This window comes from Agelaius tricolor, unplaced genomic scaffold, assembly GCF_023055355.1.
Source record: "Agelaius tricolor isolate 1412-34295 unplaced genomic scaffold, bAgeTri1.0.p SCAF_7, whole genome shotgun sequence".
In the NCBI taxonomy this organism is placed as follows: domain Eukaryota; kingdom Metazoa; phylum Chordata; class Aves; order Passeriformes; family Icteridae; genus Agelaius; species Agelaius tricolor.
This window is the reverse complement of record NW_027269267.1, coordinates 18,830,863-18,902,951: the sequence shown is the minus strand read 5'-3', so window position 1 is coordinate 18,902,951 and position 72,089 is coordinate 18,830,863. Positions and strand designations below refer to the sequence as shown.

The 72,089-nt window shown below is 39.2% G+C and overlaps 2 protein-coding genes across 9 annotated transcripts; both read left to right on the top strand.

The window, feature by feature from the left end:
* The first annotated feature begins 19,893 nt into the window (after window positions 1-19,893).
* Window positions 19,894-51,347, top strand: EGFL6 (EGF like domain multiple 6). Its single transcript, XM_071431151.1, has 11 exons — window positions 19,894-20,025; window positions 23,946-24,055; window positions 26,239-26,331; window positions 29,113-29,232; window positions 30,072-30,191; window positions 30,872-31,006; window positions 32,738-32,860; window positions 39,486-39,812; window positions 47,210-47,296; window positions 48,679-48,944; window positions 50,110-51,347. Exons 1-11 carry the CDS (start codon window positions 19,958-19,960, stop codon window positions 50,203-50,205), a joined length of 1,545 nt encoding a protein of 514 aa, XP_071287252.1. The 5' UTR covers window positions 19,894-19,957; the 3' UTR covers window positions 50,206-51,347.
* Window positions 51,348-60,074: 8,727 nt separating this feature from the next.
* Window positions 60,075-71,349, top strand: TCEANC (transcription elongation factor A N-terminal and central domain containing). Of its 8 annotated transcripts, none has more exons than XM_071430506.1 (3): window positions 60,077-60,462; window positions 62,666-62,767; window positions 70,022-71,349. In XM_071430506.1, exons 2-3 carry the CDS (start codon window positions 62,755-62,757, stop codon window positions 71,107-71,109), a joined length of 1,101 nt encoding a protein of 366 aa, XP_071286607.1. In that variant the 5' UTR covers window positions 60,077-60,462; window positions 62,666-62,754; the 3' UTR covers window positions 71,110-71,349. The 8 variants fall into 8 exon arrangements, with proteins under 8 accessions (XP_071286606.1, XP_071286607.1, XP_071286608.1 ...); XM_071430507.1 differs by lacking the exon at window positions 60,077-60,462 and adding an exon at window positions 60,469-60,747; XM_071430510.1 differs by lacking the exon at window positions 60,077-60,462 and adding an exon at window positions 68,684-68,764 and having other exon boundaries at window positions 62,664-62,767.
* The last annotated feature ends 740 nt before the right edge of the window (window positions 71,350-72,089 follow it).

Sequence of the window (72,089 nt, the reverse complement as noted above, 5' to 3'; positions counted from 1 at the left end):
TTCAACTGACAATTTCCCACTGCCCAAGCTGTTTTCAGGCAAGGACAACTAGCCAAAAAAAAGTATTCAGTGTCAGGTAGATAGAATATACAAGTACAGATGTTGCTGCCATGCAACTGTGTAAAAGTATTTTCAAATAATTTCAAAAGTTTTGGTTTCCCAAGCTCAGGAAAACTCAAGGTTTGTTGACTGTTTCAAGCACCATTTCCTGGACAGTACTCAGTTCAAATGTCCTTTCTTTTCTTTTTCCTGCTCCTAGAAAAAATGCTTTTTGCACAGTCTTTTGGACTTTTTGTGCTCCTTCTTTAATTTTTTTTTTTATTTTCCTGCTCCCCTTTCACAAGCTTTTACTTGCAAGCTAACCTGGACTCACTCACTGTCCATTCATGTGTTATATACTCGTGTGTGTTTGCTCTTGAGAATCATTTTTTTTCAGATATTTTATAAATTTTCCTGCATTTACAATAAGAGATGGGATATGTTCACATCCAATCTTTAACAAAATATTACTGCTGAAATAATGAGCTGAAGGCATACAGTTGCAGGTCATCTTGAGGTTCTGGGTTCTTCTCAGTTTTTAAAAAGTCTATTTGTTCTTAAATTTCATGATACTCCGCCTGTCGAACAGCCAGCAGTAAAGAATAATTGGCTCTGTACAGACAGGAGGGCTTCTTATCTGGAAAACACCTCACAAATATCCTCAGATATTATGTTGCATGATCATGTATTCTTGCTCATAAAGTTACAGTGTCAAAGTACTTTTCAGCAGCATATAAATTACATGTGAAAGCTTTGGTAGAAATATTAACATTCCTTAGCTAATCAGTGGGAAGTGAGGAAGTGTTAAAACCAAGACTTGTTCTTACAGCCACCAAAGAGCATTGCACTGACAAGACAATAATTTCTCTAGTTATGTTACCACATAACACTACAGTTCAAATAACTGGGTTTACACTTCCACAGCCCAGCTCAGATCCAGAAGTTCCCTCTGAGTTTTCCATCACCATCTCCTTTCACTGCAAAGGCTGCTGCACCTATTTGGTGCTTCCCTCAATGTTCAAGAAGATTTATCTCAGGTATGTCCCCCTATCCTAAGGTATCTCCTTTAGGTCCCCAACAGAGTAAAAAAATGGCCTCGACAGAAGTTCATATGGGTGACATGAAAACGAAGTTAAATAGCAGGTACATGAAAAATATAGAATTTTTGCATATTTTACTATAATCAAATCAAAACACACTGACACTTTACATATGACCAAAAATAGAGACACTAGTATAAAGACATTTCTTTCAGCAAAATAAGAAAATACCACTTCTGACATTGTCACTAAGGACTATTTTGAGCATAGTCACTTCATTTGCCACTTGTTTTAAGTTTACATAAGTTAAAAGCAGTATTTTGAGCTACTGAAAATCCTAAATCCTAAATAACTCTATCACAAATTCGGTGAAAGTGTCTGGTGCCTGGAAAACTGCTGTTCTTTGGGAAGACAGTAGTTCTTCATCAGTACAAGTTTGTTGTATTTTACCAGTTAAGGTATATTTGGAAACGTGCTAGAAGCCTGCTTTCTTCTGTGGATTTTGGACAGACATTGCCCAAAGGGCTAGATGAGACTACTTCATTTACTAGTGATCTGGTTTGTGATGATTTAATTCTACCAGAAAGTCAGAGGTAACTGGTATGTGTAAGGAGGTGTTTTGAACATTTTCTGTAGAACAGTGAAGGAAAGTGGCAGCTGAGAGTTATCTGCCCAAGCTGGGGTGCCTGAAAGCCTGTGCACCAGGAAGTCATCCTTCCTTCACTTTCCAGCAAAGACCTAGTCATCTTCAGAGAACCACATGTCCCAGCCTGAGACTGGTCAGATAGAGCTGGATAAGGTGAATCTCCCTTTTCCCAGCATTTATATGTTTCCATATAACTTCATAACAACCAAACCACCACCCATCATGCAGAAGTAGGGGCTTATTTAACAGAACATGTGTGGGAGTTCAATAACTAATGCCAGATGATTATCTGAGTGATTATCTGTTCATTCAGCTCTTACCTCAGTCAGCAACTTCCAAATACTTGGAAAATAGATCCTCAGGAGGCCCCTTTCAGAAGGCTCCTTCTTGCTGCAGTACAAGCAAATTCAAAGTTCTTCAGACTGTGCATCTCTACTTTCAGCCTTTATTGTACAGTGGACTTATGAAGTGATTTCCATCAGCTGTGCCATTGCTGACTGCATAATCTTGTCTTTAAGTGCATTACTTAAGTGCTTGACTCTGCATAACTAATTTGCTTGATTTAACCTCAAAGCCAAAATTATGTGACTGGAAATCTCAATGTGTTTTCTTAATTTGCATTTCAATAGAAGAAAGTAATTCCTATCCTGCTCCAGGGTTTTACATAAATGGAACTTTTCAACGACCGAATTTCAACAGGGTTTTATCACCAAAACCAAGGGTAGGACCTATATTGCCCATGGTGACTAACAAGCTTCAGCTCTCTTTCCTTGGCAGTAGATTTTTTTATAATACCTCACAGGCTTATTACACTTACACCAATTACCTTTTCTCTTTACACACAGCACTAAAGTTCAAGACACATTCTGACAAAGTATTGCAGGATTTGAGATCTAGAAAGTACTTCAGTGCTGCAAATAGTCACGTCTACTTGTTGTCCAGAAAAGGCTTGATGAATTTAGAGCCATGATTTTAGCAGAGGCCACCCTGCAGCAATCATCTTGACAGTGATTCACTTACTCCAGCTTCTTTTTTAGCCACAGCTAAATGTTGTTAGTCAACACAAATCTAACAGAGTCAAACCCACAACCCAAAGCATGTGGAGCCATCACCAGATAAAACCAAGTATCAGGTAGCAACTTTCACTCACCTCTTCTCAGAAAAACTTCTACATATTAAAGAAAGGTCTCCTCATACAATGGCTTTGCAATGGTCATGAGCTCCCTGCCTACAAGTTCTTTCAATTAGGGTAACTGGTGTGCATGGTATATCTAAACCCAATATTTTTAAGGAAGAAAGAATGGTCTGTTAGGCTCCTTTTAACAGCCTTTAGAGTATGCAAGTCCCACTAACATTTCTGGAATACCAAAACAAGGCCTGGCAACATGTAGAAGACAAATATTCAGGAACATATTCAGGAACCTGCAAGAGCTAAAAGAAATACAGTTTTATGTTTCAGAATAATACAGCAGAATCTAACCACTGTGGAGAGGAAAAAGCAATAGAAACAGAAAAGACAAAGAAGTGTCTCAAACCCCTTTTTACTAAGTTGGAGAACAGATGACTTCACAATGAGAAAAAGAGTGAGAAGCATTTTTTGGTTTGTTTTTTTCCAAGAAGTGTAGTCTCACAGCAGACACAGTATAGTTTATGTTTTTGTCTCCAGAGGTTGGCCATACAGCCAGGTCTGAAAAACCATGCAGTAAGGCCAAGTTTCTCCCTGAGATATACATACTTTATTCCCATTGAGAAGACAAGCCATAATACATCCCAGAGTAGAATCTGATCCTTTTCTGTTCTCTAGTTTCCTGATTGCTATTAATGGGTGGACTACAACCAGAACACCATTTACTACTTGTCAAAGTTCCCTACTTACATGCCAAACTTATGTGGAATTAATACATTTCAATGATAATATTTCATTTCTCTTTAAAAGTTTAATTTAACAATTAAACTACAAATTAACTCCTAATTTGGTGAAGTGCACAAAAGATACAAATACACAGGCATCCTTAACGAACATCATATCATAACACAGTATCTCAAGAAATGAGCATTGCACAAAAGCTTTAATGTATTTGAACTGGTTTCCATTAATTTTTATATCCCCAGCTCAGTAATGCTATGAACACACTCCTTCCTGTTCTGGTGCCTGAGAGAGGGTAAATGCTACCTTGAGACCTGTATTTTACTGCAGAGGCACAGAAACAGAGACATTTGTGATATGAAACATGTGCTCAAGTGCTCAGAATTACCATGGAATATGGTTATCCATGGCTGAGGGGAGCAGCATCCCCCTCTGCTGCACTCACAAAGCCCACTCAGAGCTCTGACTGTGACAGGCTGAGTGTGGCCCAACAGAGCAGGGAGAAGCCAGGATTAACACAGCCATATATCCAGTTTTATGTATTTCACTGCACACAGTTTCACATCTGATGTTGGCTCCTCCTCAGCAAGCTCAGTGTGTGCAAAGCAATTCTGTCTACAACTAATGGGATTTGGGTCAGGTGCAGCCTGACTGTGTCACTGAGCTGATAACACACAGGCACTGTGGCCAAATATCCATCCAGCCTAGCAGAGCACAGGACACTGGGTCCTGGTTTAGTTCATCACCTGCAGGGCATTCCCCTGTGCTCTGGACACACTTGTCCCCATGTATCCTGGAGGAAAGGTAGGGTATGTGTTTGCTTTTACTGGGAAACAAGGAGACTGACAGCCTTGTAGGCTTTAGAACAACCATACTCAAACACAGCATTTTATTGGCACATCTTTAAAAGCAAAATAGATCTACTCTGCTGTCATTGTTCAGAAAGGAAAATTAATCTAAAGCTCTGTTACAACCTCAGTTTTTGACACTTTTGGCATGATTCACCATTTGCTAGCTATAGTATTTTCTTACTATAAAAATAATTTAGATGCTAAGAATTGTAATCTAAAAAATACAAGTTGATTTCAATTTTAAAAAAAGCAGAGATAACATTTTTATAGCACCATAAGAGGAATAAAATCATGTAAATATCAGTGTGTAGAGAATTTAGACATAATGGAACAGCATTTTAGCAACCACACCATTATCTTCTCTTAGACCAAAGTATGGACTTTTGTTACCACATAACACGGGTAATTTTCTCATGTAGTGTATCTGCCACCATATAAGAAACAAATGCTACAACCAAGTTCTAAACCCACAAAATTTCAAAGTTTCAGTCCAAGAGCTTGAGAAAATGGTGTACCTCCTTTTAGTAGACTAGATATGGATCTGAACATCTCTTTGCTCTGAATTCAGACCAGATTCAATGTCCATTTTCATAAGCTGCCTGGTCATAATTTCAAATTTTGATTTCTGTTTATAATATGATAGCATAGACTCAGTTCTGCTGTGAGAGGCAATTCCAATATAAAGAAAAAGTTATTTTTAAGATCTGTCTACAAATCTGGAAGTGAGCCTGTTGAGCTGTAAAATCTTTTTCCACCCTTTGTTTCCTTTTTCCAGCCCTTGAGATCTTTCAAGAAATAAGCCACTCAAAGATAAGCAATAATGTAGGAGCACATTTACAAACACACTTTCAAAATATGTAGCATATATTCAACATACGTAATCCAAATTTAGTAGAAAGATTATCTCAATTTGAGAATTGTAATGTTATCACTTTGATGCTATAAAAAGCCTCCAAGTTTACAATGGCAACATTTACTATACAAACTCATTTTGCAAGGAATAGCTTTGTAGTTGTAATAATCCTCTTGACAGATTTAATGGTAATTTTCAAAGCTGAAGAAACAACACTCTTTATTCTTTTTACTGTTAATTTGAACAAAAGATTTTTAAAAGGAAAAAAAGTATTTAGATTAGCATCTCTCAATTTCAAGAGTATTTTATTACAGCTGGCACCTTTAGGAAAACCCTAAATATGCATTTTTGAGAGTGATGTAGAAGAAATCTTATAATAATAATAATTCCCCCTTTAGCAATAAAGGAAAAATGGTTTTCCACCTTTTCTCAGTCTCTGTTACATCTAAGCTACCCCCTAGTGCCTCTCCAAAATGAAATTAGTAACAAAGTTATATCAATTTAAATCTGTAAACCCACAAAATGAAGCTAGTGTATTGACAAAAATACATGCACATCCACCTTTTTGCTCACTAAGGGAGCCACAGGAAAAAAAACCCAGATAAATAAATAAATACATTTAAAACTGTAGTTGTGGTTAATTAGGACTTTCTATTTTTCTACACCATGAGATTTTTTTGTCCAATTTTGGTACTATGGAAGCCAAGAAAGTGTAAAAGTACACAGTTTTCCTTATGCTTCTGGAAGTCTTCTTTGCATCATTTACTAATGGAGCAGAGGGAGTCCCAATTCAAAATAAACAAAACAAAACTTTGCAAACAAAACTTTCCCTCTCAGACCTGGCTCTCTGTATCAATGCTTCACAGGAAAAAAGCATTCAAGATTCCTGTAAAACAACAGCACAATAGAGCGGTTCTGAGGTGAAAAATGAGCAGATGGAGATGGAAAGTGCTCAATCCAAAGCTGCAAACAGAAAAATGCACATCAAATTACAGTCCAAAAGTTCTTCAAAAGTTAGAAACCTCCTATAACCCTGAAGGGGTTCTGGTCAGGATTTGGGGCATTCTTAAGTCCTACAACATGAATGCAAGCAGGGTGAAAAGAGAATATTTCACCCTGAAAGAGAAGATACCTGCCTCCAGTGTTTGCATCATTTAGTGAACTAAAGCCCAATTCCAAAATCCTACCAACTTTTGGATTTCCGTATCCTTTAAGAAGAGCATTTGACTGAAAAGATTTGGACAGAAAAAATTTTTGCAAGGTTTGAACACCTTGGATTTCTTGTGGTCTAGAATGAACCATGCCATGACATGGCATATCAAATGCAAACTCATTTGTGTTTATGTGCATTGAGTTATCTCTTTACATCCATAGGTATATCTAAATATATGTAAAGGAGTGGCTGGAGTGCATGGAGGCTTGTCTTGGAACAGGTGACAGAACAGCAGAGAGCTGAAGCAAGCTGATTGTCCCCTGTGACAAGGCAAGTGACCTTGGTGGCTGGTGAAAGCCCAGCCTTTGCCACAACCCCTGATCAACAAACCAGTGGCCAGCAAGGCAGGTAGGAGGTTGGACAGAGAGGTGTCTCAAGGAGTTGTGATGAGTAGTGCACAGTCCCACTGGCAGGCAATAACCAGTGGCATCCCTCCCATCCATCCATCCATCCATCCATCCATCCATCCATCCATCCATCCATCCATCCATTTATCTCTCTCTCTCTCTCTCTCTCTCTCTCTCTATCTATCTATCTACAGAAACACACACCTTATATCCAAGGTCTGAGAAAGGATGGCATGAGAAGAAGTAGGTTTCTTCCAGAATAAAATTTGGGGATTATTCTTAGTACTAGTAATAAATATTTTCTCTGAAGATATGCAAAAGCGATATTCAGTTGTTCCCTAGGTTCCCATTTTAATTTTTCCTTCTTTCTCTGAAATAAATCTACTGTAATTGAAAGGAATCATTTATGATTTACACATCTTATCAGCAGGGTGTTGTGGGAGGACAGATTAGTGAGTTTTATTGCTGTGTTTCTTATGAAAGAATGAGACAAGAGAAATAATAACCCAGAGCTTTCACAGCAATGGAGAAGAAGATAATCTTCAGGGTGACCTATCTGGGGATTCTGAAACTGTAGTAGAGGACAGTGCCCTCCTGAGCTGTGGAGTGCCAGACACAATGCAATTTCTTTATTAAAGTTATTTACATGCACTGAGATTTATGCCAGTTTTATTTAAGGCATTTAGTCCTCACTGTTCTATGTGCTGTGCCATCTTTTGAGAGAAATAAATTCAAAAATATAAACAAATGTTTTATTTTTCAGAGGAGAATTTTTCCAAGTAACCAAAACTTATTTCCACTTTTTCTCAAGTCACTACTAACAAAGCCACTGTCCCAGCAGGAAAAGAATTCAAGTTTTTCAGAATTATACCAAAAAATCACCAAGTTATGTTAAATCAGAGAAGGTAGAGAAAAAAAAGTAACATTAAGACATACAATGCAAGGCAATTTCTTCATCTTTCAGCAAGGAATGTCATTTAACAGTGTGATGCAGAGAGACTGTTTGTTGCCATCATGACTGTAAATGCTGGGTTAAGTGGCCTACTGAAGGCAATGGATCACTTCTTGTTTATTTTTGATATATCTGTGACCACAACCTGTAAGTCAAAATCAATATCTTTTCCAGAAACAAATTAGAAGGTAGTACAGCCTGCATCTGCTGGTTTGTGCTGCCATCCCAACCCTGAGTATCTAAACACCATGATCAGGCAGTAGCAACCCAAGAGGGGAATCCAGCCTCTGCACAAACTGTGTATCATCATTCCCAGCTTGTGGATGTGTTTGTCATCAATTACTTCATCTTGGCACTATGGTGCTGCCACCTTTTCACATGTCAAATTCCAGACTAGCACAAACAGCTAACTTGAGGATTGGTCATGGTGAGATTTCTGCTGCTGGCCTGTCTGAAAAAACCTTCAGGTGCTACAGTAATTGCTACAGTAAATGCTAACTTCAGGGTGTCTTCATAGCTCTAACAACTTGTTCCCATCCTGGTTGCCCACACCATGTTTACACTCAGAACAGCTGATGACTGCTGACAGTTGATGGCACACTCCCTAAATATCAAACTTCCAAACTGAGCATGTACTGCAGGTCATCAGTGATTTAATTTTGTGTTTTGTTGAACATGAGGCTTATTAGAAGAGACAAGGAGAATTTCATATTCTCAGTCCCTGCAGAAATCCTTCTCAGCCAGAAGCACAGGTCAATTTAATCCTCAAAGGGAAAGTAACAAAAATAAAAATAAGTGAGAAAAGATGAAAAATTATTTCTTCTGATGAGACACTTCTTCAGTAAACTAGTTGTTCAAGAAATCCATCATAACATTCCTGTATGGACCTGAGTCATGACATGCATGCTCAGCCACTTGGTTCCTGTCACAGACTAGGGCTTAAAGGCTGAAGTTTCTGAGAAATGCCCCAACACACAGGAACTGACCTACTCACTTCTAAATCAAGAGCTCCATTCTACGCAAATAAAACACATGGAGTTATGAAAGAGAAAAAAGAATGCATTGTGTGCACGACAAAAGAGCACAGATTTTGCTGAAAGATGTCTGTGATTTCTCTACTTTGTATTTCCTGCCATTTTTCTTCACATGGGGCTGTTTTATCAATTAGCAGCACATGTGTGAAATAAAGGTTCAATTAAATGGAGAGAACCAGCACAATTATGCTCATTAAAACACAGAAAGATACTGGCATTTATTCAGTATTATAATCTGCCTCCAGAAAGCAATGAACACTCTGTGACACAAAGCCATGCAATTGTTTCTAAAGAAGAGATTTTCTCCAGAGACCACTATTGTTCAAGGCAGGAGATGTAACTTTGCTCTCTTTAACAGATTGCTGTGGAGAGACAGAGCACTGCCCATTGGTTTCCACTTCCAAGAGATGCAAACAAAAGTTGCCTCTCTGTACATTATTAACTTCTCAGACTTATACCATAAACAGCATTAATTTCAAGAACAGGAAAGTACATATCCTACATAAAGGTGAATGAGAAAGACAGCCCTCTTTAAACACTGAAACAAAATGTTTTTAACATTCTAAAGCTCTTGTTCCTTCCTTTTTCTCAGCAAGATGCACTGGGCACTCAGAATTTTCTGGGTCACAACTCATCTTTTTACTTTTAATCCTCCTTTTCACAGCATTCTGCAGCTTGCATAGCCCACAGTGTCCACACAGCTTCCACTGTCCCCAGGGCTCAGCATTACCCCACTGATGCACTGGATGCCTCCCACAGGCCACTCTCCTTTTTAACAAACTGCACATTATGTGATTTATGTCTATTAAGCTTAATAAACATGTCTAATTTACTGTAATGGTATTGGAAAGGGAAGACAGCTTTCTGACAGACTCAGAATCATAAAGAAGGATTCATTAGCTACAAGTGCAATTTCAAACCATGGCATATCAATTTCTGCTATTTCTAGTGAGAGGACACAATTTTTTTCATTGTGCTGATTGAAATTAATGATAAAGATATTCAAATCCAAATTATTGAGCAAGGTAGATGGTTGATTCAGCTTTCTGGAAAGGAGCAGTTCACCTGTTTCATCTCGTATCAGAACACTTCTGTCAAGATATGATTAACAGACAAAGAACTCCTACTTTTGGGGTTTTTTTCCTGGAAAATGGTGATTATTTAACTCAGGTAGTAGTTAAGGTGCAGAAATGTTGGGAACCACAGTCATAAAGGACAGAATTACTTGGAAATGTATAAATATACTTCAGATTTGCTCTTCACATACTCACAGAACCCTAGTGTGAAAGCAGAATTGATACTGTAAGAAGTACAGTGGAAGCTGAAGACTAAATAAACTTTTCCAGTCCTCAGTTTCATCTTGAAAGCTTCTGGAATCCATGCACTGCTTTTGCAACAACTTCTCACCATCTGCCTGCAGGAGGTGGCATTTAGAAAACACTTGTTACAATGAGACTGACCCTACACTACACATTCCCACGTGGACCTAAAATGTTTGTAGGCATCTGTTTGCTAAGGAATATCCCAGTGTCCAGTCTCTCATGGTGGTCATTTACACTGCACAAACACAACTACAGAGCAGTGACAAAGAGTCTGCAATTCCACCCAGTCCAAACTGGACTTTTGTTTAGGAAGGCAGGATTACCCATCACTCATTCTTATAAAACATCTGAAGTTACTAGACATGGTCAGAATGATGATACACAAAACACATGGTGCCCAGTAAAAGCACCCCAAGACAATGGTTGCAACTGCTGGTATGGGTCTGGTTTTGTTACCAGCATTGTGGAACTCTGCAGATTACATCATGCAGATGGTTTCTACCCCTGGCACCCATTCAACCTGCACTTGTACTTATCCACCTCCACCTGTCTGCTTAGCCAAACCAGTAATGGGGAAAAAAAAAAAAAACCAAAAAAAGCACCAGGCAGCACATAAATCCATCTGCACTGAATACAGGAAGTTAATATGAAATGCTGTGCCATGGAGAAGTACTTTAGATTTCAAAATGGAAACACTCCCATCTAGAGAAGCAGGGAATTCAGTCCACAGTTGAAAAAGGAAAACTGAACACTCTTACATGTTCAAGCACAGCAGATACCAGCAGGATACAACATTTCTAAACAAAACCAGCAGGTATACAGTTGTCTACTCAATCCTACCATCAATCATGTTGTCTTGCACTGTTATCCTACAATATCTATTTTCTTTAAATCTATGTTATGTGGTCCTTGCTTCCTCAAACACAATGGCATCAAGATCCCAGAGTTTATTGACAGGTCATATAAATGAAGATACACAGGAAACATCTACTCAGTTAAAAAAATAATTTTTGTTTTCCAGAATAAGAATTCTGACATGGGCCAGTGATAAATATGTAAAAAAATCAATATACTCTAGGGATAATTATTTCCTTTTTTTTCTCTTCAAAAGAAAGATAATCCTCAAGCTGAAGATTAAAAGCTTTCTCAGTCTTGGCATTATGACACATAGCCTGGCAGTATTTGAACGGGACAGAGACATGGCCTCTCCTTAATGAATTTTATGCAACTATGCATAGGAGAAGGTGTGTGGGTTTTGTTACATTCTGCTTTCCTATAAGCTTTAGAGTTATTCATCTTCCAGAGTTGTGTGGTTTGCCCAATTATGTTCTTATAATGAACCACACACAACTCTTGTCTTTTCCTGGGGAAAGCACCAGTTATTCCCACTGCCTAAGTCCTGCACAGCTGTCATTCCAGGGTTTTCCTAGAACTGTAACCAGGATGGAAAGACTTGTAACCAAGATTTTGAGTTGCTAATAATTAATTATGAATGGAAATATGTGTGAGAAAAAGAGACAGCACTAAAAGAAAGCAGCAGAACAAGGGTTAAAAAAATCATGTAATGAACAAGGCAGTTCCCAGTCAATCACACCGAGGAATGTGTCACTCCAGACAACACACACTGTGATAAGAACTCAACAACACTGTGATAAGAACTCAGCAGAAATTACTCATTAATGTAGGACATTTTGAGAACACAGGAATGGATGGCAACAAGGCTGCAGAACATCATACACACCATTCTCTCCTCTTATCACAACAGGACAATAAACACTATTCCTAAATGGACATGAAATATTTCTTTAAAAAGTAATTCCTCACCGCCAGCCCCAGTGAAGGACCCCAGAGCTGTGACAAAGGCTCAGTATTTTCTCTGGTCCTTTGCATCCCACATGGTGTCAGACCACTCAGGCACACTTAGTGCTCATGGTAAGTGGAAGTAAGAATGAGTGTCAGTAAAATCAACTTACTCAGAGCTTTTGCAAGTGACTTTCACCTTTCTTTTCCTTTTAGACCTGATCTGTTTTGCTATATCACTTACCAACAAATTTAGCTGTATAACAGATATTCTAACACCATACAGCCACATCCATAAGGGTGACCTGTCTTATGAGGTCTCAAAAGACTTTTAACCTGTCTTATGAGGTCTCAAAAGACTTTTAAGATAATAAAATAATCTAAAAATTAATATATATCAATATAACATTATTAACTTCCTTTCCCATTCAGGATTTTTTTCTTATAATACATATTCCACATTTCTTGGGTAACAGGAAAAAACAGAGCTTTTCCATCCTCCTGAACTCAGCCCACAGGCAACTGCAGATGAAATGAATGAACACCAAGCAGGCTGAAACACTGATTGCTTTTGAGCTTACATTATCTGTCTGGACTAGTTGAGAGCCATGCTGTGCATTCATGGGAACAAACTGTTTGTTAGGGGTGTCAGCAAGGAGGTTCTGAAATATTTTATATGTTTTGAAACAACAGCTATTATTTTAAGAGCAGTCATTTTCCAGTTACTGTGGTAAGCACACCACCCCATGTGATGGAAGACTGAAGAGAGTAAGAATGGGATATTTCAGGAGGTCAGGCTTCCAGGCAAGAAACTGAGCATCATGTCAGACCTGCCAAAAGCCTTCTGGAGAGTTTATGGCGAGAAAATAACAAAGCTCTTCAAGAAAAAAAATGGGAGGTCTTCTTTCTCTGAATGTTGCCATGCAAAAGTTAAACATGGAAACTTCCTAATGAGCACTGTTATTGTTTTCTGCTGGACACAGAGGATAACAGAAAGCAGATGTTTCTGAAGGAAAGAGAAGGAAGGGAAGGGAAAGGAAAGGAAAGGAAAGGAAAGGAAAGGAAAGGAAAGGAAAGGAAAGGAAAGGAAAGGAAAGGAAAGGAAAGGAAAGGAAAGGAAAGGAAAGGAAAGGAAAGGAAAGGAAAGGAAAGGAAAGGAAAGGAAAGGAAAGGAAAGGAAAGGAAAGGAAAGGAAAGGAAAGGAAAGGAAAGGAAAGGAAAGGAAAGGGCATTTGGAAATAAACACTATGGCTTCAGAGTACTAATTTATTTACAATATGTACAGTACACAGCTGCTAAGGGGGAAGAAAAGCAGCCAATTTATTTTCCAGGAGGGACTTAAGGCATACACTTAACTTTACACTGTGTATTAGCAGCAGATAGATGTTAAACAGATGTTTATTTTTAAAAATATCTGTAATAATACCTCTCCATACAATATCTGTAATAATACATCTCCACATATAAGCTTAGAAAATAAATGGTCATGTGCAAAATTTAAAGGAGAGGAATGCATGTTGAAGGAAAAGGTTCCAAGACAGAGTGGTAAAAACCAAAAAGACAGATGTCTAATCAGAAAGGCAGATCACCAAATCACAGAATGGTTTGGGTTGGAAAGGACGTTAAAGATCCTCTAGTTCAAACCCCTCTGCCCCAGGCAGGAACACTTCCCACTAGATCAGGTTGCTCAGAGCTCCATCCAACCTGGCCTTGAACAGTTCCAGGAATGGGGCATCCATAACCTCTCTGGGAAATCTTTTCAGTGCCTCACCACTCTCACAGCAAAGGGTGCTGTGCTCCTAATATCCAAGTTAAATCCCACCTCTCCTAGTTTTCAACTGTTCCCCCTTTTCCTTTCACTATCTGTCCATGCAGAGCATCACTCTCCCTCTTTTTTTAGGATCCCCCTTTGAGTATTGGAAAACCCCAATGAGCTTCATTGGGAGCCTCCCCTCAAACACAGAAATGAGATTTAAGTGCCACCTGGAAAAGAGAGGGACATGAAACAAAAGTGCTGGGTGGTGAAAGACACCTGCATCACCCAAGGAAAGTAACAGTGCTCAACTCCAAAAGCCTGCAAAGATTTCTAGCCCTTGAAACAAAACAGCAGATCAGTTTCAAGAGGACAGTTCTGATTATGCAAAAAACACAGCTCAAAAATCTACCTGGATCTCAGACTGGGACCAAAACCAATGTTAACAGTTTTAAAAGCACCAACACAAAAAAAATGAAATGTGTGCACTTGTAAATATGAAACTGTGTCCACCAAATGTTTATGTGAACAGTCAATACTGAAAAACAAGCTAAGTTTTATAAAATATTGCATATTTTGTAATTTTTTCATTTGACTTAATTCTTCATTACTTCTATTTTTTGGTCAAAACTTCTCTGGATTCTCTTAAGATTTGTATGAGGGCAAGAGTATTCATAACTTTTATGAGATAAAAAAGTAAAGGACACTGACCAAATGAATTCAGGGAAGTTGAAATTCAGACAGTTCAGCTGAAGAGTTAGAACATGTCCTCCAAAACTTTCATTTGGCATTTCAGTATCGTATTTGACTGAACTCCATACTCCAGATGATTCCTGTATGGCTGCTAGGTAGTGGAAAGAGCAGATGATCACTACAATAAAAGCCATATCTAGATTACTTTGGCCAAGAAGAGAAGCAACCAGAGAACAAAATAATTTCTCATATGGTAAAAGGCACTTTTTTTGACAAAAATGAAAATAGACTAAAATGTTCATCTAGAGGATATCGAGGTGTGAAAAATACTTTTGACACATGTATGAGGCAAGGTGGTTCTTTTAGGAGCAGAGATAGGTGGGGAGTATTTTCAGAAAAATTATACAGCCACATTTTTAAGCACTGAAGATTAAGGTCTAGGGAAAAGAGCTTATGAAAAATAAAAATAAGTGCAGACAGTCAGATAAAAACCTTGAGTCTCTTTGGAAAGATTTTTCTCCAAAAAGCCAATATTTATTTGTTATAATACTGGTACTGTCCATAATGCAGACACAGGTGGTGTTTCCACATCCACCTTCTAGTTCAAATCAGAATTGCACTTTGGAAGTAAATCTTGTGACTGACTGTTCAACATTCTTAGGTTCATGGACCATGTGAAATGGACTTGTGGATTTTAGCTGAAACCTTAAGATGTCCTTCAAAAGCAGACCTGACACAACTGAACCAGTGATGAATATCCATGCCAGAGAACCAAATGACAGCAAAGAAAACCTTGAGCAGACATTTCCATGCATATATTCATCTATGATGCCCTCAGATTTTTCATTAGTTCCATGTTGTCTTCCTTTCATTTAATGACTTTTGTCTTAGCAACCAAAATAAACTTCATCAGCTTTTGCTGAGTTCTTCATATTCTCCTGAACCAGTCATCAAACAGGCACAAATATCCTTCAGTTCAGTTGCTCCTGCCAAATAAATTTATAACCTTGCTTGGAACTCCAGGCTGTGGAGTATAAAACCAACATGTGAAACCTCTTACTTATATGTTTAGAAAAGTGATCTCCAGCCCAATTGTATAATTTTTACAGGCTCTTGTTCATGCTGTGTTAGGCCACCCACCATCCTGAGTGTGTGATTTTTAATTATTTAAACATAATACAATACAAAGCATTTTCGAAACACTGGGCTTTTATGCTTGCAGTTACTTTTGAGCAAAATAAGGATTCCCTCACAGAAACCATAATTTGGTTAGATATATACTGAGCCCTTATTAGGGATATCTGGGACCCAGGCTGACCCTGTCAATGGATTCCTACTCTCTGCTACACAAAGGACAGCAAGCTTTGCCCCAGGAACAACCAGGCTGGGTTTAACCATGGTAGAAATCTGAAAAATGTTATCAAATATCAAAGGAATGTAAACACACCACTTCTGAGAGTATTTTATAGTGTCAGCTAAAAAGTAGGTTGAGGTTACAGCTAAATTTTCCTAGTAGCAAAGGTCTGTTAATCCTGGTGCTCTGCCTTTAACAATCTAGTCTGCCAACTTTTCCTCACATGCATAATCTCAGTGAAGCAATATTACTAGGTCTCATAAATCTCTGGATATTTGATAGTTTTCTTAAACCCTCAAACTGTAGTTTAATAATTGCAAGAATTTCAACTTTGAACATGATTTTTTGTCTCAAGATATCCTGAAGCAATACTCAGCAAACCAAAACAAAAAATAAGCTCAATTGATTTCATAATCATGATTCTATTCAGGAATTACAATTCAGAAACCCCATTCATGACTTCTTAATGTTTCAAAATAGTCTGTTAAAGCTTATAAAATTATTAATGAGAAAAAAAATGAATGGTTTGCTTTTATTTCTCTATTTATTCTACTCCATGAAAAACTTATAAAATAACTGGATCTGAAACTACTTAGCAGTATAAATGGAACTTCACTTAAAAAAAAGGATATAGCTATGATTGCTATCATAGCAAAATTGCAGTCCTTAATGCTCTGAGTTATTTTTTACTCTATGCTTAATATAAATGTTTTAGCTGAAGTATTTCTATTTCAACTTCATCAGTCCTTTGTGATTCCTAAATAGAGATTGAATAATTAATATTTACAGCATAAGAAAATTTAGAGTCTTACACCAACACCTACTCCAAATATCAAGACACAGAGAGAACCTGAACTCATGATAGCAGAAGTGTAATCTGAGAATTCAGGACCAAATACCTTTGTGATGTGAAACCACAAAGATCCTCCTATTGATCCCATAAAGTCACACCATGTGTGTGCCTCCCCACTGGGCTAAGGTTTCTGCTTTGTTCCTGAGCATGCCAGCACTCAGCTGCTCAAGGGGAACAAATGAGGATAGAACCTGGGATCCAAGTAAAACAGAAATCTGTTGCCATTTTCCATACAGGAATCTTTAAAGGCAGCAGCAAATAAAGCTGAAAATTAGCAACTATGGACCCATAATAAGTGCATGATAGGTCCCCTGGTTTAATCCCTAATTTTTTTGATTCTTTTGCCACCTGCCAACTGTTACATTTTGATAATTCAAATAAAAAGGACAAACCATCAAAGTCAAAACTCTAACATGCTGAATTACAGGACAGTCAATTAAAATTTAATATTTATTACTATGACAAAATAAAGGTATGGATTACACGAGCTTCAAATTTTTTAAACATAGTATAGCTGAACAAACTATAAAATCACTGTGGTTTTTTTCTGTGAGAAACAAACCCAAAAGCTACTAAGAGGCACCATATTATTTGGCTACCATATGGAAAGTATTATATATAAAGAGGATCACCAGTGACTGAATTATTTTGGTTATAGGCTAATGCAGTCAAGCAATGAAAGATTTGTGTGTTAGTATGTAGAGAAATTATATGAGGGGGAAAAAAATATCTAAATCTTTTTGGCAGGAGACCTGAAACTAAAGAAAATCACATCAAAAGCCAGGAAGCTATACCTATAAAATTCATCCCTGAAAACCACACAGTGGTCTCCTATTACATTCATTCATAAAGCTGCTGGAAATGGCAATCCTTGATGCACACGTGGATTGTGTAGGTATCAATTAAGATAGCCCAGGTGGGGAAAAGGGCCCATATTTGGGGCATTATGTATTAGATACTTGGTGTTGGGCTCTTCACAGGGGACTTGCAGAACTTTTCAGAGTTCAAGGCTTTAATTTGAAAATGTAACCCCTTCCTTTCCATGGGAAGGGACAGTCAAAGCATGGAAAAGAAGGGCAAATCCAGTTCTCTTCCATAGCCTTGTAGACCATCTTCCATTCCACCCTTTCATCCCTTTGAGTATTAGAGCTACTGCCTCAGAGGAAAAAAGCATATTAAATCATGGTACAGCCAGAGTTGTGTCAGGGGCTGTCCTTCATGTACTTTCAGCAAGCTCTGGAGACTGAATCTCCTCCCCTGCATGGATGCTCCAGGGTCCACAACTCTAAGAAGCTGTTCCACAGTAACTTTCAGAAAGTACCAAGTGAGACAAGTAGGAAAAACCTAAGCAGAGTATTCCAGGTATGCCCAGACAAGAGATAAATAGAGAGGGCCAATTAATTCTTCATCTTTGCTTGCTGGTGATGCTCTTGTTGGTACAACCCAGCTTGTCAGGCAAAGGAGGAAATGAGGGGGGATGAGCAGGACTCTCACACACACACAAATCCAGAGCTTTTCTGTGCATTCACCCCAAATGGGAAATGGCATCTTCAGTGGGCAAAACAGTCTTATCATGGGGCTCACTTTGGTGCAGAGATGAAAAACTGGAGTACAACACATAGCTAAGACCCAAAAACTAGGGATGGCATTTCATGAAACAATAACAAGAACTGTGTTCAGTCTAGAAATAGGATTTATAATTGTCATCCCTCTAATTTCCCATTTTGCATTCTAGATATCAAGAAAATATATGAACAACAGCAGCCATGAGGTGTGCTTTGGGATCAGGAATGTACGAAGTACAAAAAGGTTTTCCTAAAAGCTGAGGGACATTCCTGTAAGACAGGTTATATATGACCCTAGAAGCCACAGGCCCCTCCTGTATCACCTTGGCATGAAAGGGCTCCTGTGAGAGCTCAGAGCAAGGTTGGGAGGATAGTCCAGAAACTGCCCATCAGCTTTCACTTGAGAGACAGCCATGACTACAGCCTCAATAAACATTTCCCTAATAAATCACAGGGAATGGGGGAGACCCAGGGCCAGTCCCATTCCAGCAGGCAATGTGAAATACTACTTAGGGACCACCAGGGCAGACAGACCTATCCACAAGTCACTCTGTAAAAAAAAAAAAAAAAAAAATTATATATATATATATTTGAGGAAATAATTATAGCTCATAACAGACTACCTGCATCACAGTTCAGAAATTATTTTTCTTCTGACCAAAAAAATTCATCTTGAACACCAATCAACATTTTAGTGGCAAGATCAGACTCAACTAATACACTCATATCTATTTGTGGGAATAAATGTGCATAATAAAAACCATGAGTCTTTGAATTGAGTTTCAAGTAATTAGTACATTTTCTACATGGTGCTGATTTAACTAAAATCAAAAGACTACTCCTCCCATACAGGAAGACAAGTCTAATGAATGGAGCTGGGGAGTCTCAAGGTACTGCTGCATTTCAAAACTACAGCAGCACAGCTGCAAACCAACAATGGCTTTTGTGTCCAGCATCCAGGACAAAAAAAGTCTTTACCATCCTGTGCAACACATAAACAGTACTGCACAAGTTTGTTTCTTTTAAATAGATTGAATTTTAATCACGTCATTTGAATCCTGGGGCTAAATTTGCCATTTTTTGGTACCTCTTACTTCACACTGCTCCTCTCTACAAGGTGACTTAAATGTACTTTGGAGGAACATTTGTACTTTCAGAAGTCTGAAGAAATCAGCAGTAGATGTCAACAACTCGGCAGAAGTTTTTTTCTAAAGAAATTTTTTCCTAATATTCAAGTACTTAGCAGATTTGACAAAGTTTGTTCAGGGATGGTCCTGCAAGGCAAAGCCTGGAAAGCTTTCGGTGCGAATGCATTTTCCGGGGATGGAAACCCATCTCAGCGCTGGCCCGGCGGGTGCGTGCGGAGGCGGAGACCGCGGACAGGCCGGCTGTGGCACTGCTAAATGGTGATTTACCGATTTACCCATTTGCCAGCGGCCGGTCCCAGGCCGGGCCGGGGCTCGTAGCAGGGCTCGTAGCGCCCGCCGGAGCGGCACGGCTTTCCCCGGAGCGGCTTTCCCCGGGGCGGCTTTCCCCGGGGCGGCATCACGGCGGCTCCGTGGCCGGCTCCGGGGCAGCCTGCGCTGCTCCGGCCGGGACCACCCGCCCCTCTCGGGCTCTGCCCGCCCCGGCTGCAGGCGGGCCCGCCCCGCCCCGCCCGGTTATACGGCCCCGGCCCGCGCCCGCCCGCGCTCCGGCGCTGCCGCCGAGGGACGGCCCGAGGGACAGACAGACAGACAGACAGACAGCGCCGGGGTGCCGCCCGTGCCCGGGCGATGGTGGCGGCGCCCGGGAGCGCCCTGCTGGCCGCGCTGCTCGCCGCCGGGCTGGCCGCCGCGGGCAGGTGAGGGGGACGCGGGCGGGAGGGGCCCGGGCACGGCAGCCCCGCTGCCGGTGGGTCCGGGGCTGCTCCGCTGCTGCTCCGCTGCTCCCCGGCGGCCCCGCGGGGGTCGGGGGCTCCCTCCGGGCGCGGGGTGTCCGCGGGGCTCGCCCCGGCTGCGGCCGGTCCCGGGCCGTGGTGCTGAACGGCGCCCGCCCGGTTGGTGCGCTCCAGCGGGCGTGAGAGCCGCTCCACCGAGGTGCTCACAGCGGAGCTGGGGACGCGTGCTCTGGGAAAAGCGGCAGCTTAAATTGCGGTCCCGATGGGGCAATAGCTGCACCATCTGTGGGAAGGTGAGAGCACCCCCAGTTCTTGGTCTGCCAGGGTCTGTCCCTTCACCAGCAGCCTGTCATCACAGGTGTTGGGTTCTATGGAGGCAGGTATTTAACGAGATTTTGAGAGAGGATCAATAAAATCACTTACTGCAGACCAAGCCATTCCAGTGTTCCCTCTCCCAGTTCTCCAGAAGCAGAAGTGCTGCAGCAAGGGAATGGCTCGTAAAGGGAGAATTTGCAGCAACTGCATGTGAAGCCTCAAGATGTTTTTTGGTTTATTTCTTTAATATTAGATTTGTGAATGGAAACATTTGTTATCAACAAGTGGCAGTATGCTGTTCCAGCACGTGTGAGGCTGTTGAGTGGCCAGGTCCTTGGGAACTGGAAGTTCATGAGCTCCAGACCTGCTCTTATGTCTTAGAGAAAGAACATTTGTTATTCTGTGCCACCTAACACCATTGTCGAGGGTGAGGGAAAAGAACTGACCTCCAGGAAGAAGGGGCTCCTTCCAGTCAACAAAACGTGGTGGAGGGAGCCTGTCTGGTCTATTATTGACGTATTTTCGTGTGAAATGTTTCTTTTCTTCTACCTTCTGTCATTAGTATTGTTGCTGTTACTTTTCATTTCCTTATCTCACTGTTGTTTCCAGTGAATTGTTCTTACCTCAGCCTGCAATCTTTGCCTATTGTGCCTCCAACTCTCATCTCCATCCTGCTGCAAGGGGAAGGGTGAAGGGAAATTGGGGGAGCAAGACATGGTGCCGTGTGGCTGTGGAGAGAGTTGATGGGGGGACTGATTTGGGGAATACCATTCCTAAACCATAACAGCAACACAGGTTACAGCAGCAGTGCAACTTAGTCCCACTTAGTTGGAAATGGTGCTATGGATCGCAGAAATCCTGTGACAGCCAATGCAGCCAGCTCTTTATTTCAGTCTCCTCAACTCAGGTGGTCCTGGGTTGTTGTGGTTACTATTTATCCTCACTGTTCTTTGCTAAATGTCTCATAGCGCTGTCAGCAGTGCCACAGCCACACAAAATCAATTACTTCTCTCCTCCCTGGGCACCCTGGACTGCTGAGTAGCCACTTGTTACCTTTAGCACCAGTGCTGCCTCTCAGAGGACGGAGTTCTTCAGACAGCACTCTTCCACTGACCTGTGCTGTGATCTGACCTGCACAGCGTGCCTTCTCTTGCCTTTCTTTTTCATTCACTTTTTTTTTTTTGGCTGTAGATTCTTCAAGGCCAGGAATTTTTTGCACACTGAGCAGACTGTGATAAGTCCAGCCATCTCACTCAGATACTTTAGGTAGTTCCTCTGAAATCTGACAGGAATATCCAACAAGGAGGGATCAGAAGTGCCCTGTGCCTCCAGTCTACATTACTTCTTCCCCAATATCCAGGAAGGTTCATGTGACATTCTCCCAGAAAGGGTCTGCCTACCTGAAAGAATCTCCTCTTTCTAATTTTATTAAAGTGCTGAACTCCTGATAGAAATAGCTAAGCTGATGGGTGTTGATTCTTCATGGGTGAGAGGGACTAACCTGGCAAAACTGGTTTTCCTCCCAGATTTTGGGATCTAGTTGATCTTTCCCTCTGCCAAAGGTAAGTTTTATCTTGATGCTTGTTGTGGAAGTCAGAACAAGTCTTTAGACCTTCTCCAGGGCAATATCTATAGAGTTCAGCTATATTAATTTAATTTGCAGCTTTATGGAACACTTCCCAGTTTTAAGGAAAGTTTTTTCTGAAATCTTGAGAGATATTGTACACTTTATAATGACATTATTTTTTAAAATTTTGAAATAAATTATTAAATAAAACACTGCTGAATCAATTTTTCCTGTGAAAATGAGCACCTTTTGGAAAGGAATGAGATCCTTCTTCCTTCAGACTTTAGGCATTTTAACCTTTCAGGGGAGTCATAGCACTATCCAGATGCATTCAGAGGGATTTTCTGTGATGCAAGCAGAATGTACATTTACTATCCAGGTGAATTCTAGGCCACTTTCCAGTCTGCAGGCAGAACATATATTCTTTAACTTGTATACTTGCAAGTGATGTAAGCATGTGGATAACAAAATGGAAAAAGGTTATTTTATTGTCTATAGGATGCAGAGGCAGGGTACTGATTTGTCACAGACACAGAGGAGTTAGAGCTGTTCAACACACCTTTTCACCTGTCTGAAGATGTTCATGCACAAGAACATGTACTCCTGTAAACTGCATCACTGTTGATGGCAAAGGTTGGGTGGCTTCAGAACAATTTATTCCAGCACTGAAGCTTTTTTACTTGTTAGGTGACATGAAGACCATCTCTTTATTTAGAGTATCTCAGATGCATGAGCTTATGCATTTCCTCTGAACTCCCTTCTAGTTCCAATGGTTCAGCTAGTAAAAAAAAACTCTGGAGTTACACCTTGTGTCTTTGAAGTGTATGCATATATTTGTTCTACTAGTTTGCCTCAGTGATGTTTGCAGGAATTGTTTTGATGGGAGTGCAACCATTACAGATAAGTGCAGGAGGATACATGCAAAGTACTCCTGTAATGTGATAAAATATTACCTTTTTTGTGCCTCAGACTAAAAAATGCAAAAGTTCATGTCTGATGGCTTTTCTCCATCATTTTTTTTCCATCATGAGATTTCTGTTGCAGTGTATTGTCCCCCCTCAGGACCCCAAATCACTTACTACAAAGCTCTCACCAAACAGGAATTTTCTGGGTCAAAACCAACACTTTGGACTCTCTGAAGAAAATGCATTTTAAATTATGACTTGGATAAAGCAATGAGGACAGAGGATTTTGGATAAAGGAAAGAATTTCATAAAGGGGACAGGCATGTGGTGGACAACTTAAGTAACAGCAAGCAGAGGGAGAAGAGAACTAAAGCCACAGCACTCAAAAAAGCACAGAGGAGATCTAGAAGACTTACACAGTTGTGAATTTCCATCAGATTTATAATTTTGGCAATTAATATGGCAGGTTTTCCAACTCTTGCAGCTGTTGATCTCCTCAATGGCTTTGAACCCCCTGGGCTCATTGGCAGGTGAAATTAACACTAATTTGTATGGTCAGTGAGTCTCATTCAACCAGAGTGCCTGGAACTGTCAGGACTTATGCAATCACTTTGCATGTATGCCTTGGGTATGAGCCTGTAATTCACTAGCTTTTATGGGGCTGACTGATGTTCTCAACATGCTTTTCTGTAGAATCAGTCTTTCATCATCCGAGGCAATAGTGCTGTCAGTTATGGCATCATGTATTTGATCCAGTTGTTCATGTGACACAAACTGAGGCAGCCCTATTAACTTCACTGACATTAAGATGACTCATTCTAGCAAGGAGCTGGCTGTGTTTTTTTGCCTTTCAGTGTTTCTCATTAGAAAGGGTTTACCTTGCCCAGTTAATTTATTGCAGGTGAAACATTCCCATCATCCCAGTTTCTCTGATCAAATGGAAGCTTGCATTCCTGTCTAGGAATACTGCTCTAGGTTTGGTGAAATGAAAATGCCTGACAGTGGCTAAAACATAAGACAATTGTACAAAGGGGTATGCAGAGAAATGAACTAGAGCATTTTCCTGCTGGAGCTAGTGTTTGTCCTTCCTCACACAGCTCGAGAGCTCGTGGGCAGCTGGGGGCTGTGAGCCAGCCTGGCGTGTGTCGCTATGGCTCCAGGTGGGATTGCTGTCCTGGCTGGAGAAAGAACAAGGGCCACTGTGAAGGTAACATTAGCTTTCTGCTTGTTTCTTCTCTGCTGCTGCCTACTTGGTACTAATAAGGAGGTTTCTTACATGTCTGGCAGAAATTACAGAAGGAAAACTCCTGAGGAGTGAAATCTCCAAATCTGTGAGAGAGCAAATAAAACATGCTTGAGAGACCATGTCCTCAAAAAAAGCAGAGCTTTGGGTAAATGACACCAAACCATAACTTGCACATTCAAAAATTCTTATATCCAGAAGGCACCATCTGTTCTAAACCTCCTGCCCAGCCCTGGTCAGTGGCTACACTGTTACAGCTGTGGAGTACGTGCCATAAATGCAGTGTTTTCTAATGCTATATTAAGGACCCCTAAAATGATTTCATATTAGTTGGTATCCTTTATCTTCAGATTACACAGCCTCTGAGAAGCAGAGGGGTTTAACTTTCTAAAAATATAAATAAAACTCAAGCAATAAGTGGCCCTGACTTGAGCTTGGGTAGCCAGCCAGTGTTCTGGTCTGTGTGGTTCGTTTGCTTAATGACGAGACAATGACTCTTAGGACACTTCTAATTTGTGAAAGGTCTACATATCCCAAGGAAAATGCAGTATGGAATCTCTCTCTCCAATTGTACTTGGGCAAAACACAATAAAATATTGTTTTCTAAATATGTTTTAGATCTTTTTCAGATGTTGCACTTGTTGTCCCAGAGAGTTTGGCCTTTTACATCGAGTGAATTTGTATAGAGGCTTAAGATTATTCATTGCTGAAAATCCATATACTAAAAGGGAAAAATGCTAAAATGTCTCTGCTCTGTATATATGATATGCCATTTTAACAAAGGAAAAAGGGATCGTTGTAGTATTTCTTGCATTGCTTAATTGCACTTTCATTTTGATGCAAATTAATACCAGGAGAGATAACTGGAAAATATAATTTTTGATCAGCCAGTGAAGTAGGTTGTCTTGTTTTAAAGCAATAGGTTTTCATAAAATTTGAAGACTGTTCTTTGGCAAATCTCTTTAAGCCACCTATAATGTAATTCTGCATTGTAAATCCCAAAATGGTGTTTTTCTCTGCTTCGGTGCTAACACTGCAAGCTGGTCTTTTGCAGTCTTGCACCCCCTCAGTTACAGAAGAGAAATGTGTCCATCCCATGGGAGAACATCCCAAGCAGGGATGCTTTGGATCCCAGGGGAACGAGCTGGTCTTGCAGTGCATCACATTGCATTCAGGGCTGGAAGAATTGTTGAAAATGCCTCAGTCTGCAGAGTTAGTACCTTCAGTACATCTGAATGTATCTGTTAATGGAGAGAAGATACTTGAATTCAGAAAAATTAATTTTAATTATAATTTTACTATATAGTAACTAAACTTTCCTATAGTTTGCAGATCATCTTAACTACATAAGGAATCGAGATTCACACCCTGGTGCACACTCTTTCACTGTTTCCTCAGAGGCAGTCCTGACATAAATGCATGTTTGGTTTGCTCTTCCTGAATAACCTCCATGCTGACAATTAAAGTGATTTCAGGAGACTTAAGGCTTATAAAAGTCATCATTTAATTTCTGATTGATGATCCAGAGGACTTTTTAATGCATCCAGGTTAAATGTAGCCCTCTCAAATTATTGTAAACATGATGCCAATATACTCCCTGGGATGTATGCTAAGGACAGTTGCCTGATGACAGGTGTGCTCTGGATGTTCACCACGGGATAGACACGTTCCTCAGCTGTAACTGAGGAGATCCAAGACTGTAAACTGCTATAGGATTATGTGTGTCCTTTGGCTCTAGGAGAATGCTGTTGCCTCTTTCCTGCTCCAGATGCCAAGCATGGCAATTCAAGCTGCTGGCCAGCTGCTTCTCACATAGGCTTCCTAAAGAAAGGAAAAAGGCAAAAGTACAAAACTAAATGTGGCTTGTAACCACTGCAGAAAAAAAAAAAAAAAAAGAAAAAAAGAGAGACCTTTTGTCTTTACAAACCCGGAAAAAACCAAATTCTTGTAATTAATGTTAATTCCACTATTCTGAGGCCCAAATAAAGTGTTAATGAGTAGTTACTGTGCTCACACTGGAGGGAGACGTGTGGAAGATGCTGAACTTGTGCAAAACCTTTTAGGCAACTAAGCAGGGTGAAAGTTCTCAAATAGAATATTCCTAACTTTTTATTTTTCTCTCTCCTTTCTCTGCCTGACTCCACCAGCTACCTGTGGACATGGTTGCAAGTATGGCGAGTGCATGGGACCAAACAAATGCAAATGTTTCCCTGGATTTACAGGGAAAACCTGTAATCAAGGTTTGTTCATATGCACCAGAAAGGAGACTGTTTGTTTTGTTTCCTTATCTTGTACTATGGTTTTTGTAATCTTCCAAAGCAGTAAACCAGGATGTTTTCTTGCTTATGTAGAAGAACTTAAGAATTTAAGGCTTTTGCATCTGCAGCATACCAGGCAAGCTCTAAGCCTTCTTCAGCAGACAAAAGTTTGAACCTATATTGTATATGTTCTATGGGCTGATGACAAGAGCAAACTCATGTTTATAGTCAGAGGATTACGGCATGGAGAGATTATATAGGAAGATATCAGAAGAGATGGAAGCCAATTCCAGGACCCATGTTATTTTCTTAACTAGCAGCCCATGTTTCTTTTTAAGTTAATCTTCTACTCAGAAAGACTTGCAATTACATGGTAGACATGTAATTTATCAATCTGACTGGGCTGTTTGTATATGCTGATGGCATTTCTGAGAACCATCATTGGGAGTCCTTAAAATTGCATTTTCAGAAACTTTAAAAGCACCATTTTTCCCCCCATAAATTTGGAATTTGACATAGAAATATTTCAGCTAACACATTGGTAAGAACTCAGCTTTTTTTTTTTTTTTTCTGTTCCAAAATATGAGAGCCCTGTCTTGGATCAGATGAAAGGAGCAGGACACTGTGCAAAGAGAGGCAGATGAGTGAACTGTAGGTGCTATGATGGAAACATGACATAAAGGCCACACAAATGACTAGGTCTGTCCTTGCTACCTTCCTGAGCTCCTGCAGACTTTGCTTGAAAATATTGCATTGACATGCTAAACACACATTTTTTATAGTCAAACCAGCCCATTTATTACACAGTGTCTTTCAAGCAATATGCCCTAAAGATGTGCTATTAAGTATTTTAGAAAAATCCATCTTTTGCTGTTTCTCACAGGGAAAGAAGTTAACTCCTCAGTACCACTAGAGAGGAAAGGGAAACATCACCTGTGGTTAAATGTAACAGATAAATAAGTACCACTTACAACTTCACCCTCTAAACACAGAAGTTTAACCTCAAAAATTATTTGGCAGCTGAAATGTTGCTAAAAGGCAACAGAGAAGCCCTAAGCTTTTGGGTGCTTTCTGTGCAGTAATTCCATGTGCATTTGACATGGTCTCCACAGACAACCTGATCAGTTCTGTGCACTTCAGCAGGTTCCCAGACTGAGGCCTGGAGGAAGCACTGCACAGACTCCCTGTTAGCTCCTGGGCTTTTCTACCTCCTGAAGCAGGAGCAGGATTTTTTCAGTGGGGTGGTGGCTGGTACAGGCCAGAAGTGTCCAAGAGCTGTTTGTTTCAACAGTATTGCTGTATAGGTGGTCATGTTCCATCAGCCAGGCGTGTCCATACCCACTTCTAATTCACTGGCAGATGTAGCCTTGGTCTGTCCTTACAGCAGAATGTCCTGCTGAGCAAGCTCAACATGAGCTAACTAAAATAACAGAGATAAGGGGACTGTATTAGTCTGCCACCAAGTCTGAGCTAAATTAGCCTTATCTCCATAGGTTCTTTTTTAGAGCTGTGTATGCTATCTGTGCATTGTGAGAGATAGGTACAGATAAGCACTTTTGAAAATGTATGGTCTAAGTAGAATAACTTTTGTTCTCTAGTGTGCTCTGTAGTTTCTTTGTTAAGAGAGTCTTAGTTATTTAGTGGAGTCACAGTAGCACAAAAATCCAGTGTGATTTGCAAGCAGACAGGTTGTCATTTTTCAACACTGTGGGAATAATAGAATGCAACCCTCTCTCTTTCCTGGATTGAGCTGTAACAAGCACTTGTGCACCTCCACAAAGTTTATGCTTTGAATGGCCTTGAGGTTTTGTTTCAGTGGTTTGCAGGGTGTGACACAAGAACAGATGCTTCTCCCATTGGAAGTGGAGTTGCACAAGCTCGGTGCTTGACTGGAGAGCTGCAACTTTGCTGACATTGTTATCAGTCATATGTGCTGTTAAACACATATTGATGGGCTGCATATGCTGGTGCATTCTGTAAATGAGTTCCATCTATTTACTAATCACTGAAAGAGGTAGAGGTGTCAGGTCATGGAAGTAAAAAACACAGATGTTGTCCCCCTGTCATAGGCAAAATATATATCATTGTCAGCACTGCTCAGCCTATACCATACAAATAAACATTTTAGAATTATCGTTTTCTCTCTGTGAAGGATAGATGTTGGGAATTTGAAATTGATTTAGTTTCTGAAAAGCCTTTAAATTCTGGATTTTGAGAAGGATTTAGGATGTTTGATTCTCAGGATTTTGATATTTTTGAGATCCTTTTAAAGTCACATAATTATTATCATAATTTGTATTTCATTTCTGCTACTGATAACCTTGGGGCCAGTGTGTAGCTGAGAAAAATTAAAGTAAAAATCTTTGTTTCACTTTATCTCAAACTGTTTTGCTGTTCTTAGTCTCATGTTTTTGCCTTTCTAATACAGAGGTCAACTGGAGGGCTAGAACCAGAAAAAATCCATTTAAAAAACTACCAAAAAAGATTAGCTACAATTCTCTCCACCCCTCCACTTCTTCCTAACTAGCTGCCAGATGTGGCCAGAGTTTGCATTACTTTTTCAAGAGGTCTGTGTGTGTTGGTTTTACTAGCAGTCTTTCAGCCAGATGGTCTGCTCAACTCTCATCTTGCAAGGGGCTGGCTTATTTTCCATCCAGATGATTTCACTCTGGGGAACTCCACACATTAGGCAATATTATCCACCGATATGGATGAATATATGTATACAAGCCCAGCACTCACTCATTCCAATGACTTCTGCAGATGTGAATGAATGTGGACTGAAGCCACGTCCCTGTGAGCACAGATGTATGAACACACACGGCAGCTACAAGTGCTATTGCCTCAACGGGTACATGCTCATGCCAGATGGCACATGTGCAAGTAAGTACCAGAGCTGATGGAATAGGCACACCAAGGTCATCTAATCACATCTAATCCCATCAGATTTTCTTCTTGGGATGAACTGATTTAGCTTATTCAGGATAGGGTCTTTGCCCCTGCTCTCTGGTACTGTCACAGCTGAAAGAGGCTTCCTGTTTGGTAGTTCCTGGGTGAAGTAAACTAGGTCTTACTTATAGTTTGGTCTTCAGAGGTGTTTTGGTCCTAATAGAAGTAAAATTCTTCTTCATATGAAGCAACAGTCTCTTGATTTGTTGCTTCAGATGAAGAACAGCTAGTACAATCTCAGTGTACAATCCTGCCAGTTCATCTGGTGAATAAGGATGACCAAATGTATTCAAGCAAAGCACCAACACAGATAACTTTTTACTGAATTTCATGCCGTTATTCCTTGCTTTACCTTTCTGTGCTCCACCACTGATTTATTTTATCTGTGTTAATATGCTTTCAACAGTTGGTGAAAACTGTTCTTGCAAACATTTGCTGTATGATCTAAGGCTTATCTAAACTTATGAAAATAGGTATTTCTACCCATCTTTTTTGTCCTTAAGCCAGCATGAAATGGAAAGCATTCTTCTTTTTTAGCCAACCTGATTTTCAGACCTGGGGAAGCTTCTAGTTTATTGGTGACAGAGTTTTGTTTGTAGATATTATCTCATGGACTCCTCAATTTTTTATATGTTAATTTATAAACAGCTTTCTTTATAATGAATGGATTTTTGTTGTTCTGATTAATTTCTGTGTTCGTACATATCTAAATTAAAATTGTGTGATTCCTGCCTAGAATTTTGCTTTTTTGTTATTTTAAATACTGTTTTCAGGTTCTAGGACATGTGACATGGTGAATTGCCAATATGGATGTGAAGAAGTCAAAGGCCAGGTGCACTGTCTCTGTCCATCAGGTGGCCTTCAGCTGGGACCAAATGGAAGGACATGCATTGGTATGGTTAGAGAGCTCACTCAGCTTCTTTTCTGCAGGATCCCTGAAGCCATAAGATTCTGGGGAAAGGTTAGGAAGTTGTTAACCCTCCTCGCTGGCTTAAATAATGCTTCTTGTTACTCTCAGTATGATGTAAAATTTTAATATTTTTTTAAAAAATAATTTTTCTTGAGCTATTGGCCATGTAATTCTTTGGATAACTCTCATCCCCAGTAAATAATTCAATGTTTTGACATGATTTAGAGGCATCAACAGATTTGGTTTCTCCCTATTGGTATGAGGCTATTAATTACTGTGCTTTACCTGCAGGAAGCTGCCCTGCTGACATAATGTATTGTAGGATTTGGGCATTTTGTTTGGATGGGGCTTTCTTTTATTGTGGTGACCCACAATACAAATTTCTCAATTTTTCTCCAGAAGCCTCAACATTGCCTGTGAGTTTCCTGTGATGAAGAAAGCACTGCTTATAATACTTGGTACTGTGTTCTTCCATAAAGTTAGTTCACATTTTACTGCTTCACTCATAAGAACATGTGCGAAAGCCACCACCAAATATGAAATCATAAGATTTATTTATTGAGTTTATTTGTGGCAGCCAAGAACAAACCATTCTCATGCAAATCCCAGTGAGTTTTTTCCTATTTTACCTGGATCTGACCAGCATCCCTTCTCCTGCTGTAGACATTGATGAATGCTCCACTGGCAAAGCTGTCTGCTCGTACAACCGCAGATGTGTCAACACATTTGGGAGCTTCTACTGCAAGTGCCAGCAGGGATATGAGCTGAAATACACCAGTGGCCGCTACAGCTGTGCAGGTAGGAGCCAGCCCATGCATGTTCCTTCTTCATTCTTCTTATTCCCACAGAGCACATCTTCCCTGTGGTTGCCCCCAGCACCTTGTCCTGTCCTGGGGATGCTGCCTCAGAAATGGGTGGAAGATGTCACACTAAGAATATTCTTGGACTTGGAATTTTTCCCTGTTTTTCTTTTTCTATAGCCTTTTGAAAAACCAAATCACTGGCACTTACAATTTAAATTGCCTCATTGTGCCAAGTCAAGGTGTGCAAGAGCTTGTTCTCAGTTGGCAACTGTTGACTAAAAAAATGCTACTTCTGGTAAAGGTTTAATTAAAGAACCATTTTTTGTTGTCTTGCTTACAAACTGTGATAAATAAGGAGTCTCATTATATTTTTTTCCTTTTTTCATGTCATTATTGAGGAATGTGAAGTAAATGCCTTCATGACTGTAAAACAGTTATTTGAATGGTTTGGACAGAACTTGAGGGGAAAAAAAAGATTGAAAACAGTAGGTTTCAATTACTTTTCAGGTTTCTGTGCATGACCAAGTTTTTCCCTAACAAAAATAAATACAGGCAAAAAGTTAATCTTGACATTCTCAGGTGTTAAAACAAATGTCAAAGCATGCTTAACTCCTGTTTCAATCCATTGACTGAATGCTGGAAGAACAGCAAAATACAAGTTACTGCAACAGGTTCTGCAGGAGTATTGTTCAAGCTGTTGACTACACAAGGACCTGGAAGTGTTGGAACTACTACACATGCATAAAAAAGAGAATTAATGGAATTTGTTTATATTTAATTGATATTGGAAGTGAGGAGTGGGAGGAAGATCATAAGGCAGGTCTGGAGACTTAGGCTTGCATTTCATGTCTGCAAACCCTGAGAGACTTCAAGTGGAAAAAATATTTTCTTTTCTCATACAATATGTGTGCACAGGAGAAAAATTGGAATGTTTCCTCAGTAGTGAGGATTTTATTTGCAAACCTAAATCTCACTTTCAGACACACCAGACTTTTGAGTCAGTCTTCCTGCTACTTGTTTGTTTGCTGACTTACATTATGAGAGGACCTGTCAGCTGCTAAAAATGATGCAATCTGGATAAAATGTGAGTGGTACAAACATTCGTGCACCAACATGACTCCCTCATGTGAGATAAATCAGAAACATCTTTGTAATGGAGCAAAATCAAATACTCTTGGTGCCTGTACATATTGCTGTGAGTTAAATGTAGTTTTTCTACTGAATTTTCCTTATTATAAATTTTTTGCATGCAGCATCATATATATGCTGGAATGTGAGAGGTAGTTTAAAGATCTTGACATCTTGGCATGGTCAGGGTTACTTTCCATTGCATTCTTTCTACAGTGAATGAAAGAATGAGAATGTTTTGGGGAGCTCTCTTTTAAATGTTGTCACCCATTCTCTTGGTGCTTTATGCATTTTGTTAATAGAAGAGTGTGTGCAACCTGCAGTTTGAATCCTGTCCTCAGTCAGAAAATCACTGCATTCACCTTGTCTTTACTGGGATCGATGATTTCCATGGATGCATACACCAGCATCTGTGTGTGTGGAGCTGACACCAAGGATTCTGTCCTAGTGTGGATCCTTCTGCCTCTGGTGGTCTCTGCACTGGCTTGGTCTAACATCAGTGCTCACAGTACCTGGATGAGATGGGGGGCACAAACAGGCTATCAGGAGCCTTGGGGTTCAACACAGTTTTCACTGAGGCATTTATGTCTTCCCCCAGATGTGAATGAATGTGTGACAAATACACACAGGTGCAACCTCCATGCAGAGTGCCTCAACACTCAAGGATCCTTCCAGTGCAAATGCAAACAGGGCTACCGAGGAAGTGGATTTGATTGTGCTGGTGAGTACCACTGGATGGCAGGAATAGAGCTGTATTGTTTTTCTCCAATAATTGATCATTACAAGGCATGTTCTGAGAAAAGTCATGCTGAATAGTGCTGCATTACCAGCAAAGCAAGACCTCTCCACAAAATAATATATTAACTGCATGACTCATAGCATAGTCAATACAAATATCCCTTGCTCAAATTAATTTTTCATGTAAATCTTCAAGTCTCATCTCTAGGAATTGCAAGTAGAACAGAGAAATGAATTTGTCTTGAAGAAACAGAGAAAATAGTTTAAAAAAATCTACTGTGATTTCTCTATTAATTCCCAAGGTTAGCTCCTTGGAGGGATGTGCAGTCTCTCCCAGAATGCTAACTTAACAAAAAAAGAGAAAAGGGAGAAAAGCTATGATTTCTCTGTTAAATTGTTTTCACTTTGTTTGTCTATTGAATATGGGAAACATCCTATAAAGATGTCTTTCCCCACTTTAACTGAATATGTCCCTTCAAGAAGAAAGAAAGGCTGTCCTTGTCTTTATATTTAAAATGAACCTTTTAATTCATACCTTTATTAATCCTGGCAGATATTTCTCCTGCAACATCATTAAAGATGTTTTCCTCAAGAGGACACTTGACCTCTGCTCAAACATTTAAAAAGTTTTTGTCTGTAGCAGATGAAGTCTACATAATATATAAATCTTTTCAAGTAATGCTTGATCAGATATGTCTTATGATTATACCTCATGGTCACAGATGTTCTCTGAGTCCCTCTCTTGTTCATGTTCCTACTCCCGTTATGGTAGCAATTGAAACTTACAATACACATTGATAAATTAATATTTTCACAGAATATTTTGAATTGCAAGGGATCCACGAGTCCAACTCCTGGCCCTGCACAGGAGAGCAGCATTTTGAACTGAAAGTTCAAAGTTTGAAACTGAAAGTTTCAACTTTCAGTATAGAAATGTTGACTTTTGACATGCAAAAATACTCAAAAATCTGACCGTTACTGAACGGTTTGCTATGGATATATATTATGACAACAGAGCTGTTTAGAGCATTCTTCTACTCAAATTCAATTTACGAGCCAGGTTCCTTGCTAGACCACATCTCTTGTGATATGTCACTGCAGCTCACTGAAATGATGCATTTGACTAGATATCAAAGCAAACTGACATGACACATCTTGGTATGGTTTTGTTAAAACAAAATGTATCACAGGTGAAATGTTAAACAAATACATCTCTGAGACAAATAGTCTGTTGGTTTTGGGTTTTGTTTTTTTTTTCATTTACTTGCCTTTTTCCTTTTAATGAGAAGGTATAATTCCAGGGAAATGTTCTTTTTGACTAATTCTATGTATAAAATATTTTTCGTCAAGCAGAAACAATTCAACAAGAATGATTGCTCAAATATAAATAACAAACATTTTTTCACTTATGGGGAGAATTTTTTTGAGGGCTAGCCCTGTAAAAAATCAGTTCTGAATTCAGATGATTCCTATCTCCTCACAGGTGTTTTTCTTACATAGTTTGCCCTCTGCCTACTTCCTCCTGTCATATTTCCAATTATCAAAATCCATTTGTTGTTTAGCAGAGGAAGGATCCATGATTCATAAAGTGAATTGAACATACTAAATGGAAAAGAGATTTATTACAAGACAGGATAGAAGAATAACATACACTAATGAGAGCAATCAGAGCTACAGGCAGGTCAAAAGTTGAGGGTCCAGCTAGAAATTGGTAAACAACAATAGAGGAAAATTAAAAGACAATCAGTGGTAGGTGAACCCTGAAATGGAGAGATGCTAAATAGAGACTGGTTTCTCTGGTGGTAATTCTCCCACATATACCTTCTCTTTTAAAGGGAAGTGGAGGAGATTCTTTTAGCTCTGAATGTTTCAATAGTTGACTTTTACTGCAGGAACATCTGACCAGTGTAACTCATGGGGGCAGGACGTGTCTTGCTACTCGGGAAAATGCTTTTTTCAAACTGTGACACAAACAATTGGATGTACCAGCCAACAGTGAAACACTAAGTGTTCTCCATGCCATATGGCAATTGTAGAAAAGCTTTGCCTTCACTGCAGCCAAAAGAAGATTTGCTATGGGGTTTGATGGAATGAGGACACCATCTTGGGCATTTAGGAGCTGAAGGCTGTGGCTTCACACTTCTTTTGGTGACAATGGCTACAATTCCTGTGGCCCATTCCAGTTCCCAGCAGGGCTTGTGCTGCAGCTGAACAAAAACCCCTTAAATAAGCCTCCAATACTCCACATAATTATTCCTACAGAGATGGAATCCTGTTTTCACAGGGAAGCATTAGTTCTTAACAGCAATTGTCTCTAGTATAAAAAAAATGGCTATTTTAATATATAACTTAATTTTTGGATTATGAAAGGAGAGCAATTAAGCCCATTGGTTATAATGAAATTCCTGTGGCTATATCTCATGCTATCAAATAACCTAATAAGTGACATAATATATAATTCACCTTTTCAAAGAAGGTGTTGGAAATTCTTTCATTCAATTTGTATGTCAATACACTGACTTGGAGAAAGCTGCTGAAACATGAGGCTGCAAACACTGCTGCTGGTATGGATATGACCTGTGATTATTAAGGCACCCTTTTGCCATTTAACACTCCTATATCTATGAAACATTGGAGACTATTTCTGAACTGTCTGTAGCACACATTTGAGAATCCATAGAGATGGATCAATTTGAACAATCCCTAAAAGTGTCCTTGTAATTTCCACATCTGGCCCCTATCTTGTTGCAATCTGTTGCTGTTCTCAGGTTCATGTGTTTCCTGATTTCCTATTGTGCATTGAAAACCCACATTTCCCCTGCCACATGCTTTTATGTGTATTTCAGCTTTTCTTTAAGAATAGAGTCTCACAAGGTTCCATAAGCAATTAAGATTCCTGGGGGAAAAAAATAGCCTACTTTTGATTCACTGTTTTTGGTCCAACAAAATAACAGGAAAAAGGATTACTATCTTAAAGTCTACAGGTATCACTCTAATGAGCTCAACAACGACACTCCTGTTATTGCTCAGCTAGAGGCAGAGGTTACTTTTCTTCATTATGCTTTGCTGGGTATCTAAGTATCAATAAAAATTCATGTTGGCTCTCTCTCTGCCTCTTGTATTACTCATTCATTTTTTGCTGATAGGGTAATCCTTAGACCCTATATATAACTTTTCTTTCTTATTAACTTGCCAATCCTGAGAAAGGTTGGTTTGACATAATAAAGTTTCAAAGCTTCTATGATTGCCATGTCGCTGGTGATATTCTTAAAATTTAATTCAGTCTGGAGTCAAATACTGCTGTCACTCTTCAGTGAGTAACACTTAGGCTTTTGTTACCACACATTTCCTAGTAGATGCCCTGCTGGCTGGTGTAGTCATGTATGAAGCACAGTCCAGTGTAACAAACTTGCCTTGACTTCTCAAAGTATCCTTCCCTAAATAAGACAGTAAAAATTTTAGAAATTAAAAATAGGGTAGCATCACATATTGGTAGATAATGTTCCATGGTGCTTAGAAGAAAATAATAGCCCAGAATCTTTTAACCTATCTGTGAAAGCTTTCAGACATGCTTAAGAATATCTAAAAGAAGTTGATAATTTTTAGAATGATTTAAGGAAGTATATCACACTGATCTAATCTTTACTCACATCTACAGACTCCACCTACACGTGGTAGATTGTTGTCTGTCTCCCTCAACACTTCTTCAACTCCTATATAGAGAAGCTATAAAGGGAGCTATGAAGGGATTTGTAAGCCAGTCTCCCAGGTTTGTCTCTCACCAGGTTTTTGAATGCTCTGTGATGTGTGAGGGTGGAAGCAGGGGGGTGCCTGCTGGAGTGCAGAGCAAGCTGTCTCCTACTGCATCCCCTGGATGATCAGGGCCAGCAGCAGCTGCAGTCACAGGGTGTGTGGAAGGAAAACAGACCCTTGTCTGTCCCTCTCCTCCATCATCCCCTGAGTACTTCCCTTTACACAATGCAGCACAGAGTCAATGTGTTGGCATATACTCTTTATGTAATTTTTTTCAACTCAACTTTCACAACTTTGTCATTAGACATCCTACACCAATCCATTTCTGCAGGTTTATAATTTTGTATAATTTCTGTGAGTTTTTCTGATGACAGAAAAGTTTTACTTTTAGCACTTGGGCCACTGTTTCCCTTTGTTTTTTCTACTTCTTGCCTTAATTCTCTCTAATTCAAAGTAAGAAAGTACCTTTGAAAATGAGATCTTTTCAAATTAGGACAATAAACAGAAACTGCCTGTTTCCTGATCAAAGGTAGATGAGGAAGAGCTGAACTGAGGTGGAATGCTCAAAATTCTCTGCAGTCACATAGACAGATAAGTACACAAATATTTGTGACCAACATGCCTGCATTTATCTACATATTTTGAGGCAAAGGGTCCTGAAAAATCACTGCCTCAGGTGGAGCACCCCAGAGCACCAGAGAAGGTGAGCTGCTCATTCAGAGAGCCATGGATTCAAAAGAACAGACTGAGTTTAAGGTGGTGTATCCTTACCTTGCATTAGTCCTCCTGCAATTTAAGGCTAGGTATAAAAAGCCTTAAATCTACACCTCTGGCTACTGTAAAGATAAATGCAAGTTGGAAGGAGACTAGTGCTATGTCCTAAGATATGCTTAGTGTCTAGAGCCTCTGTCTCCACAAGCATGGAGATTTTCATAGTGCAGCAGCAAATTGGAGTCTGCAGGCACATGGGAATTTATACCTTTTCATCCCACTATTTTGTCACTCCTGTCAGTTGATTTTCCACTCTGCTAAATTTTGCACACACAAGCAGATTGGTTTTCTGACACCACAGAGGTTATTATGTTGAACTGTAAGAATTTTCCATTTCATGAGGAAAACTTCAAAGCAGAAACTAAAAGCAGATGTTCAGGTTTGCTGAGCAGTCAATCCTGTAGCCTTGAAAATCCCCATAGCCTCTCTGTTAAAAGTTTCTTGTTACTGATAGTCAAGAGGAAATTTGTTTGGAATTAAGCTTTCCTGTTAATTTTTATTGCTGAATTCTGAGTTCAGACCTAGGGAACCTTACATCCTTCATGACATCATCCTCCAGAGGATACTTAGTGGAGTATTAGTAAAGAGCTTATTTCCAAGTATTTGACAAGCAAGCCTATAAGTTTTATCCAAAGAAAGGAAGAACAAATCCTCAGGTTTGACTTTCATTTTATTGGCATCTGTTTACTCCAACAGCAATCTCAAAAACACCTAAATGCTACAGTGAGCACACCAAGAGTCTGATTATTTCCTGACATACCAAATAGCATGTAGCTGCACTTGCCATAAATAAAATGTGACAAATTCACAGTGATAGGATTGTATTTTCCAGAAGTTAATATAAATCCAGGGAACTTTCCTCTTTTCATACCAAATTGCAGTTCTATTTTATTTATTGGTGTTTTTCTTCTGCTGTGTCTCCATGAAAAGAGGCACAGAAAAATAGTACTACTCAAGGTTCCAAGTCCAGTCCCTCTGTCTCAAAGAATTACTGTAAAATTTTCATAAATACAAAGTGAGGAGCAAAATAGGAACATATTCTTGACCTGATAATATAATCATTAGGCAGAAGCAGAGGGAAATAAAAATAGCTTTCTTCCACCATCATCTTTAATCCTAAGAGACTGTAGGCACTGCAGCATCAATACTGATTGAGAATCAAAGATGGGAAGCAGTATATGAGGTTATTCTGATCTGCTGATGAAAACAGTTTCTCTTTATGAAAGAGCTTTTTTACAGCACACTGGAACTGCTCAGCTTTCATTGTTTTCTAGGTAGTTCACATTAGAGACTCAAACCCTCAGTCATTTATGACACGGTTGTGCACAACATTTGATAGTAGTATCCGAAAGTGTAATTCCAGAACAATTAAAATAACACCACTTTATCCAAAACTGTAAGATACAGTATTTCATGTCCAAGAGGACTCATAAAATGGTAAATGTCACATTTACGTTCTAGTCCATCTTGGGATTGCAATATGGTAACAATTTGGCATTTTTGTATTCTTCTCTGAATTTTGGTGTTTAACCCTTACAATTAAATAAGAGCAAAAAGAAATATGATGGAGGAGCTTGATGTATGTCTTCTCAAAATATCCTCCATTTCAGTAGCTTTTTGCCTGTCATGGAAGGAAAATTAGACCAGAAAAGTTCACAAAAGACAGCTAAGAGAAATGCTCATTATTATTAGGCTGCTGTTTTTGTGGAGGGGATCCCATCTCCATGGACAATTTTAGTCCAAAAATTGAAGAAGGATTTCTGGAGTTTTTTTTTTGCCTGAGCTCCAGTGTAAAAATAATTTGAGTAAGGGGCTCTATGGCCTGTGTTACACAGTAGTCCAAAGAGATCATTACTGAGGGTTGCTTTGGTCTTTTCACTGTAACTCAGAGCTGTCAGTAGTGCAGAGCTGAGCATGTGCATGTGTGTTCAGTTCTGTGCAGAACTGAACTTACATCTCATAGTAGAGAATCTAATTCTGAGGCTCTCTGGAACTTGTAAAGGACACCACAGTCCCATTTAAAAACGTTGTCATTGCTGGATGATTCCTTAGATTAATATTTTCTATTTTCTTCTTGGTTCTAGTTATCCCTGAAAAGTCAGTGAAGGAAATTGCAAGAAGCCCTGGAACAGCCAAGGACACAATTAAGAAACTTCTTGCACAAAAAAGCAGTGTGAAAAAGCATAAAACAATCAAGAATGCAATCCCAGAAGCAGCTGTGACCCCACCTTCTCAGATCCACTTGCAGTTGCTGGACTATGAAGGTGGTATTGATCTTGGTGGGAGCTACAGCGAGGAAGAGAAAGAAACTGCAGCTGCTGCAGAAGAGGAGGCTGAAGAGTCAGATGAAGAGGAGGAGGAAGATTTTGAAAATCAAATTGATGAGCGAAGCCTTAGAGGGGATGTCTTTTGTAAGTTTGTTTGTTTTTTAAAATGTCTGACTTCAATGTAAATATGTCTAAACACTAAAAAATCATCACAAAACCTGACAGACACTTTATCAGAATTTACTTGTAGAAAATGAATCATAGAATCATAGGATGGTTAGGTTCTAGTTAATGCTTTTGAAAATACATTTGAAGACTGAAAAACACAGCAAACAATTGTACAGCATATTGGAACTAGATGATCTTTAAGGTCCCTTCCAACCCAAGCAATTCTATTATTATAACTGGTTTTTGGTACAGTTGTCTCAGTCAAACATTCTTCAAGGTAGTGGCAAAAATAATTACAATGAAGAACACACACTGTCAGTATTTAATTCATTACATTTTTCTCTTTCCAAAGTATAGCAAAATAATAAAAACGATCCCACAGCAATTAAAATTATGATAATAAAATGAGAAAATTAAATTAACATTCAGTTTATTGCTATTTAACCTGGAAGGAGAGATAAGTATATATTTTTTAAAGGAAGAATAATTTTAAAGTCTTCTGGAAAAAATGGTCTGTAATATTGTAATTCTGTAAGACAGCCAGGAAAAAATGTAATTATTCACTTAATACAGTGGAGAATACAAGCTTCCTTGCCAAAGGCATTCTCCTAAAATTGCCTTCTTTTTTTTGTTTTCAGTGGAAATTGGCCTGTTTCAGTTTAAGTTAAGGATATAGACTAATATTGCTTCCTCAAATTATGCTAGAGAGCTGATAAACACAAGAAAATCAGGACTTTGCTCACCAATCTCCTCCCTTCCTACAAATATTAACAGTGAGTGCTAATGGCATTTTTCAAGTTTGCTGAAGATACCAAGATGGGGAGAATGACCCATTAATTGAAGGGCAGCACTGCTATTAAAGGTGTCTGGCTGTAGAGGTAGACTGACAGGAACAATATAAATCCAACAAAAGCAGATGGAAAGGGAGAGAAAAGCCTCATGCAACATTATGGATTTGGGATGACTGCTTAGGAAGATGCTTTGCAGTAAAAGGCAAGTTTTGCACTTCCCATTACAAGACAAACTGGACGGATGGATGGATGGATGGATGGATGGATGGATGGATGGATGGATGGATGGATGGATGGGTGGATGGGTGGATGGGTGGATGGGTGGATGGGTGGATGGGTGGATGGGTGGATGGATGGATGGATGGATGGATGGATGGATGGATGGATGGATGGGTGGGTGGATGGAACTCAGACATGTCAATGGTATCTTTTTTGGCCTGCTTGGACAGGTCAGGAAGGAGTGCCAGGAACACTGCCCCTAGGCTAGGGTCACCCTGGGTTTTGGTTAGAAGGACAAAGGGCTCTGCTCTCTCTGCCTGGTGATGCAAGGAGAACTTGGTCCCCTGTACCAAGCTATGGGACCTGATGCAATTGTGAAGGGGGGATTATTCAGCCTTCCAGCTGAGTACTCTATGCTACTAGCTGGAATGCACTAATTTTCCAGATTTCAATTTGAGTGAGGCCACACAGGAAAAGTCCTCTGTCTATAGGAAAATCCAAATTATATATTGTTGTTGTGATGATTGGTGAGATTTTTTTTCAAGGACCTTCCCAACCAAACCAAGACATTTGAACACTATATACCTGGGCTAGGCAGAGAGGCAAAGTCTACTTGTTTCTACAAAAATTACCACTACAGCTGACAGCAGTAACAATGAATATTACTGCTTAAAAATATTAAAGCACTGTGGTTTATCTGTATTTTTGCCTATACTGCCTTTGTTCCAGTCACGTCTAGCCTGGCCAGAATTTTGCCTTATAGATCTCAGAGATTAATATGTTGAATTTGTTAGAGAGATTTTATTTTGCTCAGGGATTCTGGCAGAAAGTTGGTGTGCTGCTTCATGCAGAGATAGCAGCATGCCCAAGATGTAGTTTCATTAAGTTTGTGAACTCTGTATTATCTGTGGCTTTCTTGTTTGACACCAGCTGTGATTCAAGGACTTAAAGCATTGTGCCATTTTCATTTAAGGCTACATTGCTGAAGTGTGTTTTCCTTCCTTTTAAATTTCCATGTGCTGTACTTCATCCTTGTTATCATAAAAATTCAGTCATGATTCAGGCGCTTAATTGCTTTAATATTTGGCTTTAAAAACACTTTCAATTTTAATGATATTGAGTGATCCTTCAGAGAACATCATTAGCTCAAATTTACAGCTTATAAATTTGTACATTTTTTCCTTTCTTTGCTGATGTCTATTCAGCAGATTCCTTCACTACAACATTAAATTCCTCCATATAATCCCCTCAAGTATTCACATAGCATCTGCCTTTTGCATTATTAATATTGGTATTGTTTGTCTTCCAGGAAGAGTAGTTAATTAGGAAAAAATAGAAAAGTCTCTTTAAATTGATGTATTATTTTATCATAGTAACTGTACTACATGATATGTACATAGGGAGCCATAGAAAAATATTGTAGGAAAAAAGGGAAATATATCAACATGGAAATTATTAAAATAGCCCCAACTACCAAAATACTGAACCTTCGTGAGAATTGGTATTTACCAATTTTTTTTTTAAAAACCCACACAATAGTTAAAGACAGCAAAGTGAAGCCCACAACATGTAAGAAATGTCAAAATTAAGGTCATCAATGAAAAGTTAGATTTTTTTCTTATATTTTTGTATCTTATGATACAGTTTGAAATTACTTCAAATTACTATTTTCTATGGGATTCTTGCCTTGTCCAGTGTGAAGGAAGGATCTGTCCTCTTGTGAAAGGTGCAGTCTCATAAATAAGAGTATTTATTTATTGATAGATTAATTATTTATTGATGTGAATATTCATCATTAATTATGTATTCATTATTATCAAAATTAATCATAAAAATGAGAGTAAACATAGTGTTGGAAAGCTCTTTATTACATGAGAAGTGCCCTTTCTGCATATGGGAGATAACACAGAGAGCTGGGCCAAAGTACTTGGTTATATAAGCAAGGATTGCAGAGATGCTACACTCAAGCTCCACCGAAATAATTAAGCACAACCTTAATTCTGACAGTTTCTAACATTTTATTGCTTTTTGGCTGTCATTGGTAATTCAGAATGATATTGCCAACTGCAACTAAATTCTAGATTCTGTACTTCATCAGTTTATGAAATTCACATCATGCTTAGAGCTCCTGTAGTATCATGTAGCCATTTTATTATACAGAGACACTTCCTTTGGTAGCATCAAGAAAGATAAAGAGGGATTAGTATTTGGCAATACTAAAAGTGGACTCTTTCCCTTATGGCTTCACAGCTCTTGATGCTGAACAAGAGAATTCCCTCAGTTAATCATGATGTTTGCTCTCATTCTTTTCTGGTAATTACACCACTCTGTGAGCTATTAATGCTCAGACCACAGCTTAGTTCATAGCTATACATGTCAGATTTCTGGCAAATGTAATTCTTTCAGAGCAGGATGTGGTAGCAGAGAAATGGGATATTCCTGTGAGTCCAACCTAGTGGTATACCATATATATAGGAAGCTCATCTTAAATTTACTACGTCTTTTATTCTGCTTGATTTTTTTTCACAGTGCTCACTCTGTCTTTCTGGTTTTTGATGTTTTTAATGGGTTTGATGACATCAGTGGTTAAGAACATGTGGCACCATGATATGAAGGGGTTTGTATGTAGAGATTACATATCAGCTGTTGCTGCATATAAGTTGATGGGAGGGCATCTGCAGTACAGAAGGAAGGATGGACTCTGCTGTGCCTAGAGTGGGACATATGTGTGCTTTTGTTAGTGAGATCTTGTTCTTAGGGACCATGAGAGGAGACCTGCCTTTCTACAAGACCACTTGATAGCAGAAGAGCTAAAAAGACTAATTATGACTCCTGCCTATTACTTATGAGGGAGTAAACTTTGGATCCTGGCTGTGCATGAGGATGATCTGATTAAAATATAGGCACTTTCCAAGCAGTAAGGTTTATTTGAAACCTTTCTGTAAGCTGAAGCTTGCAGTTTCTCATAATATGCAGCTGATATCTTTCAGCGAGTGCAAACCTGACTGTAATGCCTGACTGAAAACAAAAATAGATTTGGAAACAAAACTGGACTCTTTTTCTGTCCATAACAGTTCTTCACTTCATAGCACATGGCTACACCTGCACATATCTCTCTCAAGTGAATTCAAGTGTAATTCAATAACTTAACAAATAAATCATTCTGGCAGCTGTTGTCTTCTGTTAAATCATTCTTTCCAGAACTGATCATATTTTAATAGCTGTCTTCATTTTGGCAAAGGTTTTCACAGCCTAAGCCTCTTTCACCAAGTACAAGGCCAAGTTTATGGCTTGAGAGTAAACTTAACACCAATCTGGATGTGCCTACTCCTAAATGTGTATATGTAAACAAAAATTAATTTGGAGAAATATGTATATTAATCCTTGCCTAAGTATGAATATTATCCAGGTGATCTAAGCAATGGACTGGGTTAGGGGGAAGCTGCAAGGACAACAAGAGACGACATGCTCCTGGCAATTCATCAGAAACTCATGAGATTGCATGAATCTTCTCCAATTCAGCACTTCTGGAAGTGCCTCTGGGCCCCTTTGTTAGTGTGTGTTGTCACAGGTGTACACAGAGCAATTTTTGTCAGTTTTGGAGAAGAAGAAAGGTTAAGTGGATTGTCACTATAGGACACAAAAGAACACAAGCTCACCACCATTCTCAAGGTGAAGGAAAAAAGGGAAGTTTATTTTCTGACCCTAACATTTATAGTTTTCTAAAAGTGACAGCGGATTGGAGGGTGACAGTGACACCTCTCCAATGACACTGGTCAAACTAACAGTCTATCAACTCTTTCTTCCTCTATAAAGGAATGCAAAACAATGAGTTATTTACAGAAAGTGTGTGAGAAAGTTCACTACAAGAATGTCAACATCACAAGGCTTAGAAAATCTTAAAAAACCAGAGTGACAGTGGATGGCATAGCCTTTATGGTGCTAGGACGCTCTGGATTGCAGTTGCTTCTGAGTATATTCTTAAAACTGAGTATGTGTGAGCATATTGGAGTATTTAAATGGAAAGCCCTAGCTCAGTCAAACTCATGGGAAACAAACTCTGAACAAATGTGCATCCATGTGAAAATAATGACTTTTAAAATTTTTGGCATATGCATATGTGATGCAATGCTGAGTAGAGAAAAGTAATTTTCATAGCTTTTCTTAGCACAGCTGCCCTCAGGATGGGGCTGAAAAGTGAACTTCAGTTGTTTCAGGCTAATACATTCTGTAAGCAGTAATCCAAAGGCTTCTCCCTCACTCCTCTAAAATAACACTTTCAAACTCCTCCTGTTTTCATAGGTGGTCATGAATATATCACAGGTATCACCTGCTTATGTGTTTGCAAATGATAGAATACCAGTGAAAGCAGATACTTCCCTTATTTTGTGTGATTAGTTACTTACACAGGGTATGCATAAAGAAGTTGAGACTCATGATTGTTTTTTTTAGTGAGTACACTTATCTATTAATCACTTAAAATAAAACAAACATAATAATAGAATTTTATAAGACTTATAATACTCTAGAGATTACTTGGCATAAACAAGAATATGGAATCTTCTATCTCACCAGACAGGAGAGCATTTCCCTTGGTCTCTGAGGCTGAGAAATAATGCTTCCTGAGTAACCACCTCTTTCAGGCCAGTGTCTAAGAGAACACCCCTAACATTCATTGGTGCTGCTTTACCAACTCTTCCAGTCAGCACCAGCTATCACTGCCCTGACTGCAGATATGTGGGCCTTTGATGCCCTAACTTCTACTAACTTTTACAGCTGTTGGCAAACTGCTGCCAAGTCACTGTCTCTGCTGTCTGCTAGAGTTCAGTTTCATTTGATCATTGTAGCAAGAAAGCAGATCAGGCTTCTGAGGAAAGATCACCATTTTATGACCTTGTGAATCTGTAATTCAGTGGAGCTGTAGCTCCAGTGCTTATGGGTTAGAAGGCTCAGTGCTGTGGAAAACAGCAATTTAAGCAATTTTTTTTAAATTCAGAGTATCTAATTGCTGTTAAGAATATGGGTTTGGTGGTGGAGTGGAAAATACATATATTGACTTATTTAAATAAATTATGTCAGCTGGTATAAAGGAATAAAGTTCCATTTTCTGTTCCTGTGATGACTCAGTACTTGACAAGTTGTTTTCCCTAGCTCCCAAGGTAAAAGAAGCAGCTGCCTTTGGCCCTCATCTGGCACAGAGGAAAATTCCAGTGTCGAGACCAGAGCAAGAAGGTGGCTTACTTTTATCATACAGTATTTATTTTCCTGTGTATTGTATCTATTTGTGACAACCTGTGTTAGCCAAGTCAGAACTAGTTTAAAAGCCTTTAATATAAACCAAAGATTTTGTGAACACATTAGAGACAGTATCTGGCCAAACTATGCTACCAGTTCCAACGTGTCCTTTTCCAAGCATATTTTACTGTTTATAACCCATGCATAGAAAGTTTCCCCGCATTAGAACTTGACTTTCAATTGAATTTCACTTGAATAATTTCATAGTCATGAAAAAATAAAGTAGCTCCTATTGTCTGTAAAATGAAAACATGTTGCATAGCACACAAACAATGTACACATGTGCTGGTTGACATTTTTTTCCAATTTAGAAAGCAGTAGTCTCAGAAACAATGGATTTAGACAACAAAGCTCTCTAAATGCCATGTACTGCATGTCTCTGTCTCACGATAAAATACATTAAAATAACAAGAAGGATGCTTCTTTCTGAGGAAATTCAGAGGCTGATGTATTACTCTTAATCTGATCTGTCATGCTTGCATTGCACAATGTCCCTTTGTGTGTGTGATGATTTTCATCTGCACAGTCATGAAGGCTGTGGTGTGCTCTGGCTGACACCCTTTTCACCCTTTTCTGAAGGTCAACTGATCTGGGCTATTCCCAGCTCCATGTAGTTGGATTATCAGGTGCTGATGTAAGGGATTCTTCTCATGGGAAGCCAGTTTCTCTCAAAGCATAGAACTGGAACTTGAGCTGATTGCAACTACAGCAGTATAACAAATGGAGAATGGAGAGCTCTAAAGCTGGCAGATCTCAATTCCTGATGCTCGAGTTCAACACTAACAGCTCCACCTATACTTGGGGATTTGCAGGCCATTGATAAACAGAAGTCACAGCATATAAACTCATGTGCAGGTGTGAGTAAAAAGACACTGAGCTAAAGAAATAATTACTACATAATGTTTTGATTTTTTGCAGTTGCATCTCGGTCAACACTATCTGAATTCAGATTATAATTTTAGAATGATCTGTACATTATTAACTGTATGAATAAAGAGCAAAATGTTTTAACAGTACTTAGGATATGCTCCTAAGTGCTGCTATTATCTCTGCCAATTTTTTTTTCAGTTGATTGCAGCTTCAGTCGAGGAGTTTGTGACTGGAAACAAGATGCTGATGATGACTTTGACTGGAATCCTGCTGATCGAGATAGAGGTATTCAGATATCTGCCATCTAGATAGGCTTTGATTTGATGGACTACCCCATCCAAAAAAAAAGGGGTGAGGGGAAACAGAATCCAGGATTTTTCTTTTCTATCAGTGGGTTATCTTTATAATAGAAGAAAAGAGGCAGAGGATGCTAGGAGTGGATATTGTTTCTTTGAAATGTCCAGTTGAAAATAGTAATCAGCAATATATTTCAACACAAATAAATCAAAATAGTAAGAAAATTATTGAGAAAAATTAATTAAGAAAAATTATTAGAACATTACTGTTCAGAATTGCAAACTACAAGGCAATACAAACCTTATTAACTACTTGTTGTGTCTCTCCAAGATTGGTAGGACATTTAATCACACATCTGTCATTTAGATGGATGTGGCAATGTAGTCACCCACATGGCTTAAATATCACTTGGATAACTGCTCAGAAATCTCAAACTCTGCAAGACAAACTCAGAATAAGCCAAGGGCAAGGGGCCTATTGAACAACCAATACATGAACAGGTAGCCATGGGAGCCTGCTGAAACCTGAGAAACAGCACCATGAGAGCAATGTGGGACTGCTGAGTGGGTGCACATAAAAAGGTGGGGCTGGATGAGTTTGTTTGAAAGGATCTCTCTTTCCCTGTGACACAGAAATGTTGCAGAAGTTGCTGCAGTAGTGACCAGTGGATCCTACAGATCCTGCAGGCTGCTTACAGTCACCACACACACATTCTCTTCCTCTTCTTTAAGAGTCTTTCCATGTTAAGTCTTTCTTCACTAAACCTTCCTCTCCTGCTCCACATAATTCCCTAAATCCCTTCTCTGTGCTGTCACTCCCAAGTAAACCTTACCCTGGCCTTATCCTGTCTCCCTGAACTTAACATATACCGATTGTGACTTTGTTTATGGCCCCAGATGTTTTATGCCTTTAAGACTTTGTGTGTGTTTGTCACTTCATTGGTCTTTCAGGACTTGGAAATAAGCTATCAGTTCCCTTGTGAATTTTTCATTAATGCAGAGGACAGTGGAGAGAATATTGAGCTAGCTCAAGTACTGAAATAATCTGACCACAGAGGCACAGCAGCATGTTTCAGACTTGCATTTGGAAAACAGATGGTTTTGCCTTCAGAAGATAGTGCAAGGAAGAATGACTGTAATTGCCAGTGAAATATGAACTCATCTCCTCTGTAAACTGATCTGACTTCCAAACCTACAAGTTTATTTCTTGCTAAGTACACTTCCTGCTGCTTTTCTCCAATGTGATTTTAAGTTATTCAAGTAAACTACTTTCAGCTTCCCCTTATTTTCTTAGCAAATGTATTCAAATTGCTAATAAATAACACTAGTGCGTTAAAGATAATTTTTTAAAAATTATTTTCTTTTTACAAGGTGATGGCTACTACATGGCAGTTCCAGCTTTTGTGGGGCACAAGAATGATATGGGGCGTTTAAATCTTCTCCTCACTGACCTCAGACCAAAAAGCAGCTACTGCCTGATTTTCAGTTATCGGCTTGCTGGTGAGAAAGTAGGAAAGCTTCGAGTGTTCCTGGCAAACAAAAAAACTGCTCCTGTCTGGGAAGAGAACAAAGGAAAAGATGAAAAGTGGAGAACTGGAAAAATAGAGATATTTCAGGGGGCTGAAACAACCAAAAGTGTAAGTATACCACAGTTTATTAGCCAATTACCATAACCAACATGCTGGTTTGATTTCCTAATTCTCAAGTGTTCCACTAACTGTTTTATAGGCATCAGCAACCAAAAGGCTTATCTGAAATAGGAAACAGGAGCCCACATTTTAGGGGGCATTAAAGTTATCACCTGATTGTAATTTCAGAACTGAATCACCCCAATTGGTTAGAATACTGATGCCAGTAATTCTGTCATTTTGTAAAAATACTGCATCACGTCATAAATTAACACAAGTAATCAAAATCTGCCCTTAATATCTCATGCAACAGAAGCCTACATGCATGCCTAGAAAAATGAAAATTTTTCATTTCATAGAATAGGTTGCTCTCAAACCACACTAAATCAGATCATTCTAGCAAAAGGAGACATCACGTATAATCAAAGGGGGGCCATCACCATAGGAGCAGGGAGTACCAACAGGGAACACTGTGCACTGATATATGCCAGAAACTGCCTCAATCAGGACTTCCTCCTCGAAATTCTGGGGCCTGCTTTGCATTTGTGTAATGGAACATTTTCAGTGCTGTGTAAAGGCTTCTACTGTATAATTGAATACAGGGAACATAAAGGAAATGCAAGCCCTTTTCAAGGTCCTTTGCACAGCTGGAATGATGTAGAAAAGCTTTTAAATAAATGAGAATCAGAATATAAAATAAAAAACCCAAACATTCTATTCATAAAAACAACCCTCCTCTTTATATATAGTACACATACTATACTCAATACATACAAGAGTGTGTAAATATATATAGACTATGCACACAAAACCTGAGGATCCAAATAGATCAAAAATGAGCAGTTGTAATATCTTGAATAAATGAAATGCATGAACATCACATGCTGTGATAAAACTACATTATTATAAGAGGATTTCACTCAATTTGCATTTTTTTACAATAAAAGTAAATAATCTTATTAAAATAATCCATCTGGCATTGTAAATCTGTGCAGTGGATTTTAATCTAGTTCAAATAATGTACAAAAGCTTTAAAAATGGCAAAGATTCAAGTAATTAAGTCCTGTGTTGTAATAAAATATTCTTCATTTATAGCATTATAACTAATTAGGAGTTGCTAAATGGTTGAATAAACTACATTTCCACTCTTAATAAATATCTTTTCTTATGACAGGTCACTTTTGAATCAGAACGTGGGAAGGGTAAAACTGGAGAAATTGGAGTGGACAATGTTATACTAATTTCTGGTCCATGCCCAGAAGATGCCTGATAATGGACATTGAAGTATATCAGATTTAATCCTATTTTTCACACTTTATTAGTAGTGTATTTTTTGTATTCTTTTTTAATTAAAAAAACAGAAACAAAACCAAAACAAACCTATCAATTTGTGCCTTGAATCTAATGCAACAATGCAAACAAAAAAACTGATGTGCAAGATGCAGATTACACTTTTTTGTGAGTTCTTCTAATTTTAATACATGCATTGAGTGTAATACTACTGTATTTTATAATTCAAGGTCAGGGTTTCTGAAGTATTATTTGTCAAGCTTTTTTACAATTCTACAAGCTTTTTTTTCTTCAAAATCTTCTTGAGGCTATTCATTACTCTTCTGTTTCATTTCATCTACTCCATAAGAACATAAAGCAGTGTTTAAGAGAATGTTACTGCTTCTGGTGACATAATTAACTTCTTAGTGGGTATGTTGTTCTAAAAATCAGTATGCCTCACCCTGTGTGCAGTAAGGCAATCACACACAGAGCCAGGGTGTTTGTTTATTTAAATACTTGTGCAAAGATGAGTGCTAGGTAAATCCACAAAGTCAGGACAACAAGCAGAAATGATGACCAATATTTATATGTTGTTAATCTTGATATATTCTACTTGTCTAGTATATATTCAGTGTTTAATACTCCACTATTGCTGACTTGTGCTGAGCTGGCTTCTTATCTTGGGCAGCCTGGTGGCCTTAAGTGTTTACTATTGTATTATTGCTGAGCCGTGCTGAGCTGGCTTTGTTTTCTTCTTATCTTGGATGTCCTGCAGTAGCACACCCTTCCTCCCAAATTTTGTTACCCCTCTGAGTCTGGATGAGTTTGTTTGAAAGGATCTCTCTTTCCCTGTGACACAGAAATGTTGCAGAAGTTGCTGCAGTAGTGACCAGTGGGTCCTACAGATCCTGCAGGCTGCTTACACCAGTTCCCAGTGATCTTTGAAGCATGTTGAGCCCCAAACTTTAAAAAAGTAATTCTATTGACAAATAATTTATATTAGGCTTGAGGTAAATATTCAATCTATTGAACAACTAGGAAGAAAGTGAAGACCTTCATTTCCGTTCTGAGCTAAGAAAGTTGTAAGTGGATTCATGTCTTCGAGATTTATTTTCATTACCAATAAAGTATGTAAAATACCTTGATTGTCATCAATGTCTTTGAGTCACACAAATCAGTGAAAAGAAATTATCCCTTTATAGTTTATAAGCATTTAATGTTCACCATTAACAGATGATGTTACCAATTGGCACAGAAATACAAGAGCAAAAAGAATGGCCCATTATTAATGTTGAAGAAGCTTCACATTATGTACTGAACAAAAGGCTCCTGCTGGATTGCAGGCCTACTTTACCCCATTAGAGGTGAGAAAGAATGATTTTCATTGTCCAGGAGACAGTATGACCTAGTGGCCACATACTAAGTCTCCTCTTACACAACTGAAAAACATAATCTTTGTTTGAGTTCCTTCATGACCCTTTAAACATCAACAAAAAGGATGGGGATTATCCACTATCCCCAGGAGCAGGAAGGTGAGCAGAACTTTCTCCCACAGAGCAGGAGCTGCCACCCACTGCCATGCTTGTCCATACTCACAAGTGCATGTCAATGGACACATACACATTTGACGGACCAGAATCCAGGTTACATTTTTTCTGAAAAGAAGTCAAATGACAATGCTTTGAAAGATAAGAACATTATTTTTGTCTTGTCATCTCTGTGGAATGTACCTAATGGTCTGGATTCTAAGGGAATGGAGAAGCGCATGGAAAAGCCCTGGTTCAATACATGTGCATACATTTTCCTCTTGATTATTTCTATGTATCCCCTTCCAGGCTGACTGCTCACTGTATATTATTAGTGACCCTCTTATTTTAGTTTTTGTATGAAGAAGGGTACATCCAAAATGACTGAATAGAATTTTGTACTCTAACACTGAAGAATTTTGAATTCAGCCTTTATGAACCTGAGTTTTTTAACAAAAACACTACACCAGTTCAAATACCTTGAATTACACACATGAAGCAAGGTATGCTTGAAAGATTTCTTGTTGAAATACAGTATTTTTGTGCTGTGCACACAGCTGAGGAAAGGATAGGCAGAACTGAAATAGCTGCAAAGTTTACAATGGCTATGCAACCAGGAAATGCAGCTTTTTTTGTGAGAACTGGTTTGTGTTACAAAACAGATGCTCTGGGAAGTGTACACGGACTTCAGCTTTGACATGAGAATCTATTTCCTCATGTCTTTGGAGTTGCTGTGGAAATTGCAGAAAAAGGACTTGGGTAAAGCAAACTCTATTTATTTTAAGAGCAAAGACTGGTAACTTCAAAATGAGGGCAAAGTTCCTTCAATATCATATTGAATGCTGACTGTGATTATGTCAGGATGCCTGGTCACACTGAGGCAGAAAAGTGAAACAAATATTTTTCTGGATTCACTCCTCCTTGTCTGACTGAAGTTGAACTATTCTTACTGAAGACCCAAAAAATGAAGGTTCAATTTTACTGAAGTAAAATTCCGTGTCTAGCTTCAAACAGCAATAACTTATGTAGCACCTCTAAATACTAAGAAGCCTAAGAATCATTACAGTCTTGAGTCTTGCAGTGTTTGAAGTGCAAATGATGCATATATGTGGAGCAACTGAGTCCACCTAAAAAAGAGCATCTGGGCATTTCTTGCATGGGCAGTTACTGGGCATAGAAAGATAAACACTGCCTGTGGAAGGCATGATATCTAAAGGGTATTTGCTCAATACACAAACAACAGAAAGTGAACACAATGAATATGGAGCTAATATTTATTTGTTGTTTGTTGAATCGTAGCCCACCATGAATTATCACTGGGACCAATACTTTAGTGGTAGAATTCCATCCAAAAGTCAAGTCAAAAAGATTTTGTATTTCATGGAATAAGAATATTATTTGCACAGATCAGTACCAACTAACTACAATAACTGCCATAAGGCTTTCTGTAGTAGATGCAGAAGTGGTTTTCCATTTGTTTGCAATGGATTATCATTCACAAGATAGCTTGCATCATAGCATAATTCTAGCATAATAAGATCTGAATAGAAAAACTGAAACTTTTTTTTGTTGTGGATAAATTCAAAGATAGCTTCTGCAGAAGCAACAAAATAAATCCATTCTGTTCAGACAGTCATATAAACCACATCAGTGCATCAGCAAATTAACTGGTTCTGTTTGCAACATTCATCCTGAAGATGGAACTGCTAAGGGCAAAACCTACATATTTCTCCTTCAGATGAAAACAGTAAAAGGAGATATTATGCCTATAGTCATTAATGCCTCAAAATGTTCCTGACAGTTTTCCATTACTGTGAAATCCATTATCTGCTTGATTATTTTAGACAGCAAGGAAACTGCACTGGGAGTATTTGAGCAAGTTAAAGTTATGCTGTAATCAAGTGGCTTGAACTTTGATAATATCATTTGTAACTGTCAAGTCTGATAACACACTTTAGAGACTACCCTGCTTGCAAGTTAATGAAAAAAAAGAGCTTCTAGCTAATTGCCCAAATCTATACTGCATCCTTCAAAAGCTACTCAACAGATGTGATCACTTAATCTTGAATGTTGTAACAAAAGGTTTGAATCACTTTTCTTCATCTGCCAAAAGAACTAACAGAGGCATTTCATTTTGACCACGGTGAATACATGGAAATGCTGAGGCATGTTCCCAAAAGATGGTTATCTTTTAACCTGCAGTTGAAAGGAACTTAAAACATTTTCCAGCTATTAGATGTTATTTTATATATTAAAAAATTATTCCCAAATGCAATTTTTCAGGATCAAAAAGATCAAGATAATGAAGAGAGGTTTTCAATAACTGCTGCTCATATTTACTTCATAATTGGTATATTGTTAATGATAGATTCATACAACTGCCTGTATTGGAGGTATTGTAACTCATGACAATATATTAATGAAAAGGTAAATAGCAATGAAGTGTGAGTAATTAACTTGGTCACATGTAACATTAAAGCTCATTGCAGTGAAAGATTTTTAATAGAAAATAATTTCTAATTTGAATAATTACTAACCTCTCAAATACCTGACTTTAAAGGTTCAACAAAATTAGACATACAGTCTCTTGGACCCTCCCCTGATCTTCAGGAAGGATATATTATACAACTGTTGAGAAAACTGATTATTAATTTTTTATTTGGGAAATACTAAGCTGGGGAATATTCAGCCTTCTGTGATTCGGTGATTTTTTTTTAATAGCCTGATACTTTGAAAAGCTCTCAATTTCTCAATATTTCTGTATTGCCTTATAGCAATTTCTATTTCAGATATACTCCTGAGCAGAAACTTCTCTTTCAACAGATTTGAGAAATCATTTAAAAAGTGATCCTTTGAGGTCCTCAGATAAAAGCTAACTTCAATCACACATTTAGAGGGTTTGATTAATTCATCTAAAATGAAAGGGAAATACTTCAAACTTAAACATTATGTAAAATAATACAATATATGATAAACAATTAGTGTATTTAATTCTGATAGAAATAAGGTCTGAGTTAAAGGAAACAGCATGTCTCTAGACATGTTCTAAAACAGCATTTAATTCTTTTGTTTCATATGCTTCCTTTTACTTCCATAAAAAGATGGTGCTTCTCCAACACCTAGGATGGTTTGCAGGAGCCCTAAATAGCTCCTCAGGTATGTTCTGACAGGGCCCAAGCTCCAGCTCTCTCTCAAATGATTCCCATGAAGAGCTTGGGAGTCAAAATGCTCCAAGAATCACTCCCTGGAGGCAGTTCACGTGCAGAAGTGCCACTTTTTTGTTGTGCAGAGGAGGTGACATGTTTATTTTTCTGCTGTTTGCTCTTTAGAAAGACAGTAGCAAAGTTAGCAGCTCATTCAGCCACTTGAACTCTTTGTCCAGAGCAGATCACCCTGCTCCATTGCTTTCTGCTGCTGTACAGTGCTTAACTTTGATGCCCAAAATCTGTTTGCTGAACTGGACGCCTCTGGGGAGCACTCAGTAAATCTGACTGATGGTGGATAAAGCAATCAGCGAGAGTCTGGCTTTGATTTCATGTTGATAGCAGTTTAATGTTAAATCCCTGGGGTTTGATTCACTGCAGGTTATTACAGTTGTTGTAATCTCCATGCTTTGACTCACTGCAGTATTATATTTTCTTGCTATATTTGATATCTTAATTCATGGTATTTTTGTGTACTGCACAAGGATTTGCCTTCCCCCTTGAAAAAATGACTCAATTTACAATTATACAATACAATAAAAAAGCAAAAGTCATAAACAGGATAAAATAGTACAAAATAATGATAAAAACTTTTAGAAATAGATCCCATAAAATAATCAGAAACAATACATTTCAAAATCACACAGAAAAAAACTATCCTCCCCTCAAGCATTAATTTTATTCTAAACTAAGTAATGTTAACAGCTGATTTTAAAAATGCTAGAACAGATACTGTAGAAATACTCAAGAAAGGCACATGCTCACTTACAGTGAGTTAATCATTAGCATCACCTTCCTGCCCAGGATGTAAATATACGGGAGTCCTAATTTTCTTTGTCTTCTCTGAAATTGCCAGGATTTTAGAATAGTCACCCTTTGTAGAGGCAAGGGGGCACTTGTAGACTGGCTCAAGTATGTGCACTATTGAAAATGCATGTGAAGGTGTGAATAGCAAGATAATAATGTTTGCCTTTATGGTTCAAGAGAGTTAAATTGAAAGGTGGCTGCAAAGAATCTTGTGATACTGAGTGACTGTGCAAGCAAATGGGAAATGGAAATTAACTGTGGGTCACCACAAGTAATGGAATTAGAAAAAATAATCAATCTACTTTACATCAATATCATCAGTGCCTCCAAATTAGCTAATACCTCTAAGGAAAATTATCTGAGAGTGACTGCATTTTCTTCTGGAAACTCATTTGTACTGAAAAAGATCCAATATATTTTTCTCATATTTCCAGTAATGGTATTGCAGTCCACCAAGTTATGTGGTGGTGGAACACAGGATCACTTTGTAGTTGATCTACTTGCTGGTTCCTTCAGATGTAACTATTTCAAGAGCACTGGATGTATATAAAGAACCCCAGGGCTGCCACAACAAATTCATTTTTGGTTCATCAACACCAGACTGGTTCACTGCCTATGCATAGCAGAAAAGGAGACACAGAGAGAGCTGCTTATCTCAATTTCTCTCAAATGAAGTATTCTTCAGTGCTTAACTAAGCAAGTTACTCAGGTGGCTTCATAACACTCCACTGACTCTGGCAGAATTTCTTCATAATCCTCCTGGCAATTCAATTTCAGGTCTTCCAGGGGGTATGATACTCCCACCATGTACTGGAACTCCTGCCAGGAGGAAGAGCCAGGAAACACATGGGAAATGTCTCTCATCAACGTACCCAGTTAACTTCATGTGCATCATCCTCATAACCCTAAATTCAGCACATTCCAGTGTTACAGAAAATGCACAGGAATCTCAAACCATGGAAATAAACATGGGAGCATGAGGAGCATTACTGCTCAAACTCATCCACTGCTCAGTGCTGGAGGCTTTATCTCATCAGCAGTTCAACACCAGCCTAAGGAAATCCAGGGCCTCATCCACCTCCCTCTCAGAACTGGATCAGAACCTGAAAATGTGAAAGTGACTCTTGAAATGAACAGCCACCCAAGAAGTCACTCTTTGTGTGAATCAGCAAACTTCAAATGCTGTGATTGAAAGTGCTCTCATGAAATGAAATCTGAGTCCCAAAGTATGGCCCAATTCTTGGATTTTCAGAGTCTATAAATATGACATTTATATAGGATTCCCTTCTGCATATCATTAAGGATTGATGGAGATGACTGTTCAAAACACTTTGGTGTTTTTAATTTAATTTAATTGTTTTGCTTCATGGTTCATATTATGGTTTTGGGGGGTTTTTTCCTCATTTGCTAGTACAAGGTAGGGAGCCTTTTCAAGAACAGAATCGCATGTCTAAATTTTGGCTTTTTTTTCTGCGAACTCTAAAAACAGTACAAATTCAGACTTATTGACAGGATAATCTTTAAACAAAGAAACCTTAAATTGAAGAAAGCTCTTCAGGAAGAATTACAGTGGTGGACCATACAATGAATGTCATAGATCCTATTAAGACATTAAGATAGGACACAATTTTAAAAATAAAAATATTTTTTAAATTGTGAATATATTAAATCCATGCATTTGGTTTTGTTGGGGTTTTTTCTTTAAAAATAACAATATTTTTAGAAAAAGAAAAAAAAATTACAGAGGCTTATTTGAAGCATATATTGTTCTCTACAGAAACCTTATGATGGACCAACATTTTTCCAAATAGTTCTCTGGATACTCAATACTTTTCAGCTGGCAGAATATCTCCATCTGTTTAATAGAAGCCTATGCTTCTAGAAATGCAGATACTTATCACAGCTAATACTGAAGTTTCAAGGAAGTTATCGCTGTTACAGTAGCACTGATATTATCCTGAAAAACCATACAAAGACATGGCATACACATATATCATTACACATGTATACATATATGTATGAATTTACTGAGTGTATCATTTTAAAAATTGAGAAAGCATTATTGCATCTGTTCTATAAATGGGAAACTGGAATAATGACCTCTTATTCATTAGATCAAAGACAATTTAATGGAGATGCCCAGACAGTTCTTTGAGTGAGAAACCAGTCTCCAGGAGGGGCATCCTCAGTTTTGATCCCATCTCAAAGGAGGGCTAATCAGAAGGAAAAAGCCATGCTTGTTTTTGCTTTCCTGCCAAGGGAGCTCTGTGCCTCTGTAGTAGGCAAGGCACTTTCAGCTGAGGACATAAGGAATCCAACATGTACTGTTCTCATAATCACACAGGTACAGAAAGATTAAACAAAACTGGCATTTAAAGCCTTGGAGCCCCAAACTGAAATGAAACTGCAAACTCCTGGATATTGCAATGAGAGCTGCTGCTGAATTCCTGATGTATGTGGGCTGCAGGAATACTTCAAAATATGTAACACAGGCCGCTGGAGGACATGCCACATTTGAACCTGGAAGGTTCTGATCCTGTTCTGCTATGTTACTGTGCCATTTCTGGACAGTCATGCTTCAAATTCTTCATGTCTTGTTTCATAAAGTCTTTGGCATAGGTTTTGTCCCACACTTTTTTTTTTGCTGTGTGAGACACAAAGACAAGGCAAAAAGGAAGCCTGATTTCAACTGTGGCATTCAGCTACTCATTGTATCACATGTTCAGTCCCTGATGAATTCATGAGTCTGGCACAAACACACTGTGTGTGAAGAACTGAACAGCATTAGCAATCAGTGTATAATGCAACCATTTCAGCACTAGAAAGGAAAGGTTTGAGATCACTCAGTGATGAGCACTGATAAACTGGTTCACTACAATAATTTAATACATTGTTTATCTAGTTTTTTTACATCCTCTACAACAACACAAGGCTTTTTTTCTCTGTGTGGTTAGTAATGGTGATGTTCATTATGTCAAAATAAGGAAAAAGAGGTCTGCAGTACATGATATTCTTGCCAAAACATATTTGGCGCCTTCAGGTAGGTAAAATCAGATTACTGACAGCAGAGGGCAACACAGACCTCATTAGTGAATAGAGCCAAAAATATGCATCAAAAAATCATACCAGCATTTTACTGTATCAGAGTATAAATCCCAGCATCATCAATAGATTTGCTGTAGAGCCAAAATTCTGGAAGTAGTAATCACTTAAAAAATAATTTTGAACACCTATGTGAAATACATGAAAGAGGAAATACATGTGAAAGAAGAAAGCACTACAACAAAGGCTTTACTTTGTTTATTTCCACAAATACCTTTACTTTGATTAAATTAAATTTACTTTTAGGCATTTCCTGCATAATCAGACATGTCCAACAGACTTCATCATATCAAAAAGCTATAACCTTGTGAAATTTTATATTTATTTTCTTTAACTCTGTGTATACCAATAGCTCCATTTAGTATCCAAAAGATTAGTTAGTTATACCAAAAGTAACACAGTACTATATTGAAAATAGGAAGTTTTACAACTTTTTTTGTTGTTGTTGTTGTTCTGTGTTAGCCTTAGGTCTGATACTCATTTACCTTGTGTGTCACCCTGCCTTTCCAAGCCATGTTTGCTCGAGAAGGACCATATCACGACTGAAGTTAAAGTTTAAAATCACATGAATGTTACTTATTTTTCATTCATCTTAGGGCTGAGAGGAGCATGGTGGGGCTCCCACAGCCACACAGAGAGGTACCAAAGGAAGGCCATGCCCTGCACAGGGGCCACAAGGCAGTATCACAGTGTCTCCCACAGCCACATCATGAGCCAGATCCATGCCCAAAACAGCCGGCAGCCTCCGGGGAAACTGTGCCCTCATACCTGAGGCTGCATGGGAGTTCCTGCTCTCTCAGGAGTGTTTTCACCCTACGGCAGCCCCAGGGACAGCACAAGTGCCCTCAGGGAATACGCATCCCACAGCAGAATCCCAGGATCAGTTTGCTTGGAAAAGACCTCCGAGATCAGCAAGTGCAAGCCCTGACCCAACACCACCACCCTGTCAGCCAGACCACGGCACTGAGTGCCCCATCCAGACTTTCCTGAACACCTCCAGGGACGGTGACTGCCACCTGCTCGGGCAGTCCATTCCAACATCTAGTCACTCTTTCTGTGAAGAAATTCTTCCTAATGTCCAACTAAATCTCTCCTGGCACAGCTTGAGGTGATATCCTCTCATCCTGTCACTAGTTGTGGGGGGGGGAAGAGGCCGACCCACAGCTGGCTACAATCTCCTGTCAGGTGGTTGTAGACAGTGATAAGGTCACCCCTAAGCCTCCTTTTCTCTGGGCTAAGCAATCCCCGCTTCCTCGGCCGCTTCCCATCGGACATGTGCTCCCAACCCTTCTCCGGACACGCTCCAGCACCTCAGTACCCTCCCTGGAGTGAGGCGCCCAGAAGTGGGCACGGTAGTGGAGGCGGCCTCAGCCGTGCCGAGTACAGGGGAAGAATCGCTTCCCTAGTCCTGCGGGCCGCACTGGTGCAATGGGACGTGGTACTGGTATTCCTGCTACAACGGGACGTGGTTTCTCTTTCCCGACACAGCCCGCGCCCGCAGCGGAGCTGCCCCAGCCCGGTGTCCGCCGGCAGCGGCGGGAGCAGCGCGCAGCTGCGCGAAGATGGCGGCGCAGCAGGAAGCGGGCGGGCGGCGGCATGTCGGTCCCCGCTGCGGAGGTGAGGGCGCCGGCCCGGCTGTCGCGGCACGGGGCGTGCGGGAGCAGCGCTGTGTGTTTCGCCGGGGGCAGCAGGAGTGCGGCTTCTCCGCCTCAGTAGCGCCCGGGGAGCCGCCGTTCTTGCCTTGGCGGTGAGGTTAGGGGAAAGTGGCAGGAGGCACGAACCGCCCAGGTGCTCCGCAGCCATGGTTTGCCCTTCAGCGCGGTGCGGGCCCCGGCTGGCACTCGGGACTGAGGGGGACGGGAAACAGCGGGAACAGCGCCCCGAGAAGCGGGGCTTTAGTAGGTAGGGCTGTGCTTGCTTTTCCTCCTGCCCCGGCTGTGCGGGACAGCATTTCGCCCCTGAGCAGGACAGCCGTGGGTCAGAATTAAGCTAGAAGGGTACGGGGATGTGTCGCAGGAACGAGTGTGAGGAGCCAGGGGAGGTTTAGGTTGGACATTAAGAAGAATTTCTTCACCGGGGTGATTAGATGGTGTGGATTGCCCAGGGAGGTGGTGGAGTCACCGGCCCTGGAGGTGTTTGAGGACATGGCACTCAGTGTCGTGGTCTGGTTTACAGGTGATGTTCAGTCATAGGTTGGACTCGATGATCTCAGATCTTTTCCAACCTAATTAACTCAATGATTTTGTGAAGGTTCAATGAAGAATTTGGAGAAAACCCCACGGAGTTAGCGTGCCCCTGGCATTCTGGATCACATTTAGAGCGTGTGCGGGCCCACCCGTTTTCTGGGAAGCCAACGCAGGCAGATTTGCAGGCTGATCTCCCCCAGATTTCGTGGGCTGCTGACCGAGATGGAGGCTCCAGTGGGGATTCTCAGCCGCTGGTGACATGAGCCTGACCCCCAGCCTCGGCCACACAAGCTGTCACCTGTGGCTGGCTTCATCGCCAAGGGCATGTGAGCTGCTTTCAAATGCACACGGCTGGGCTGCTGCTCCCAGCTGTTGTAACCTCCCTTCTGATTTATATCGAAAGTGGCTGTAATTCCACCCACGGAAGAGGCTGACCTTGGATTGGAAGCTGCAGGATGGATATCTGTAATGGTGCCGTTATGGGAATTCTTCATGTATTTTTTTATATTGGTCTCCATGCAGCATTGATGTCTTGAAATAAGACATATGCTGGCGTAAATATAGAAAGGAGTTAGAGTTCATGCTTTTAAATGTAGTATTATTTTAATAGTTAAATATATAAAAATCCATTTCATTTCAAGTGTATTTCACCCTTTGCTTGAATCAGTACATCATGGGTCTTTGATCAAGACTCTAAAGTATTAAGAAATTATGTACTTTCACTTTTAAGTGTTCATATTTAGCATAAGGAGTTGTCAGCAGACACTGATAATATTTTACAAATACCATTTGTTTAAATCATCCTCTTTATCTAGTCAGGATGGATGGCCTTTTCAGGAGCATATGTACTCTCCTGCATACAAAGAATTTATTTTTAAAGGAAAAAAGTTGTATAATTTTTCAGTGGAAAACCTGTAAAACAACAGCAAAGTGATATTTAATCTAAGTATGGCCCCAGCAATGGAATGACAAATAGAAATAGTGTAGAGCCAAGACTTAACTAAAAAAATAATGTTAAAGCAATGAAAAGATGGTGTTCATCTGAGAAATGATGAAAAGCTTGCAGAAGTTCATAAAGCATGTTTTTATTACTTACATGTTCCATTTTTATATGAATTTGTCAGCACAATTTTCCATAAAAAGACATTGCAAACTAAACATTTACCTTTGCTTGTAGTGTGCTAGAATTTAATTCCTTGCTAGCTGTATATGATTAAGAAAAATCATTAAAGCTATTTTGTCAGGGAAATGTCTTCAAGAGAAAGCATCGCTTATTTCTCTCCAAAGTTATTAATATTTTCATTCTGAAGTATTAAGTTAACAAATGTGCTTTGTTCACAAATAAGTCTTAAGTACATTTTTACTTATTGATTTAGGCTTTTGTTTTCAAGACAGTCTTTTTTGTTGGACTTCTGTGCTCCAGTGCAGAGCTCAGTGAAAGAAGGAAGTGTGATCCACCTCGGGAAAGCTTTGTTTAGATTGAGGTCGTCCAGGTTTCAAATAGGTACATCTGCAAAAGGATATAAACAATATTTATGGAGACTAAAAATTAGATGGAAGAAAGTTTGATGAGATCTCTCACTTAAAAGCCAATGTTAAACCTGCAGCTCACAACATGTTCTTCTTTTCTGTAGGTTTAAAAAGTGCTAATTCTCCTTGGGTAAATGAACAAGAAATTTAAGACGAAGTTACAAAATAGTGGAGTAAAGCTGTAAAGCCAAGAATGAACATGAAAGGTAATGTCTTTATAGGGGAACAGGGAAAGAATTTTCAGTCTTTGTAATTATAATAGAACATGTGAAAGTGAATTTTTTTTTTCAAGTAGTGGGTGCTGGAGCCATGTTGTGCATAACACTGTAGCCTTTCCTTTTTAAAAAAGGTGTAAACTCCCAATCATTTTGTCTGCGGTGGAAGGATGGGAAAACTAGAGGCTTACAACTTCAAAAGAAATACAGAGCAGTTCCCATTTTGTTACTTCTAAGAGCATCATAGTGTATAAGCCAATCTCAATGTACTAGGAATTTTGAATTATGATATCCCAGTCTTTGGGAGACAATGTTGCAAATGCTTCTTGTGCACAGACATTGAGTAGAGGGAGCAGAGCAGCTGAGTGATGCAATCCCATTGGTGTTGAAAGAGCACCAAAACATAAAATAAACTGAAACTGTTACCTGTATAAAGCAATACAGTTAAAGTACGTTAAAGAAACTGGCTTCTACTTGGAGATATCACGGCCTTCCTGAAATTTTTTGGCTAGTTTGCTGTCTGAAGTGATTGGAAATACGGATATGAACATTTGCATCCATCCAGATGAACAGTTAGGAGACTAAACTATATTGAATAAAAGTAGTTATTTAATAAATGATTACACAAGTTCACTTAGATCATAATTCTATTGCCAGGTATGTTTCTTGAGTGAGGGAGAATGTTTATAGTACCCTCTTGCTGTGGGAAAATAATGAAACATTGTTCACATTGTCTGTCAGATGTAACAACAATTCTTTTTTCTTCTAAAATCTATTACTGTTGAAAAAAACTTGAATGTTAGGAAATGAAGCAGTAATTTCACAAAGGGCAAAAAACTCTTTTTCACACAGTGAAGTTTTGATTCAGTACTGAGGCAGGTGATGTTAAAGGATTGATATTAGCATTTTCTGCTTGGCTCAGCTTAAGTTTTGCTCTTCATGATAGAGATGTGTTGGGAAAATGCCAGATGTATTTCAAACAAGCTTGGATTTTTATGCAGATGATAAGGTGTACTCTTTAGATTGCAGGAGACTCTGTTAATATATAATCACTAAAGTTACTGTATGGTTTGTTGAAAACTGTGTGAAGCTGCCCAAAAGGCTGAATCTCATGATAACCTTACTGTAGCAGCATTAAGTCATGTCTCAGTCATCTGCTGAAGTTCCATTTGACACACTTATTTTCTTATCTGTTGTCAGTTGAGGCCAAAATGGGAGTTCATGTTTAGAAAATGTGCCCTGTGTGTCAAAAGCCTGACTTTTGACCTGCTTGAAGCCCCAGCTAGTACCTCATACTGACAAGTAGTGGAAAGTGGCTGAGAGAAAAGGGATTCCTCTGCCAGCTTTGACAAGGCTTTGCCATGAAAATTTGAAAAACCAGGGAGCTCCATGGAACATTTCTGTGACCTTGTGCCCAAACTAGGAAATGGATTTTAGAATAAAGTTAGTTAATATTGAAAAATAATCTGGTTGTACTTTAGAGAAACCCTACAAGTGTTTCTTTATGTGAAATGGTGCAAATTTTAAAGCAAGTAGACAGCCACCTTACTTATTCATAATTGCCAATAAAACTGTTGATGACAAATCTCTCTGAACTATATATACATTTTATTATTGCCCCCCGAATCATAATGTATTAGAATGTATTGTGAGTCTGTATATCTGTCCAGTTGTGGAAGAGGTTAGCTAATATCTCCATTTGACACTTGTAACTTGTTAAAAATTATTTTGTAATTTTTTTTAACTCCATAAAATTATTTTATTAACAAGGTCAACAATATCAGTAAAAATAAAGATTTCCTATCAGTGGAATAATGCATTACTTGTAACATTTTTCAGTGTTTCAAGTAGTTAGCTACTTCATTCAGTAGAAAAATTCACATGGTTAAGGAACACAGGATATAGGAAAAGCTAAAATATCTCCCAGTGTGAATCAGTTTAACTGTAAATGAAGTTATTAAAAGGAGCCCTTAGCAAGGTAATGTCTGCTGGGATGTGCATCCTCTCTAACATCAGCAGAGCATCCTAGAATTCAAAACAGCTGTAGCTGTTCAATTTGTAAAGTATTTTCTCATTTTGTTTTTGCCATGGAACAAGTCAGGTTTTAATTTATCTGGTGTAGCTGTAATATATTGAACTTTTTCATGAGCTCTGTCTTATATACTGGTGTCAAATGAAGCCCGTGGCTAAGCAGTCTGGTAAGGACAACAGCTTTTCCTATCTCATTAAATCCATGCATGTTTGATCTTATTAGAAAAAATGTGCTGACAGCTCTGCATTGGGATTGATCCCTGAGGCTTGAGAATTTCATTATGTGCTCTATTGATTGTTTAATTTTATTTTTTTTAAGAATATAAGAATTCAATTTTAATTAAACATTGAGGGGTCTAGAAGAAGCAACTCCAAATAAGGATTAAAAATTTGCCTTGTAAAAGAGGATACTCTGTGCATCTTCACATCTCTCCTCTTCAAACTTACTAATATGGGAGGAAAGCTGTGGGAGAATGATTTCACTGGGAGAAACACAGGGGTGGAGACAGCATAGCTCCAGATTAGTTAAGAGTGCTGTAGTTCAAGCACTCTGATGTAAAAGATGCAGAACAAAACTACAAAACTCCATATTAGTACAGTGTACTCCAGTGCTTCTGGGTCTGTGAGTGAGAGGTGACTCCTGGTCCATGAGGTGTCAGTGGTCATGGACAACTGGAAGTTATACTGCTGTATTGCCTCAGTTCTCACTGTATTCACTTAGCTTTATTCATGTGGCTATTCTTTGAAGATGAACTGCTGTGTAGTTCTGAATGTTTTAGGTGTGGGAGGCAGTCCTGTGGAGAAGCAGGAAGAGCTCTGATTTTTGCTGATATGAAATAAAAGCTCCAGTAAATGGTTTCTTGGTGACATTGTTGATATCTGCTCTCCCACTAGATAGGATGAAGAAATGTTTTTAGGGTTGAAGGCTGGCTGGGAGAATTCTGATTTCTGCTTAGGCTCTTGAATTTAAAATAGTATTTGGTAATTTTCATTGTTTATCTGGGATTTAGGTTCCCCAAAGTAAGCTGTTGTTTCTAGGACTATGCTATGCACCATCTCTGCTATAGCATTAATATTTTTAACGCAATGTTTGCAGAACATTTATTCCCCTGTGTCATGGTTTAACCCCAGCCAGCAGCCAAGCCCCACGGAGCCTCTCACTCACAGCCCCAGCAGTGGGACTGGGGAGGGAATCAGAAAGGTAAAAAACAGATAACTCCTGGCTTGAGATAAACACAGTTTAATAGGAAAAGTAAAAGCTGTGCACATAAGCAAAGCAAAACCAGGAATTCATTCACTACTTCCCATAGGCAGGCAGGTGTTCAGACATCTCCAGAAGAGCCTACCATGTGTCACAGAGACTTGGGAAGACAAACTCCATCACTCCAAATGTCCCCCAGTTCCTTCTTCTTCCCCCACCTTATATACTAAGCATGATGTCAGATGGTCTGGAATATCCTTTGGTCAGTTGGGGTCACCTGTCTCAGCTGTGTCTCTCCTCCCAGTCTTCCATGCACCCTCAACTTCCTTGCCAGCATGGCAGTAGGAAAGGCAGGTCTCTGTGTAAGCCCTGCTCAGCAATAATAAAAACAGCTCCATATTATCAGCCTGTGCTCAGCACAAATCCAGAACACGGCCCCATACGAGCCACTGTAAAGGAAATTAACTCTACCCCAACTGAAAGCAGGACACACTGTTAGGAGTACTTGACTTCTGATCCTTGTCTGGGCTGTGGTCTGGATTTTTTTTCCAATTACATAGAATTTCTTGGAGAAAAGCTCACCTACAATGGACGTTGGGATGAGAGAGAAAAGGACAGGTGTTCACCCTTCGAAGACATTCATACACACTTGCTTGCATGCATTCTGAGTTTGTCTTGGTTTTTCAGGGTTAAGACAAAATGGGCTATGGCTTTGTACAAGATAAAGTGTAAAGCAAAGACAAAACATTTGTTCTAAATGCTTTTGGAGAGGGCAGTGTTTTTCCCAGGGACTAAATTTGCACTTAACAGCATGTGTCTCGGGCTGGGTTGTTTTTTTGTTTGTTTGTTTGTTGGTTTTCTCTTACTTAGTCATTTTACTGTTTAAAAATGTTCTGATTCAACTTGGTATTATTACAGGATGGCCATATTTTAAACCTGAGGTAGCCTGATGTTTGGTTTTTTTTTTTTTGGCTTACAAGGTTTTTATTGATTGTCATCATTTATTCTTGTACACACAAGTGACTCATTATACCGTGCAGCCAGAGTGAGAGTTTGTAATGATTTGGCAAGAAAGTGCCTCATCAGCACAGCATTACTGAATCTCATTGTAAATATGAGCCTTGTAACCTTCAGTGTAGCTTGGAATTCAAACTGATGTTCTCATGCATATTTGGAAAGTCATGACAGTTAGGTGAAGTCCCTGGTGACTGAAAAAAGGGAAACATCACTTCCATTTTTAAAAATGAAAGTAAGAAAGATCCAGGGGACTACAGACCGGTGAGGCTCACCTCTGTGCCTAGGAAGAGCCTCCTAGAAGATGTGCTAAGGCACATAAGAGACAGAAGGGTAATTCAAGGCAGCCAGCATGGCTTTACTATTGGTGAGTCATGCATGACCAATCTGGTGGCATTCTATGATAGAGTGACAGCAAGGGTTGACAAGGGAGGACTGACCAATGTCATCTATGTAGACTTCTGTAAGGGCCTTTATTATAGTCTCTCATGACATCCTTGTCCCCAGATTGGAGAGACATGGGTTTTATGGATGGACTCATTCATATTCAGTGGATGTGGAGTTGCTGGATGGACACAGACAGAGAGTTGTGGTCAGTGGCTCTGTGTCCAGGTAGAGGCTGGAGGTGAGTGGTGTCCCTCAGGACTCTCATGGGACTGGCACCCTTTAATATTTTCATCAGTGGCATGGGCAGTGGGATCAGTGCACCCTCAGCAAGTTTGCAGGTGACACCACAGCAGGACAGGATGCCATGCAGGGGGCCCTGGACAAACTTGAGGAGTTGGGCCCATGAGCATCTCGTGAAGTTCAAGAAGCTCGAGTGCAAGGTGCTGCACCTGAGTCAGGGCAATCCCAGACATGAGCACAGACTGGGAGAAGAAGTCACTGAGAGCAGCCCTACAGAGAAGGACTTGGGGGTTCCTGTGGATGAGGAGATGGACATGAACACCAACAGTGTGTGCTTGCAGCCCAGAAGGCCCATGGATCACAGAGATGCTCAGAGAGCTGAAGCACCTCTCCCATGAAGAAAGGCTGAGAGAGCTGGACTTGGTCAGCCTGGAGAAGAGGAGGCTTTGGGGAGGCCTTACTGTGGCCTTCCAGTACCTTAGGGTGTTTATAAAAAGGAGGGAGAGATAAGGGATATACTCTTTTCTTCCTGTCTGTATCCCAGCATCTATGGACTCTGCCAAAATTAGGCAAATATGTACCTTAAAAATGTGAAGTCTCCTAAAGTTCATAGCATAATTATTTTATCTTTTTTCTTCACAGGCTGGAGTCTTTAATGCACATTTGAAAAGATTCCATGAGTTTGCTATGCCACAGCTCCCTCAAGTGGTAGAATAATTTTCCATTTGGAATTGCAACTTGATTTCTGTGACACACTTGCATTCTCTTCAAAAGGTTTTGGGGCTTCTTCCAACTTCCTGTTCTATCTGATTTATAATAGAAACATCAGAGTTCAAAGAACAGGAGTCTGAGCAGGGAAGAACTCAGGCTTGCTATACTTGGGTTCCCAGTGAGCTTTGGCTAGAAAATACACTGCAGTATTACCATGGCATCAGTAATTTCAAGTTTCTTCCTCTTGGTACTCTGGAGACAGAGAACTGTTCTTGCCTTATCTTGGCTCTCCTACATGACAAAGCTCTTCTTTCTGTTCACAGCCTCTGTGTTCCTGTAGCAGAACAGATGAGTGGATGCACTGACATTCTTTTTGGTATGATGATGCAGAGGGCTCAACTTAAGTACGTGAAAACTGCATCCTGTTTCTCTGAGTTTGAAACTTCTTGAGTAATAAATTGGTTTCTGTGATCGCCATTATTGAGGTTTTGAAGGACTTCAAAACATAAGACAAGTGTTTAAATACAGCTTAAGGGAATGCTCAGAACATTTACTATGGAGGATGGGTTGGTTCTGTTCCTGTAGAAAAAAATGAAGTCTTATCCTCTATTCTGTGGAGCTCTGAGGTCCTACCTAAAGTTTGAACTTGTTTCGGTCATGTAAAAAACAAGTTAGCTGGTGGTGGTCATAGAAACAACAGTGTATAAATTTCCCAGCTGTATCTCTTGTCCCTTCCCTACCCCTGTTCTCAGTTTTCATCATGGAAACAATGATGCTGCAAGTAACCAACTTATGACTTCTTCCCATAGGAATATGTGTAGCTAGCCTTATCTCTGTCAGGCAGAGGAGTTTTTCTGGAGTAGAATCAGGATGGATGCAATTTCAGACAAAACACGGATTTTGTGCATAAACTTAGAAGACTAACTGTGGAAAAGAAGAACACAACACTTAGAACACACATTCATTTCTGCATTCTACATTTAATTCTCCTTTTCAGTAAGAAGAAGAATACTGTTAGGAATATAAAATTATTTTTTGCATGCAAATTTGCAATAACAATGCACTGAACATTTTTTGATCAAAGGGCTTAATGAAAAGGAATCAAAAGGAAATACTATTGAAACCATGAGATTCTGCATTTTGAAGACCCCCTTTGATTTTCCTTTATGTGTGAGAATATATGGGAGCATGCTTTAATAATGCTACAGCTGCAAGAAAATATAAAGGGATCTGTCTTAAACCTTTGAGAATTCTCAAAATTTGTAGATGTCAGTGTTTTGAAACACTGCAGGTGTCATTGTTTTTGAGCTGCCCCATCTTGATAATCCATCTGTAATACGATGCCAGTGCTAGTATTAGCTAGCACTGTGAGGAGAGGCCAGCAGTGAGACCTCAGGTAAGTCACAACACTGACTTGCTTCTCTGATAGTTGTAAGGAGAAACTTCTGAAAGAGTTGATCTCTTGTATAGCAAGTGAAAAGTTGAGGGTCATGTAGGAACCAGAATGGTGTTTTTAAGAAAATGGTAGGAAACCTAGTGATATATACAAATAAAATAGTGTAAAATAGCAAAAAATGAAGAGAAGACCTTGTGTGAATATACAGAAGATGAATTAATATTGTAACTGCAGGAAAGGTGATGATCTTTTTGTTTGTTTCCAGGTTTAAAAATGTCTGATCTGAAAGATATTGTACACAGAGCCCATTGTATTGAAACACTGCTTTCTGAGAACAATTTGCAAGATGTTGAGGATCATCTTAAAGAACTTGCAGATGTTGATATGACTGTAGAATATCTTCAGGGGACAGAAGTTACCAAGGCTGTATATAGAGTACTCAAGAGCTGCCCTTCAGGAGAGTTGAAAAAGAAAGCAAAGCAGCTATTGTCAAGGTGGAAAACACTTTACAAGAATAACTGTGCTCAGTCAATGCAAGTTAAAAAGTCAGTTTCTGTGGATGTGAAAGAAGAAATTGAGCATCTCAGTATAGTTCCTAGAGAGCAGTTGTCTGAAGGACCATGTCAGCAGGAGGCATTAGACGGTACTAGTTCCAACACTTTGGTCCCATCACAAACTGTTAAAAATGTGGTACATAACAATGTAGAAGGCAGTATTAATCAGCATTCTTCTTTTGAGGAACAGCACACTGTTCATGAAGATTCTAAATCTGTTGTTAGCGAAGCCAGTCTGCAGCAGGATCTGATGAGAGCTCTGAGGTGTAAATGTGTGGATCTTCTTTACAAAGCTTTGATTGATTCTGCCAAAGATGAAGAAGAAACTGTTAAATGGCTAGAGTTAGCTAAAGAAATTGAAGAACATATTTTTGCTCTTCATGCTAAAAATGACAAAAAGTATAAAAATTGCATCAGAAGTAAAATCTCTAACCTTAAGAACCCTAAAAGCTGCCACTTAAAGCATAACCTTTTTTCAGGAACTTTGAGCCCAAAGGCTTTTGCTGAGATGACAGTGATGGAAATGGCCAGTGATGAACTGAAACAGCTCAGGGCTCTGTACACAAAATCATCTGTTCAGGAGCATCAGCTTCCACAGGTGATTAATGGCACACAGACAAACAAAATAAAGTGCAGACGCTGTGAAAAATTTGATTGCACTGTCACTGTGATTGCCAGAGGAGCTCTCTTTCTTCCAGCTTGGGTGCGAAACACAAATCCAGATGAACAAATGTTGACGTACGTTATTTGTAATGGATGTGGAGAACAGTGGTACCACAGCAGATGGATTTGTTTGTAATGCTGTCCCTCTGTAATAAAGGGCTTGGAAATGTGTATAACAACTTACCTCTGTTGAAACTCTGTAATTTTAGATTCTGTGCTGATACTGTGTGGGTGCTGCCTCTAAAAACTGCAAAATCAGTTTTAAAGACCTGCTAATGTATTTTTAAAGATGGCTCGAATAGATCCTACATGTTTTTTAAGTAATGTAAATATGTAAAGAAATAAAGGGTAAAAGGAGAAAAATGGTTACACTGTATCTGAGTGGAATGTTTGCTAGTAAATCCATTAAAATTATTCCAAGTGCTGAGTTTTTTCCTGAAGGGACGGGATACTTGGAAATTTTTTCTAACTTGAGGAGGAGTTCTTTCACAGAACATAAGTTTCATTTACAATAAACAAACTGTTTCTAAAACTGCAGTTTACATACTTATGTGCATTGCAGAATGTTCAGCATGGATTCACTCCTTAATTAAATAACTTTTTGCAAGCAAGTGTTAGATTATTTAGTTGATTTAAGAGGTGATTTCTAGCAGGGAAAAAAGAAACTAAAAGTAGAGCATTAAAGGGGGTAGAAAGCAGCTAGCAAATGAAAGCAAGAATGAGATTCTGCTTTAGTGGTTTTAGCTATTAGAAGGAAAACAGGACTTGTGACAATCTATCAGTATGCAGGCTGGATTTACAATGTAAGATGGTGTGTCCTGCTACTGCAAAGAAATTAATGCAGGATCAGACAATTATTTCAGAAAATAATGTAAATATATTGTTGGATGTATGTTTATTTAATAAATAAAATGAATAGGAGTAGATATCCTCTCTGGGACCAGGACAGCTGTCCTGAACTGAGAAAATTAATTTCTATATGGCACACATTACCCACAACCAACAAATAGAAGGAAATCCAATAGCAGAAGTTTTTATACATATTTTTGTTCCAGAATCAACAGGATTCTCACTCATCGTTCACTAGAAGTATTTATTTAAAAAAAAATCTCACTA

What these genes read in the sequence shown, in the direction of transcription:
- EGFL6 (XM_071431151.1), top strand. Translation starts at nt 19,958, where the DNA reads ATGGTGGCGGCGCCCGGGAGCGCCCTGCTGGCCGCGCTGCTCGCCGCC. An exon ending in AGGGAAAACCTGTAATCAAG is followed by an intron (nt 26,332 to 29,112) that starts GTTTGTTCATAT and finishes TGACTTCTGCAG; the next exon opens with ATGTGAATGAATGTGGACTG. An exon ending in TGGCCGCTACAGCTGTGCAG is followed by an intron (nt 31,007 to 32,737) that starts GTAGGAGCCAGC and finishes GTCTTCCCCCAG; the next exon opens with ATGTGAATGAATGTGTGACA.
- TCEANC (XM_071430504.1), top strand. Translation starts at nt 67,554, where the DNA reads ATGGACTCATTCATATTCAGTGGATGTGGAGTTGCTGGATGGACACAG. An exon ending in TGTCCAGGTAGAGGCTGGAG is followed by an intron (nt 67,648 to 70,021) that starts GTGAGTGGTGTC and finishes GTTTGTTTCCAG; the next exon opens with GTTTAAAAATGTCTGATCTG.